This window comes from Chenopodium album, chromosome 20, assembly GCF_948465745.1.
Source record: "Chenopodium album chromosome 20, dcCheAlbu1.1, whole genome shotgun sequence".
NCBI classification, from domain to species: Eukaryota; Viridiplantae; Streptophyta; class Magnoliopsida; order Caryophyllales; family Amaranthaceae; genus Chenopodium; species Chenopodium album.
Genome location: NC_137853.1, coordinates 32,952,440 through 33,013,387, shown reverse-complemented (window position 1 = coordinate 33,013,387; position 60,948 = coordinate 32,952,440). Strand labels below are relative to the sequence as shown.

The following is a 60,948-nucleotide window of genomic DNA, read 5'->3' as shown; positions in this document are numbered from 1 at the left end:
TACCATATGTGTTTTAAGACTTGCTCTTGAATAAGAAGTTTTGAAAGCTAGTTGAAGTCTCCTTATTCTATTTCATGTGGTTGAATCTTGGCAAATGTTTAATTATGTGGACCACTATGATTGTTTGATTTGTTTATATTACGGAGTACTTTGAACTACTTTTTGAATTTGCGTTTCCATAGTGAATCAAGCCTTGTCTTAATACAGATTCACCCAGTCATATGAATTTCAGCATCTGTTATTATCAGTGTTATTACTAGATCAATTGAGAATTGAAAATAGGGGAGTAAGTCAATGGCATAAAATTGTTATATGTCGCTTTTCGAGTTGTGCAATCGTAGCTAACTGGAAAATCTATAAGATGATGAGAAGAGAGATGGTTGAACTTCAGATGCTGCAGCCAGCAGTCATATTGTGGTGTGTTTTCTTGTTCATGACTCTGTAGGATTGAATATTTTTCGTACTGCTCACATTCTTGAATTGATTTAGAATAAGAATTAGAATTAGAGTTAGTTGAGTTTGTGCAGTAATTGATTTAAGGCATTTGAGAAACAGAGAGCAAAGGGAGTACCAAGAACGGTGCTTCTGGTTTGACATGTGCGCAGGCACAGCATGCACATGTGGAGGGGCGTTCGTCATGCACTGGCGGCACTGCACACAAGACACACCCCCCCACACCTGAACGGAGTCACAATAATTGGTACACCCTTGTGCACAAAATAAATTGCGATAGCTTGTAGAACTTTACAAAAAGAAAATTCAACAAACTGTCATTTTCTGGGTTTCATACGTTGCACATTTGCATCTTTATGTCCTGCTCAGGTTGTTCGGGCGCTGAAATCAATCAGCTTCAAGAGGAAGTCTGAGAAGTTTGGGAACTTAGAGTATAGTGAAAACTACAGTTTGTCCTGAGAGAATCTTGTTGCTATCATATGTGTATACTTTTGCGGCATATTTATAACAAAACTAGTATCTATTAATGGCAATCTTATTATATGAGATTCTGTGATCTTTCCTGGCATAGTTTTTTCCCCTCATTGTAAGAATTGGGAAATTCTGATCCTTGGACCTTTTCGAAAGACACTGCTTGTTAAGTTATTTTTTTTTCTTCGTCGTTTTATTTGAGTATCGAATTGAAAAGTTTAACATTCCTAACCTCGTATAGGGGTTACTAGTAGGGGTGCTAATCATATCCGCCGTTATTAACCATGAGTGCATGACCCTTTTCTTTAAATCCTACTCTGTATTTGTATATGTTTAGTGAGTGTCCATGAGCACTTGTTAAGCTTCAATTGACTATCATTATCCATCTTGAGCCAGCTACGGTAAAAACTAAAAATAAAAAAAAAAAAATCTGAGAATGTGTCCAAAATCTACGAGTATTTAAGAATTGATATAGAAATGGGCTTAATAGAATTCCAAACAAAAACGGTGGTTGGAAAATCTGAGACCTCAATCTTTATACTACTTATCATGAATGCAAGTGCTAACCAAACATAAATAGCCTATTGTAATGAGTAGGGGTGGTTCTGATCATGTGCAGGGTGATCGATTGCACAGAGCCGTTAAGTAAAACTACTATAAAACAGCTTCAGTTTTTGAATTTAGCAAAATATTTTTTCTCAAAAAATGATTTTAGGCCCAATTTAACAAAATTACACCGGACCACTTTCAGTGTTAACATTTATAGTTCCGCCTCTGATAATGTGTATACCAAAAGGATGATTCACATTTTGAGAACAATCGTTTCTTAATTTAAGTTTTAAGAAGTTATTGTTTTCTTACATTTCTTGCTCATCATAAAGTCTCCCAGCGTTGTGCAAATCGCAAGATGGATCAATTTTGCCGTCCTCCATAGTAGTCGATCAAGCAAGCAGTGATAGAAAAAAAAATTTCAGAGTTTAGAAATTACAGATTAAAGTAGTGATCAGTAGAGATGAGTAGAGATTAGAGAAAAAAAAATTAGGGTTTAGGGTTTAGATTGATTTTAGCTCTGATACCATGTCAATTTAGAGAGAATAGAGAGTTGTATTTCGTATTAGCGTATACACACATATATACAACCTAAGTGATTAGGGCGGAACATAACACTGGCCCATTAGCTATACATAGTATATAGACAATATAGTCCAACATATCGCCTCAATTTCTTTGATTTCTCATGGGTTATGGCTTATATATATATTGATAAATATGATAATATTAACAAATTTCACTTTCACCATTATTTATAATTTGTATGTAAGGAATATATACTTATGTTAAGTTTTCATTTTAGTTTAAAATGCATTAGTTATACACTTATACGTGGTATATGTTTGTACATGCAGTAGCGTAGTTAATGTACGTACAATGATATAAAGAAAATCAATAACTTAACGTATCATCCATGATGTTCTAACAATTTATATATATGCCATGTCTTAAATTTACAATGATATAAAGAAAATGAATAACTTGAAAGGATTTCATCTGTATAGTAAAATCGTGATGGCTAAGTAAAGACAACAGGTGCCTGAGTTTCCCTTTACACGTCCAACAATATTTCTTTTGATTAGGAAAGTGCTTAATTGTTAATTGCTAATTGCTTAGCCACTAACATGAAACATGATAAAACTACATTCGCAAGAAGAAAGTTAAAAAGTAAAAAGGTTCACTTACATAAAGGACATAACTATATTTTTAATTTGAACTAAATAACCCCAATTATCTATGACATCTTCAATCAATTAGCTCGTCAAGAACTAGTTATCACATTGTTTAGATTCCCCCATAAAATTATACTTCAAAGTGCATGCATATAATTGTAATTTCACTAAAATATTCTTTGCAGCACTCGTAAACATAGTTTTATTTTCAAGTGCAAGTTACTTCGTGTATTGAGTATTGACATGTGTGCCGAATTCAATTATGCTAGCTAATTTGGAGGGAAAGAGTAATCAGGGAGCTGAGAGTTAATCACATGGGAGGATAGATTTCCACCTCACTCAATGAAACATGGAATATTCTCTTAATTTTTTTCTTGTCTTTTCAAGTTAGAAAAACAGCTGAAATTCATGAGACTTAGCTAGCAAAAGCAAAAAGAAAAGTGGATAATAAAGATAGTTTGATACTTACTTAGATATGTAACTCCATGCATGTGGTGTTCCATTCCCATCATAAAGATAAAGTTAACAAATATATATCACTACTAATATAAAGTCTGTTTTTGCCACTTTTTATTACAATAAAATAAAATTGACCTTTAAAATTTTATGATCTAAGTTTCATATAAATAGGCAATAAAATCTCATTGAAATAATCTTATTCTTACACAAAACAAAAAAAAAAATGGCAACAACAATATCAAATTTACCTAATCAAGAACAACCCCAAATGCAAGGGGATGTGCCATATACACAAGTTGTACCGAACAACAATGTGTGGCGTAACAATAATAATAATAATAACAACAAAGGATCGATAGGTCCATTTTTTGCTGTTATGTCTGTGTTGGCTGTTCTTGCAGTAATTTCATGTCTTGTTGGTAGGTTTTGGCTAGGGAAGGAAGAGACTCCCCTAGAGAGTATCAAGTACAGGGGATCCTGTTTTGGATGGCTTAAACGACGGTGTCGTTGGCCTTTTGCTAGGGGTGCTGATGTTGGAGGTGTTAGAGGTGGGAAGGTGGCTGCTGTTGCTCCTCCACTAGCTGATGAAAATGGCAATTAGAAATATGAAGAGTCTAAGGAATGTTTGTGTTATGTATATGGATGATTCAAGGTACGATTAATTTAGTAGTAAAATAAATAAACATAGTTTTTGTTACATGTTTTGTTTCAAAAATGTATCCAATATATGTAAAAGATGCAACATGAGAATTTTTCATTGTGAATTCATTTGGAGGTTATGATGAAGGATCACAATGCAATGAAACCTTCACATGTCAACTTAATCCAGGTTAGCAGGCTAGATCCTTAGGGTATGGGGAAGATCAAGGTTTCGAACTTGTGATTTCAAGGTCACGACTCACAAGTTAGGAATCCTACTAGACCAATGCAAGCTGCCTACTGTATTGCTTGAGATCTAGCATCGTTTTTTAGAAGTAGGGTTATTAATTGCAATGATTTGATGAACATTGTCCATGTAAATTAATATAATGCTTGAAGATTATAATGGATTTGAAGATAGATGTGCTTAATTTGATTATAGATGTGTGAGTAGGATACGTATTATGTATGGTGTTGAAATCATACTTAGGTTGAGTTTATACAGAACATATTATGTGTGAATTTTTTTTGGATTAATTATTGTGCAATGCTTTGTTATGCACCGGAGATACGGTGTTCATTATACACTTGTTTTAAAATGACAGTCCTTCAACATTAGACGTGCTTGCCTATTTGATTTTCATATGTTGAAACCAATACAATTCAAATTTCTCTCCTAATTTAATCCAAATGAATTTTGGATTTGATTCGAAAATTCGACTTAAAATAACTTGTAAAAATTTTGAAGGCCCAATGGCCCATAATTTATACAAATGGTCTAATATTGGCCCAATCTCAATGCATGCCTTGAAAACATAGTATTTTTTTTTTTTTTTTGAAACAATAAAAACATAGTATTTGATAATTAATAAAGTTAGTTTAACATGGTTTTACAAAATTAAAGATAGTTTAACATCAATTACAAATAACTAGCTTACAACACATGAAAATTAATTGAGCTTCATTTATATTTGGTACAACTACTAAAACAATCCAAGAATTAGAAATACTGTAAAATGTGGATGTCTAAACCAAAAAGAATTAGAAATTTTGAATTCATCAAAACCTGTTAGGCATGTGTTATTCCAACCATTTTTTTCCCTTACCTTTTAAAAAGTTTAAGATAACTCTTACAAATTGTGTTTGGATAAATATATTATACATAACTAGCCTTCTGGCCTGTGCAATACACGGGTTGTTCATAGAAAATTGTATTGTGTGATGAGTGAGGAAATACCAATAAAAAATTATCGGTGTAATGCGTAGCTGATAATATAATTAAAGAAATAATTTTTTTTGAGACTTTAATTCATAATGAGGCTTGATAGAAAGAAGGTGGAGGGACTAAAATTCAAGAGAAAAAATTAAAAGGTTGAATTGAAGACGCTAGGGAGATGAAGATGAAGTGTTTAATGTAAGACGACATGTGACACACTGTGTTGAAAAAGAAGATAGGTAAGTTTAATAGAATGATAACATATGTCTTTTTTGGTTTGAGTTTTTACATACTAAGTATAGATATAGATATAGATATAGATATAAATATAGATATAGATGTTTATTTATTTATTTGCCCTCATTATTATTAATTGTCTCCTTTTTTGAACTCTTAAGAATAATGTGAGGACATTTATACCTTACAAAATATTTGCTTTACCTAATTTCCCTCATTTATTATACTATTAGCAACTGAAATTGTGATATTAATCCAAATCGAAAGAGCTCTACGGAAATGAATAGCTACGGCACGCAACGTGCATGTTAGCCGTCCTAGTAATAATAAGTGTTCTAGTAGCACTTTTTGCACTACCTACTTGACCTACCTTTGACTAATATTTATGATTTATATGTTAGCCGCCCTAGTAATACATTTGTATCACTTGTATGTGTATGTCCTACAATGAATATTAATAATAAGAATGTCCTTATATAGTTAAATGTATCTTTCTTACTAGTACATAACATATCGAAAAAGAAAAAAAAAAAAAAAATCCACCAAAATTATCTTGATGAAGTGGAGGGAACTAAGCCACTAGGGAAGTATCATCCCTATTTCCTAGCATGAACATCCTTCCTTTCCTCTATTATCTTAGACAAAATAAACCCAAACAAAAATGATCACTATTAGTATTTACAAATACATTTTCAAGAATATGACTTCTTTCAAGGAACTTGCCAAGTTGCTCAACTAGTGCAAAAATGATCACTATTCAACCAACTCAATACCCAAAAGTAAAAACAAATAATTATATAAATAATAATTAAATTAAATAATAAAATAAAACAACCCATAAAAATCCACCGACGCGCTTTATGTTATACTTTATCCAAACAACTATTATTACATTATTTACACTTAGTCAAAAATACACCCTATATTTATCATAACAGAATTAACCACTTCTTCCCCTTTCAAAATTTCATCCTTTATATGCTCCTCCTCCTCCCTTCTTTGGGACAACCCTTTATCTCTTCTCCTCACCACCACTACCACCACGGCACCGCCCCCGTCATTCTCGATAAACGTACGTCAACGTACGTACGAGTCTCATACTGGATTGTTGTTTGAAATACACATACATACATACATACATAACAGCTTGATCACCCACAAAAATAGAAAAAACACATCATGGTTGATCAAATTAAGCAACTAAGAGACATATTTACACGATTCGACATGGACTCAGACGGCAGCATAACAGTGCTAGAGCTAGCTGCATTGCTAAGGTCCTTAGGACTTAAGCCATCAGGTGATCAGCTAGAGATCATGCTAGCCTCAATGGACTCAAATGGCAATGGAAGCATTGAATTTGATGAGCTAGTAAGCGCAATCATGCCTGATATGAAGGAAGAAATACTAGTGAATCAAGGGCAGTTGTTGGAAGTGTTCAGAATATTCGACCGTGATGGTAATGGTGTTATCACAGCTGCAGAGCTTGCAGGAGCCATGGCTAAGATGGGTCAGCCTTTGACATACAGAGAGTTAACAGAGATGATCAATGAAGCCGACGCGAATGGTGATGGAGTTATTAGTTTTCATGAGTTTGCTTCTATTATGGCTAAATCTGCTGCTAATTTTCTTGGTCTTCCTGTATCATAATTTCCAGAAATTTATGTGAAAATTAGTTGGTTTGTTTAATTTTCTTCATCCATTTTAATTTTGGGTGTGAACTAACAGGTACTTAACTTTTCTTTTTTTTTTTTTTTAATCCTTTGCATATTACACTGCTAAAATAATAATCAAAGTACTTTATAAGCTAAAGTTCAGAAATTTTTATCTTAACATTTTCATATGTTTATGTTCATAGATTTGGGAGATCTAAAAACTTAGCAAACAGGGGAATTTTGACATTTTCTAATGTTTTTTTCTTCAGTGAAATATTTGTTTTGACTTATTCTATGTACATTTGACATTTCTACTAGTTTGTCTAGTTCTTTTACAGATCTAGTTTTCAGAATTTTCTAAAATATTTTTAATAAAAAAAGACAGGTTCAATGCACGTAATATAATGTTCATGATTGTGATTTAACCACCTAATTAAAAAGAGGGCAAGACAAGTTCATTGCACATGGTATTCAATCATTTATGTCTTTATTAAGGTATTAAGTTTGAATAGCTTACTAAGTGCTTCAAGTACACTACATGCACATCTAACCATGATACAGATAATACTTTATACGGAGTATTATAAAAAATTAAAATTTTCCGTCAATATAACCATGATTTGGTGTCTATTGTATACTCGAATGTACCATGCACACGATTCATGCACACTCATTTTCTTTCTTAGTTGAAGTTTTCCCAACTCCTAATTGAGCAGATGAACAAAATTTTAGCAATAGGTTTATGACTTTACCGTACAATCAAGGTGTATAGTGGAAACTGCACGAGTCGTGGAGTCATAGACTCATAGTACAGTCTCCAACAGCCACTTGGTCACCATATTCAGCTTGTCTGTACAAGACATTGTTTCAGAGGACTGTTGCATTTCATAACTTATTTGGAGTTGATCAATTAGCAGAAAACAAATTTTCTGTCTCTATTCTATTTCATAACTTAGGTTAATAAGAGAGGGAGATTTATTAACACGCTGAGATGACAGACATACCTGTTTGGAAAAGATTTTTTTACGCTTAAGCTTACAGCTATTGCTGCTCGGCATGTACAAGACTTTCCATGATCCCACCCTCCGTTCATGCAGGGGTTGTAGGATTTCATTGACAGCTTGTTTTTGGATATAAGGAGATCTTTGTCCCCATTTTGAAGATTCTGACTCAATTTCTCTTGTTCCAGGTTCCATATGTACATGATCATAATTTAAGTTGTCATAAAATTTAGATAAATGAATAACAATGTATCACAAAGGATATAAAGAAAGATTATTCTGATATATCTCCTGAAAAAATAGATCTTGATAGTACAAAATCAGAAATCTTAAATGTTTTTGCAATAATTGGATACTGTCAGATCAATTATGAATGTTTTGACAGTTACAAGGATGAAGACCTGGAAAAGTTTGCAGTTGAAATATTCTGCAAAGCATTTCTGATCTGAAGGCTACTATTCTCATTCTAAACAAAGTAAGAGTCAAGAAGGCCATGAAAAAGTTATACATGAATATACATATGGTGATTAACAAAAAAATGTTTTAAGGATGCCTCCTCTTAAAGGCTCCGAAATAATAAAACAATTTATTGGAGCATTCCAATCGTAACATGATGAGTTTTTTCTTCTCCTTTCTCTCCCTTTCAAATTTTCAGGAAAGGATTATCTATATATCTGAATGTCCTGATATCCAAAGCCATATACTACAGTGAACATGAACTTTGAACTTTACTCTGACCTTCAGCTCTTGACTTTTCTGAGTTCTGAGACCTTTGATGTGTTGAAACTTGAACTTCAGCCCTTATGATAATTTAATGTAATGGAATCTTGATCATCAGAAAGTAATAACCAAAGCAGCTAATTCTTGCATTGTAAGACTGAAACCTATAATTTACCTCTGGAGCCGTCTTCTCAGGAATGCTACACTTCAAATAAAATGTACTGTACAGCCTACAGCCTATTATTCTAGTGTCAATGTCTTCTACTCTTCTGTCTTACAAAGTTTAGTTACTTTGGACTCTTAGTTTAGCCATTAGCATTTGATTATAATGCGGGAAAAACTCCATACTCAGAGCAGCATATATGAAGTAAGGAAGTGATGCAAACACGGAAACAAGAAGAGTAACAACCCAAAAAGACGGAGCAGGTGCACATGCTTCAGCAAAGACTTTATAGGCAGTAGTAGATATGTAAGGATCAATGGCTCCATATGCTAAGAGAAATATGTACCAAAATAGAATGCTTCCCCAGATGACCAAGTGTTGGATGAAAGTGAAATATTTTATGGAAAGAGCCATTTGAGCATTCACTACACATAACACACAAGTGTATAGTATGGCTCCAATAACTTCAAATCCAGCTACTTCACCATCTCTACGAAAGGCCTGACTTCCCAATGTAAAAATACAAAGATAGAAAATTGCCGTTGCACTAACTATCCCATTGAGTAACCAACCGAATATTCTTTTCCAGCTAAATAGGATATTTTGTACACCTTCTTGGTGCAATTCAGGGTGCTGAAAAGCAATCATATCAGTTATGAGAGCAGCAGGAGATCAATAGCACACTGGCTAGTTGCAAGTACATGAAGTTTAGACTGATTACCTTGAGACATGACTCAGCAGGAATATCCTGGTCAAGAACTCCAAGAGCAATCACAGGAAGAGATGTAAAGATGACATTGTACAAGGTCAAAAACCAGTCGTTGTATGCAGGTTCACCAGAGAATGATGAGTATGCATCGTAATAGAAGAGCGTGAAGCCAAACAATATGTTCTTGTAGAAGAAATAACATATCTAGAAAATAGCCAATAGGATAGACTGTCAATTGAAAACAATTTCAAACTTATAAAGCATTTCAAGTGCCCAACTTTGACTAGTCATTTACTTATTATGCTCAAAGGTACAATATGTACCAGTGACAAAAGGACTTAAACGAAAGAAGGAAACAGGTGGAAAAAATACCATTGATGAGATCCTTCTGTAAAACCAATGCCCATGAACAAGCACCAAACGCTCCAAAAAACGAAACTGAGCTATTGCGATATCACTTGCCATGACCGCCTATTCTTCAAACAATCCAAATCTCAGAGGTTACAGCAAGCAAAGGAGTTGAGTTTTTATATGTCTTTGATTTATAATTATAATGTGGCATGAATGAAGGAGCTACATGTACCTGCATTCCCTCAAAGCCACTAATACCGATCCCAATATCTGCTTCTTGGAGCATGCCTACATCATTTCCACCATCACCAATCGCCAATGTTGTTCCTCTTCTAGTTTTGACAAGTTTTGTGACCTGCAGGATATTAATAAGCCTATCACTGATTAAAAGGACCTCAATTTTTATTACACATACAGTGCCTTCTATTATGCTGTCATTCTTTTTTCTGGAAGAAAGTGTATCTTTGTAACTTAGTCTGTAACCAAGTGTTGCATTAAGATACATGTTACATGGTGATAAATTGATAGCAAAAAATGATGATTACTAATTTCCATAACTTACTTGTGCTTTCTGTTTAGGTGATGAACGACAGCAGATGACCGATGCACAACCCAGAGCAAGCTCTAGAAATATGTGTTGGACATCATCCTCCAATGCATAACTGAGAGACCTTCCATCAATAATAAGAGCTAGTGCCTCTGAGCTTCCATGCGATAAACAAAGCAGTTCCTTCCCCTCTCTTATGTCTTGGACAACCATTTCTTTTAAAACCTAGATAATCTGAATATTAGAAACAGGGTTGTACAAGAAGATAATCAACACTAAAAAAGGGATCACTGTAAGTGATATCACTTAGTACAGTATCCTCAAATAGAATAAGAAAAACAAACATTCGAAGTACACGGCACAACAAATCAACAATATGACACAATACCACTTGGAACACGCCTTAACTTACTTTGTTTATGGAAGTCTTATCTGACACCTTAACAGATGCTTTTGCCCTATGTGACTCAGAGTTGATTACTATCTTTCTCATTCCTTCTCTCAACAAACTGCAAGCATAACTGTAAGTTGAACGAAAATTAGAGGCAAAGATAGGGCACAATATTTTATAGAAAGCAATACTTTCTAACAGAAGACATACCCAACATTAACGGCTGTTTCAATTTTATCCCCAGTTAATACCCATAACTTAATTCCAGCTTGTGCTAGTTTTTCAATGCATTCAGGAACCTGATTAGTGAGAAAAAATAAGAGGATGAATTGGAAAATTGTGAACCAACATCTCTTGCAGATAAATACAATGACTATGCAAAATGTTAATGAGTAAGTCCAGATATATCATTCTCAGAATACCACATACCCCTTTTTGGAGCTTATCTTCTACGGCTGTAGCTCCAAGAAGAATCAAATTTTTCTCAAAGCCTTCGGCCACTTCTTCAACAAATTTGTCTCGTTCTGCACTAATAGAGCTTTTGGCCACTGTGTATGCCTCATTGAACGTTGCATATTCATCTTCGTTGACTTCTCTGTATCCAAGTATTAGAGTTCTCAAACCAGCTTCAGCATACCCCATAACATGTTCTCTTGTCTGCCTTTCAAACTCTCTCCCGTGATATGCTAGCCTTTCAAACATTACACTGATCCAGGACAGTTTAGGAAAAGTGTATCACTAATTGCGTAATATGCTAGCCTTTTAAACACAACACTGATCCAGGACAGTTAAGACTATTAAATTCAGCTGTCAGCTGATGAGCATGGACTCAAACAATCTCTTATATCAGCAAATTGATATAGGAGAAGAAGGTGGTAGAGATTCAGCTAGAGTAAGAAGATGAGTCATAGGAAATTAAAGAGCATGATATTATTTTTCTATCAGGAAAAATTGGATTAGAGAGGGGAGAGCAGGATTATATATTGTATAAACATTTGGTGCACTATATATGCATGGAAGATGTTAAACCTTCATCTCCTTTTATTTCCGATTTTAGTTCGCTCTACTCTCCTAATTCTACACAACCTCTAATCTTATACCCAACAGGAAGCTAAAGGATCGAACCATGTATGGCAAATAAACAAGGAAAAAGAGAAGTGAGCCATGAATTAACTGCTAAAAACTGATCAAACAACATATTATGCCATGATACTAGAGCTCCAACAGTTTATCCTTACGAACCTGTCAGCACCTTTGCAAAGAAGTAGAAGTTTTCCTTCCTCGTTTTTCACAATCACAGACATTCTCTTTCTTGTGCTACTGAACTCTATTATATTCAGAAGTTCAAGTGTCCTGTAAAAAAGGCCAAGGCTAAGAAATTTCCTCATAGCACAAACAAGGTAGATAATATCTTAAGTCAAGTACCTGGGCAGGTACATCAATTTAGCAAAAAAAGGCTAGTATAAGATTAAAAGCCTGATAAGTTTCATAGGCTAACTCTTTATTAGCAAACTAAGACTTCAAACTTAGGGCCTGTTCTCATTTACGGAACTGAGCTGAGCTGAACTGAGTTGTTTATGTGAGAAGGAAATTAGGAACTGAACTGAAATTAAGCTGAAGAGAACAGGCCCTTAGTTGGACAAGATTAGCTTTTTTTATTATTTATTTTGATACATCAGCCATGATTTCAAGTCTGTTTCCATTAATTTTATCCAGCACTATCCTCTTGAAAACCAACTAAGAACTAAATGAGGAACTAAAGGAAGGAAAATCTAATTTGACTGAGCAAGAAAGTTACCTTTCAACCTTTGCACCAGACAGAGGATCCAACTCTCTCAAGGAGATGGTTGCTTGAGTCCTCTCATAAAACTCAAAACCAAGTTCTCTGGCTGAAATAACAAGTGCTGCCTCATCTGGAGATTCTGCTTCATATGATAAACTTCCTGTTTCTTCATCCATTACAGGTATAACAGTATGGCAGATAGCCATAACTCGAAAGAACTTCTGTATAACATCAGACCTTTCTTCATTTACCCAATTCCCATTTGTGATTCTATCATCCACAAAATTGTAGCCTTTAACAGTTGACTGATCTACAACATCATCATCCTCAGTATCCTCATTGTCTTTCCCTCCTCCTATCACCTTGCCAGTGAAAGGTATTCTCTTTCTCTTAGCTATAACTCGTTCCACCGTTGTGATCACCTGACCATATGCAGTTCCAGCAATAGAACACTTAACAAACTCCATCAAATTGCATGTTAAAGTTCCTGTTTTATCAGACAATATCACATCAACTTGGCCAAGTTCCTCATTCAAATTTGAGGTACGGGCTTGCGCCGGCTTGTCACCTTCCTTATAATACATGTGTATATCCTTATTAATAAATTCAGTCTGCAGAACTTTAACCAGCTCTATTGATACATACAATGAGATGGGAATGAGGTAACCATACAGCATCACAGCTCTCAAAAAATGCAGTAAAGCAGCAAGTGAAGCATTTCTTGGATCATTGTATATTGTGGTATCATCAGGCCTTAAATACCATCTTGTCATTGTGGTACCATCTTCAAGGATATCTTCATTTGTGACAATCCCTAAAACAATAGATCCGAATGTAGCGAGCAAAAATAGCAAGAAAAACAAGAAGAAAACTATTACATCTGTTCTCCTCTCAATCTTGCTTCTCTTTGAAGGGGGGTCAACTGAATTTTGGATGACTTTAGTATCATGACCAGTAAAGATTGAAACACCATAAATGTACTCAGTATTCCTCAGTTGGGATTCCCTTAGAAGCAGTTGCGGAGATGAAAGGGGGTGCTGTTGCCCTCTAAAATCAAAATTCCCAATGAAAGAATATAAGTTAGCATTTGGGTCTTCACATCTAATAATAGCTCTGAAGTTCTGAAACATCGAGTCCTCATTTAGGCCTGCAGTTACTTCCAGTGCTTGCTTTAGTTTCAAATTAGTTTCCCCATCAAGGTTAGTAGTTTCCACATAGCATATAGCCTCGTCATAACTTGAGGAAAGTAGGATAAGATCAGAAGGGAAAAATTCATCCTTTTCCACCTTCACTACATCTCCAACTCTTAAGTTCATCCATTTTGAGTCCTCAAATTTGCCATTACCACGATGAACCTTAGTCTTTCTGTTATTCACCTCAATATCCTGACATTATCATCTTTCAATATTATTTTCCATACCAATACATCCACATATCATTAAGGAGAATTCAATGTAATACAGAGAAACACTAGTTTATCAGATGAAGTGCTGTTAGAGCTACAAGCCTACAAACCATCCAACATCAAATGCAGGAATTAATTTACTCTTGTAAGTAGTGAAATAAATCTTTCAAGGATATTGATCAACATTTAACTCTTCAACAAGAAATAACTTCAAATTCTTATTTTGATCATATAATTTCAGAAGAGCAGGATTAAGACTGCATACTTAGTACAATCCCGCCCCCAAAACATCACACACATCATAGCAAGATACACATGTGCCATTCTACACACAACAATTGCAGTCAGAATAAGCATATGAACTAGAACTCAGACAAACTAGGAAAAAAAGTAACACTGCAACATATGAAATTAGAGCCATTAAATCCCTATCATTACCCCCTCCCCCTTCTTCCCGGCCTAACTATAAAAATAAGGAAAACAATAAACTTGTTCAATTGCAAATTGTTCGGGGTCAATGCTAAACTTCCATTACCTGCTTCCTGCGCTTGAAATCTTCAATTAATTCCTTGACCATTGTTACAGTCACCACTACCACAAGAGGGAGAACACTACTGACTGGTGGATTAGGAGCAATCGGAGTGAACGACAAGAATGCACACATGAGGAAATACAGATTGGCAATCCGCCTAAACTGCTCAAACAATGACTTGGGGAGAAAAGAAGCAAGAGTATACTTTGTAGTTGTAACATAATTGTCACAATACTTAAGCTGTTCAGCTTCAGGACATTCAGGATCATTGCAATAAACTACCCTCGAAAATCCAGGCTTTCCAATCACAGACCGATCACTTGGACTCTTAGACAACAATTTCTCCAATGATAAGGGAGCAATTTTACCAAAATGCTGCTGTTTTTTCTTAATTCGACCCATTTCAAACCAGCAGTAATGCTAATCCTATTCCCTGCCTTAAAGATCCTACAATATTCGATTATTCGAGGAGCCTCGGCTAAAACAGGAAAAACTGACATCAGTAACTTCACCTTCTAACATCAGTTCTCCAAATATCCTAAAATTAAGTAAAAAGTAAACATTTGATCATATCAGATTAACAAAGGTAAACTGATTTTAATATCAGACAGTATATCCAATTTATTCAACAACAAAAGAGCGCCTTTCGAAAAGTTAGCTGCATATTAGAAGATTATGAAAAGATTACATGATTTGACTAATACAATCAATGAAAAATGAAAGAACACGTATAAAATATACATGAACAAAATCTAATATACAAAAGTAAAATACAGACAACACAAATTGAATAGTTGATTACCTCTTATTTTGACTTATGTAGTTGAGAAACTGAAAGATTTGCACGAGTTTCACATGTCAACTGAAGAACAGAAACACTGATTGTTTATTTATTTTTATTTTTTTTCTTTTTTAAGAAAATGAAGTCTTGATTTTATTTTATACACCGTAACTATAGAACTCTAGATAAGGTAACTCAAGGCAAATTGCCAATTATGGGTTGCTTTCTCTCATCTTCGAAGATAAAATGATTAAACGAATCAGAATGCTATCAGGACAAGAAATGTCCCAACTAATTGGGGAGAAAGCCTGACCAGTGATATTTGGATATTACTCTATCAGTTAAATTTCTTATATCGATAATCGAGATTAAATCCCATCTAAATTATTGTCTTTATAGCAAAAAAATAATTAATTAATTAATTAATTAATAGTCGAAAATATAATGATAAAATGTGATTGAAAGAGTAAATAAATGATGAGGAGAAACTTTCCTTGCTATTGTGTCGTTGTGTGGATGAAGGCCTGCCAGATGCAAGTGATGTGATATGTCTCCAATTTTCCATAGATACGCTAAGTAATGCCATTCAACTTTAATCACATGTGAAAAGGCTAGATTGCTAGGATGTACGAGTAACTCGAAAGTACTGACGTACTGTATATCAATAACAATGGGAGCCTGGGAGCTTATGATGGTCATATGGGGAAAATATTTTATCGAGCCCGAGTTGAGTTTAGCTAAATCAAGTAGTGCTTGATCAAGTCAAGCTCACTCGTTTTTAGTTTTGATCTAATTAGAGCTTACAAGCCATATTAACGTCAACAATTACTACAAAAAAAAAAAAAAAAAAAAAAAAAAAAAAAAAAAAAAAACGTCAACAATTACTAAGATATAGGAACCTAAAATTTACATACTGTGCATTTCTTTTTCTTATTAGAAAGGTTTATGTGTGCGTGTTTGGGGTAGGACCGTAGGAGTGAGCAAGGGCGATGGGAGAAACCCAAAATCTATCACTACGGTGTATCACATCCCAAAAATAGCCCCGGCCTGTATCAACACCCAAGCATCCCAAATACACCCTCTAAGGCCCCCAAAGCCTCAACTTTCAAAGTATGAGGTTGAGGCATTAGACAGGACATGATCAATATTAAAGTTACATAAGAATATACAAATTCTATTTCTGTCCCTAGGAATCACTGAATCTTGAAAGGTACATGAAATACATTCATTTCTTCATGCTACAATGTTAGCCATGAAAAACTAAGATCATCAGTCAAACTCTTGAACACTTTTCTTGCCTGAATAGCTGGCCTCAATAATCTATGGCATGGTTTTCAGATTTCTCCTGCTTTCACTATGTACCAAGTAACCTTCCCGGTTCCCACTGTCACCTATGCTTCGAATGCTTTCTCCTTCGATGCTTCTTCCGAGAAGACCGCCTTTTGTCATCTCTCGACCTAGAACTATGCCGACTTCTGGATTCATCAGAAGAATCATCATCTGAACTACTGTGTCTACGATGATGCTTCCTAGAGCGTTTTCTACTCCTTTCATCTTCTGAAGACGAACTACTGGACTCATATTTCTTTTTTCTGCTCCCTCGATCTGCCCTCTCCAGTTTTTTATTGCTGACACTATGCGAACTTGGAGTAATGACGTCTTTTCCCCTTATAGGTGATTCTTTTTGTGCTTTATCCTTGTCATCAACCACACGATTCAAGGTTTTGTTGTCCCGAGCTTCAGAGACTGTACCCAGAGCTGGAGGTGATGGCAAATCCTTTGTCTGGATATCAGTGACATCTTTATGAGGCAGGGAAATCCCAGCTTTAGAAGTCGCAGATGGTAGATCTGGCGGAACCTCTAGGCCAAGCTCTTTGCCCAAAGACTCCAAAAAGTCACCCGCTACTATGCGACTAAATGCAGCACTAGCAGCTTCTGTCTTCTTCTGTGGATCTTCCATTTCATTTAAAGCAGAAACGTCCTCTTCGTTGTCAGAGTCATCAGAGAATATAGCCTGTGCATAAAACAGCTTAAAAGGTGAAAAACTAAAGACTATGCACTAGAGATAGTAAGAAATCTAGATGTAAAAGGTCACAAAAAAGTTTCAGCTTTTCTGCCCATAAAAAAAAAAAAAAAGGAAAGGAAAAAATTTCCACTGCTCTGAAGCAGTTCAACGGCTTCAACCTTTGCTTGAGCTCCTCTGCATATGAAGGTTACAAAATAGAACCTCACATGGAAACCAGTGTTAGGTGCATCATAAGGGTGGACACCATATTCCCATGACCTAAAGTCCCTCCAGAATACAGTCTACTTGTCATATCCCAACTTACAAGATGACAACTCACTTACTCGGTCTCAACTTAGAAACTCTAAACAAACAAGGGAAATCTCTCATATTGCCAATTAGAGATGCCGGCATGATTCTTGGATAAGAGCAACAGACAGGTCACAGGTGATACCAGGAAATGAAGTACAATGTTCTGTAATAGACTAACCTAAGGAGGGGTAGTATAGGTTAGTAGTCCTTAGTATAAATAGAGGAGGGGAAAGAAATTGGTAGGCAGAAATTTATTAGGGAAACCTAGAGAGTTATGGACTCAAGCCATTGTTAGAGAGTGATAGCCTAAAGCTATTGACCTATCCTTTGTAAACCTTTTGCCATTTTCAATCAATAGTCAAGCTTCCATCTTTCTTATTTCTTCTTTATAAATCAATTATCCAAAAATCAGATAATTTAGCTAATCAAAGAGTCAATCTTTCTCTTTATTTTACTGTTATTAGCGTGAGAAATATCAGCCCTTTGCATGTTCTCACAAGAAAGAAAAAGATCTTGTTCCCTATAATGAAACACTATGATAAACTCTTCATTTCATCTCAAATACACATGTGAAATACTCAATAGTCTGATATGGATTTGGATACTTGACACTTCATTTGAACCAAAAACATGAAATTGTAACAACAAATAAATAATGTAGATAAGAGCAAAATTCAGAAATCTGTCTGGTTAAACAAACCTCAAAGAATGCGTTGGAAGTTATTATTTCACAGCAATAAGCAAACTAGTGGGAACTCCCTTTGGTAAGCCTCTGTAGGGTTAATCTCAGAGTCCAAAAATCAGGGCCAAAGACAGCTCAGAAATAAGAGAGGAAATAAAGAAAAAAGATACCCCCTAAAATTTCACTTGTGAGACTTGGACCCACACATTCATAAAGGCTGAGTTAACTACCAATTGAGCTCCTCCTATGTATGTGCAGACCCATTTCTAGGATTGTGAGTAGTAATGAAAAAAGGAATTTAATGTAATACTAGAACAGAAAAAATAGGACATTCCCAGGAGTAAGCATACTGATTTTTTGCAATCCTGACTCCATACGACCATATGTATGCCAATCATGTCAATACCATGCCTTATCATGCAAGCAAAAAAAAAAAAAAAAAAAAAAAAAAAAAAAAAAAAAAAATGGAATTACAGATGGTGGTACAACTCACTATGCCAAGTGCCAAGCATGATTGGGGAAAGATCAGCTAAATTAAAATTTATACATAATAATGAGTAAAGCAGCGAAAAAAATCAGCAACTCGGACAAATAAGCTTATCTACCAATTGAGCAACCAAAGAGAGAAAATGAGAAGCACAAAAACCTTGTATAGGTCAACTGGTCGCTCAATATTTTCAACTTCCACAGTAACTTCAGCTTCTTTGTTACTCATGTCCACGGATAGCTCATTAGAGATAACTACATCCTCTGTCTTCTTTATTTTAGCAGTATCTGGGGCAAAAATGAGAGAATCCACCTTGCCTCTCATCCTTGGAGCAGGAGGCGGCTGGCAAAGTACATAATAATAAAACAAATTAGAAAAGCTACTTGGATATATACAGGGAAATGAAATTACAATCATAGAATAAAAAGTATTAAACCGTTTTCCATTCGTAAATGTTTTAGATCATAAACATATATAGATGACAATAAAGACAAACTAGAGAGCAGCATAAAAGATATAGACACAAAAATAAATAAATTAATAAATAAATAAATAATAAATCTAGCTCTTAAACAGAATTTCATGGTATGTGGTGTATATTCTCTTGGTCTATGCTTTACCTAAGTCATGATATTTATCTTACAGTAGGAAACCTGAAGTGATTGTATATATATTCAGAAATAAAAAGACAAGGTTTACCAGGGAATAACTAGCTATTAAATATAACAAAAACGAATACATTGCATATGTAAATTGAAAGCAAAAAGAAAATGAACTCACTTTTCCCATAAAAGGATCAACAATGTCAAAACGCTTGCATAATAAAGGGGCAGGTCGCCATTGGAATTCCTCACGCTTCGGATATATCTTCTTTGACACCAATTCTTCAGTAGAGACTTCCTTCCCAAGCTGTGGAGAGAATACTTAGAAATTTTACGCCACTGTTTCTGGTACTATACTTCAAATGATCCTGAAACTAACCTGAATTCCACCAGAGGTAAACTGCATTCCAGTTGCCATAGTGAAGTCCATTGACTGCTGGCCAGAAAGCTTGCTTTGGTTGGCAGATCTGGATTTCTGTATTGCCTCGGCAGCCGCCTCAAAATCCAATCTCTCACGAGCTCTAGCATCTTCCGACATATAAGTTGATTTACCTGTATCTGTCACACGTAGTCCTCCCTGATATTTGTCCTTTAGAAATTGCTCAAATCTTTCTTGCTTTGCTGGATCATCTTTGTAAGGCTTTGCAGTTTCAAGGAGTTCCCTCTGATGGACATATAGAATAAGTAAATTTTTATAATAAATTCAAGATTTTATTAACCCTAGTCCCTTACATGCTATAAAAATCAAGCAAGCACATCCTGACAATGTCCACAATACCATAAGACACCTGCCTATGGAAGATATGAGTGATCAGGTATTCAGGTGTGTGCTGTGCATGACCAATCAACAAAATTTTTGCCAGCAACATCAACAAAAATTCCAACATACATATCCAATAAATTAGAGCTAATATCAGTATCAAGCCATTAACGATATTATCATGCACAATTAGAAAAACAAAATTATATAATACCACTTACAATCACTTCAGGCTTAATGAATGTATCTGACAGATTGGATTGATTATTATTGGTATCATCGTCAGCAGCAGCAACAGAGCTTGAATCACGTAATGTCCTTTCCAGTGGCCTTTCCCCTAGCATTTTCCCACGACTCTCAGCAGTCAATTTCTGAACAACGGAATGTAACTTTTCATCTGGCTGCATTCTAATTTGACCGTTACACTTCTGTTGTGCTTCCCATAACTTCCTTGCATAATAATCATGGCCACTTCCGCCATTAAGAAAACTAAACAGTGGGTTGGTCTGATTCTTTTCTCTAGAAATGTCCTCAAATAATTTACCACAGCGAGCCACCAGAGCTGCAACTCCCTCAATCATGACTTTAAGGTTATTGTCAGCAGGAGGTGTTACCTCTGGTGGAGGGGGGTCGCTCATCAGGTTGTTTGTTTCAAGAGGAGCAGGAAATTTGTGTTGTGGCACAAAATCTTTCGGAATAACTGGAGGATCAAATCTGGACACAGATTGATAGTAAATTGTTATAATTAGGTCAGAATAGTATTTCATGAATGAAAAGTGTGAATGTAATTTAATTGTCTTCATCACAAACAAAAAACAATTATGACTCTGCATTGGCAACACTGGCAAGGCCAGGAAATGAGCTTAACGAAAACAAATAAAGAAACTATAGCAAGGCGATATGTATATATGTAATAGATGTAATTGAAAAGGTCTTGCCAATCATGTTGTGGAACAAATCCTTCAGAACAAGTCGACTACAATAATCTTTTGCTAGTTAGTGTATATCTCCTACATTGCTGCTTTTTAAGCTTTCTTTTTGTAGGGTCAGTTTAACTAGGCTATTTATATTTGTGATTTTGTACTCTACCACCCAAGGAAAAAAGGGCACCCTTGTGGAATACAAAGTCCTTCCTAGTAAGTGCCATTCCATGCAAATCAAGTAGCTGATTATGGATGTGACAGACTAAGGAAATTCATTAAAATAAATATGCAAAAACTTTCAACCAAGCAAATAATTCGACAAATCCTTTAAAAAGCCTGCAAGCAAATAGCATGGTTGGAGGAGAACATTCCAATGTGGAAGCAAGCATTGATTTATAATAACAATAACAATAACAATAATAATCATTGAGAAGATGATACAAAAGAGCCATAGAGCACAGAAGAAAACAATGCATGAGATATGCATACACTGTTACGTATGAAAAGTACCTTTCCAGCTGATAATCAGAATTAGAAGCAACTCTGAATCTAAGACCAGAACCTTGGTTCACTTCAGCTGCTTTTTGACCATCATCTATTTCCAGTCTCAAGAGCTCATCATCATCATTTGGGAGATAAGTCTCAACGTTATCATGTCCTATACAGCAGAAATCAAGCATGGAGAACAATGTCAACAAGGAAACTATATGGTCCAGAAAATCTCAAGCAAAGATGAGACCAGTAATAGAAACACAACTACAAATGCTGAACAACCACTTCAATGAGGTAACGGCTGACAGGATCCCACAGTGTCTCAATTGGAACACCACCAAAATAAATAAATAAATAAAATAAAGTAAAGGAGAAAAAATCAATACAAGATCCCATTCAATAGCATCTACAAGCCTATAAGTAATAATAGTTCAATAAATCTACCAACAGACAATGAGTAAGGACACTAATGGAGTATATTTGACTTTTAAAGAGTGTTTAGAGCAAGAAAGGAGTATATAATAGCAATATGTGTATAGATAGAAAACATCACAAGTTAAGGAACCAAAGTAAATAAAGACAAATAATCGGGATACTTTTTACACAAAAAGAAAGTTAGAAAAGGAATTCCAAGTTTCAAGGAGGACCATATACCCCAGAAAGTCAAAGATATTAAACACTAGGAGCAAATGATCCAACCTTTAGATGATGGTTTCCACCACTCTAAACTATGTAAATTTACAATTTTCTATCACAGAAGTAATCTACAAAGTCAAAACTGTCCCACAAAACCAGATCTTTTAAAAGTTGGGAAAAACTCATAAATCTAAGCACCAATCCCATATAATGTCTATCTTTAACGTAAGACTAACCAGATGAGTAGATATCCTCATCCTCGACATCGTATTCCTCCAGGGCACCAATGCCAAAACCAGAAGCAAGCTTTCCTGCTGTAAGTAAGAAGTACCAGTTAGTAACTTCATTTTCTTAATGCCTAACAAAATTAAAGCATGGAAAGTAGACAAGTAGTCTATAGGCGAAGGGACATATTACATTTGGCAATAAGAGGTTCTTGTCTTGATGATGAAGTTTTTCTATATCCAATCTCATTATTCCCTGATAAGCGTGATCTTTTCATTTCTGAAAATATATCTTAACACTTCAGATTTCCCACATCAAGCATGACAGTAAATACCTTGACTAGGATAAGAACATAGACAAGAAATATCACATCACATACCTCGAAATTCTGGAGCATGCTTGTATGGATCATAACCTAGACCATACAAATCCTGCTTTGGCTGACGTACATATACCTAAAACAAGCAAAACATGTTAGATAGAGGCACATTTATCAAATCATGAAGCCAGTTAATAGTCAACTCCAACAAATATTGATACTCATCATTTTTTGCATTCACCCATAAATATGAAGCATCAATCATTACATTGCTACAAACAGTGAAGTTTCCACGATACAGTAAGCACAAAATTCAGATATAAAGATGCCTTGAAACATTAGCAGAAAGAACCTAGCTATAACCTTTTTTTAATGACAGTATACCTCTTGAAAGAAACAGTTGTATTCTGTTTTATTTTCCTTGAGTAAATCTTAACACCACCAGATTAGATAATACATTGTTTTAGGTGCAGGTATTCTTCAATTTGTGCAGAAATGAAACAGAAGACAAGTCAGCATCTTTGGTTCTTTTTTTAAAAGTCAAATATAGGCTAATGGCTTTCACCATTTAAGAAGCACAGAGTTTGTTTTAAGACTGTTAGCAGTTTATTTTCACTAGTTCAGATTAAATTGTTTTAAAAAGAACAATTATGATCAAGTTTGAATGTTGACATCTTATCTTTAAAACAGCAAGTCAGCAATAAATACATAGAAGTATTCTCTAATCACTATATATAATGGACATATATCTTACATTCTTATATACATGCTAAGAAAATTATTTCATTGATTCACAAAGAGAGAAATATAACAATAGGACTAAGTAACCTAACAGTGAATCACAAAATAGTGATAAAATTGCCCAATTCCTTTAAGGTGACAATTCAAATAGTACTGCAAATTATAAACTTACTGGTGTGCTCCGGGTGGACTGATCATCATCAGTAGCTAGCTCCTCCATAAGGTCATCAGAACCATTCTTATGGGGCTCAGAGCCAGCCATATCAGAAGATTTGCCGGCAGAAGAAAGGGCCATAAATGATTTTCTAGCTTCTCGGCGAGCCTCTTTCAACAAGACAATACATATAGATAAATATCAATATAAGAAAACAACCTCCTCCCTCCGCTCAGATAAAAATCAATTAAGAAAAAAAAGAAAATACCTAAAAGAGAATGACAAGCTTAACAACAAAACTACTTAATTATTTCAGTTACTGACACAAAAATAGCCCTTCACATAGCCACTCTTCAGTTGAGTCTTTATGATGTGGAAACATCCATGATGCCCATGATTCAAATATGGATGTTTGACTAAGTTTAGCAAGGGTGTATTTTATTCACCCAAAACGACTGTTTGAATGATTATCCAACTTTACGACATGGCTTAGGTAAAAGAGACTTTTTGTGTCATGGTCAGTCATTAAAAAATAGAAGCAAAGGTGAAATTATGTACAAAAGTATAATTCATTTTAGCAAAGTGCTCGGTTGTTATTCGTTATGGGTGTAATTCCACTTGAAGATATGAATTGAGTTCTAAGGCTTTCCATCAATAGGTTATAAACCAAACCTAATATGAGTGAGAAAAGAGTTTATAAGTGTTTCAAGTCAAGTAGTCTAGAGTTTCCTTTCTGGCCAATTCGGTTGCCACACCGAGGCAATCCTGCCCTGATTCTTCGGGGGACCTGCCCCATGCCCGAGCACTCTAGGGAACGACTTCTTTCAGCTTTCAATTTCCACAAACGCCTGCGGTGAGACTTCTATGAATATTTTACAACCTTATCTGTATTTAACCAGTTGATCTTGACCATTCAAATGTAAGCTTAGGGCTCTCATTAAAAGTTGGTAAGGGTATTGGTAGCCACCTACGAAGGAGGAGAGATGTTCTTCAAGAACAAGTTTTGCTTATTATTAATTAATAACATTTATCTTTGTGAGCATATTTTGTGATTACATTTAATATATCAAACTTCGCATGAAATTGAAGACTGGGAACCTTGATTTCATTAAACTTTTTAATAAGTGAATCACATATTTATCTTTGCTTGAAATTCATTTATTTCCCCCACATCAGTTTCCATTCTTAAAACACACTGTACAAACATAGGTCAAAGTTGGTTCCAAAAAAAAAAAAAAAAAAAAACAACATAGGTCAAAGCTCTTGTTGGCCACTGCTCTGCAAAATATCAAGACAGCTTATTCTTTCCAACTGGCTTCCGACAGCTCATGCATAAGGTATAAGTGTATAACCATTAATGAAACCCTCAAGGCCTCAACGTCAAAATGAAGTTGGAAAATGTTGCAGTTATTGTAAATAGATTTAGAAGAAAAGAAAAGATGATAAGCAGCAATATTAAAATATATCATTTAAAAAGCCATCCTATCCCATAGGAGTAAAAAGCCAGCTTCCATCAATCCTATTTTACTATCCCTAAGAGACATTCTCAATCACCAGATCCCAAAAAGGAGAACATTTTTAGGATAAATCCTTAATGTAATTTCGAGATTATAATAAGAAGACTCTAAATCACTCAACCAGCCAAGCAAGAAGGCCAAGGACATATGAACGGAAGTAACTAAGTTGTCAGCCATGCAAGGGTGACAACTCGCATTAGGGGCATGGTGGTGCAATCTAAGGTCAAGCCCACTTAACGAAATTCAACAGAGATTTGTCTAGTTGTTTATTCCCATAAATCAACACTAATACCTTTAAACATGCTCCTGAGTCCTTGATTGCGAAATTTTACAGCGATGGATCCATGAAAAGGTCCGAATCTAACATGCGTCCCGAAGGCCTTAATTTTTCCTTGTGACTCTAAGCAGCTTTTAAATCTAGATTATGGTCAAGGAAGTACCTATTTTCTGTATTTTGTCATACGTAGAATTAGAGGTCATACTCAGGTTCTACCCCAAAAACCCTAGGCGGGCCATAATTCATCTGCACTACTGGTCTTCCTGTAAAATCAAGCATTGAACCCTTGACTAACGCTACCGTATGTTTCCACAAAATCCAATTTTAAGAATATTACCTTTCTCGTCTCTAATACTAATATTTGTTATCAATTCAATAGCAACCTACAAAAACATTTAGCATCAAACAAAGTGCACTAGAAAGCACAATGAACTAGCTAGCCCTCAATTTTCTATTCAAAAAAAAAAAAAAAAAAGAAAGAAAAGAAAAGAAAAAAAAAAAAAGCTAGCCCTCAATTCAAATCTTATACAAACTATGTTTATCCTCTCACATTTTAAGATCAGTCTTTTTTAAGAAGTAAATAAAATTTGAAGCTCTCACTTGCCGATGCTTCCAACAGACTTATTGAAAATCCTTAGAGATCACTTCTTATTGTATCCTAACACGCCTTGTAGCGCACCAGTAAATTCTTCCAAACAAATATTTTCCACCCTAGTTTCATGGTTCTTCAACAGAGCATTGCAACAAATTATTGACCATATAATAAATAAAACTCCATTACAAAACATCATCATGAAATAATATTATCCTCGATAAGTCCCTATTGAAATTTTCATGAAGAGAAATAACCTTATTGTCTTTCAAGACCTAATTCTCCCTTAAAGCATTTTCTCATGGCTAAAACAAAGCCTACAAGCCACAACCTTAGAAAACACATTATGAATGATATCTCCTCCTTTAGGCAGTAAATTTTATTATTCTACTCTATAATATTAACTCCACCTCTGGGTTTTCCGCTGCCAGTCCCAAGCCTGGATAAAGGATGAGGGTCACGGTAGGCCAGTGACAGCCAGTGTAAAACTTTGTCACATCACTTGACATGAGCCACAAAGCCCACAATGATTGAGAGGAGTACTAGGTTGGGTGACCTCCTGGGAAGTCCTCATATTAGTTCATGTAGCCAACCCCACTAATGGGATTAAGGGGTTCAAGGCGAAGAAATATTTCTCCTCTCGTAGCTCAATCTTTAAAAAGTCTCTTCTTAATTTCTCTAACATCATCAATATTGAATGAACTCTCACCATCATTTTTTTTTTTTACATAATTTAAGTTAAGTTCTTAATGACTTTATTTTTATTTAATAAACTTCCAAAGATTTTTACCCAACCTAAGTCCCAAGTTCATATTTACCACTTATCCCCCCATTCTTTGACCCTTCTTCTAAGATCGTGTTGAGAAGCCCACATATTTGTCAAACCTAGATGAGGGAGGGCCCCAGAATACATGAATTCGTTTATAATGGGAAGATGAGTTGTGATAGATCTAAGGCTAATACTTTGAACCAAATCAATTCCCTATATATCTTCCTCAAACACAATCAGGGATACCGCTCCACATTTTTACCCTCATATGCCAACCTTTGATATATGATTTGCTAGACACCCCCATAATATTGATCAAGTATCTTTTTTAACGTACGCAATGAAAGCAAAGTTAAAACAAACTTTTATAATATGAGATATAGCAATTTTGTCTTTAATCTGATTTACCAAGATTGGCTCAAACTATGAACTAACCTGATGGGCCAATTTCTAATTTACAAGAGCCCTTACAACCTAAGTCACCTAGCTGTGCATGGGCCATGTAGAATACAGCTAATTTTCCATCACTTATAATGGTCCAAAGGATATAAGTGTCTTTTCCTGATGGAATATTTATTTTAGAAAAAGTAACACTTGGAAACTCAACTTTTTTACCAAATACAATAAAAAAAAATAACAATATAAGCTCTTAAACCCATTTAATTAACCCAAATCTGAAACTTAGGTTGATTATGACCAACCTCAAACTCGATTTAACAGACAAGTCATTTTTTTTTTTTTTTTTTTTTCCTTCGAGGAAACAAGCCTGTAAAATTTGTCTAGTTAAAATTGAACTTTTCATACAATCCTTCAAGCTCAGTGAGTCAGTGGTGAGCATGATTTAGGAAGAAAGACCAATGCTCATATACAATATCTAGTTCGCAATTTCCTAAATTTTTAGAATTGGTTTCTAATTTTCTATACAGTAACAAATGCAAGGTGAGATAAATTAATTCTTTTTCAATGGGGTCTACAACAACATAGACAAACTTGTAAACTAAAATGACAATGAAAGATACTTCAACAAGCTATCCAAACTTAAAAAACATACCATAGAGAGAATTAATGGAAGAATCCTTTATTGATCGACCATGGCGCCATCCCATCTTTAACAGCAACTTTACACCTAAGAAATGACACAGAAAAGCTTTAAGTGACTGTACAAGATTTTCTTTGAAACTAAATTACCAGCATCAGAAAACAAACCAATGGATTCTGTAGCAGGAATAACTAATTCATCAGGAACAGGACCCGGAATAATTGATGGCCTGCAACACAAAAACAATTTGTTACTAGTATTATTCATAGCCTTTCCAACAAATTATCTTTATACAAGATCATATTGCCCTTAAATTTACACCCCAAAAAAAAAAAAAAAAAAAAAAAAAAAAAAAAAGGATAAAAAAAGGAAAAAAAAAAATACCAGCTACCATTTCCCAATTAACTGAGGCATTAGAAAAAAGAAGAATCATCAACATTTCTCAATTAAATTAGCAATCAAATAAACTAAGCAAATAAGTTCCTAACTTTCACAACACCATAATTTGGATCTCAAACACTTGATTAAAAATAAAAAAAGGCAACTTCAAGAACACCCATAATTATGGAGCAATTAACAAGGGAACCAAGGAAAACTCACCTCTGCTTCTGCTCCTTCTCAGCTTGTTTGCGAGAAAGCTCTGCAGCAGTAAATCCAAATGTATCAAACTGTGATGATGTTCCCAAAACTTGGCCTCCCATTTCCTAGTAAGTTGAAAGACGTATATCACTCTAAAAGTCATAATTAGAGCTTTATTTGAAAATGTTCAAAGATTGCATGAATTGAACCCAGACAAATTGAAGAACATTGCATTCAAAGACACCTGAACCAAAATCTACAACTTAAAGAGTATTAAACCAAAGCAAGATATACTCCAGTTTCTTACCCACAGACCTTTTTCCAATCATTTATTCTTACATCCTCTTCTTACTTGCTTTCCTCTCAAAACCTCTCTAACAATACCCAACTTTCCCAGCAAAATTGTCTACCTATACTCCTGTAGTGTTCTGCCTTTCCTCTCTCTTTCTTCTATTCTACTTGCATCAATTTACCTCCTCAGTATCATTCTATGTTTTTCACCATATTGTTTAGGCCGCATGCATTTGCATACTTGTTACTACAAAGTTTTAACATGCTTTTAAGCAAGAGAATCAAACTCTGATTAAAACAGATCATGAATTAACAATAACAATGACATATAATAGCAATGATACTGCTGTAGTTTTGGATCAAAAGTGAAGCAAGGCAAAACAAAGAGTATCTATGTGAAATTGCATTGCCTGCTCAGCTAAAATTATCAAAGAAATTTAATAGGAACTAACATTATAAAGGGTATGTTATTATGAACATATCTGACTTTCAAGAGCATTGATCTGTGCAAAATGCATATCTTGAACAACTTATGCTATAGCATGATGTTTATTTTTCAGTATATATATACTTCATTGATAAGCTATGCATCTACTCCAACGCTAATGTATTTTGGTTCACATAATCCATTGCCCGTCCAGCATTTCTATGTTAATAACATCAATAAACAAATGCTACAATGCATGAAGTAGACATGCAATAGTAATCATTAGACACATACTCAACCACCGAACAAAGAAAAAGAATATCCAGCAAGTAACAGCTAATAAGTAGAAGAAACGTTCTAGATAAGGAATAATATAAGCATATCACATACATCTTTTTCATCATCATCCAGGAAGTCCAAAATACTCTGCTTTTTAGCTTCAGCTCTGTTCTTCCGGGAAGATGTGAATGACTGCGGAGCCCAACCTGCACAGCAACTCACACAAAAAAGATTAAATCAATCTACAAAAAAATAAAAAACAAAAATTGATTAAGGTCCTCAGCACATACCCTCTTTTGAACCCACTGTATTGTAAAATCCAGCAGAATACCCTCCAGTAAATGCTCCATGAAATCTTCTCCTCCCTTCTTCATCTCTGACCTAAGAGCAACATAATCACTTCTAAGCAACAAAGTAGAAAAAAGCACTAGCGGTTGTTGACTGCCCTTTCTAACCTTCACAATTTATACATGCCTATTCTATTTTATTCATATATCATTTACATGCCTATGCTATGTAATTTATACATACATGGAAAACTATGGACGAGAAAGAAAAAAGGTAAATGAAAAGCTCAAATAAGAAGGTTTTTATAGGTTCACTTTCAATAAAGGAAAAGGTAATGGATTAAGGCTATTTTCTATTGTTCTGTTAGTCTGATTACCTTGTTCAATACTCGTTAGTCGTTACTTAATTATATCTAAATCACATCACATCAAACGGAGCATACAGGACTAGTAAAGACCCATATCAGGCCAAACAACAATAACAAAATTAAAAATTCTACACACATATCAAATCTGATCAAGCTGAATTAGACCTAAACAGAACTCTTAAGCTCAGATAACTATCAATGTTGTTGATGATTGTAGAAAAGTTTACAACTTCACATCAGTTACAGACTATCAAACCCAACACACAACAAATCAAACACATAAGAAAGAAGCAATCATCGTTACGCAAACTGATTGTGTGCCTAAGAGCACAGCAATACGCTTACAATATGCTAATTTCATCCCTAAGCTGCGAGACACAAGTGATTCATCTATATAACATGGGAAATCCTAAAGAGAGTACTATCAACACACTAATGCTACTCCTAATCTCCATTAATCTGTGCAGGCCATTGTATTCTGACTAGTGAGATATCGAATGCTGTTTCATCTTTAGATTTTTAATACTTGAAACGTTAACAACTAATACTTCGTATGCAATTTGCTGTGGTAACGACTAAATAACTAGCAACCGGATACCTTATACCTCACTATCCGATTTTCACAAATCGCAGCGGATTTTGCAAATGTCGTAGACAACATCAAACTTTAGTGCATCAAATTACATTCCGCTTATATACTGAATTTCACAAAAGCTACCTTCGATGCAATGAACAATACTAAACCAATAACCAAAGAATTAAATGTTTATAGACTAATTTGCCACAATTTTAATAACAATAACTCTATAAACAATGCAATTTCAAATTGCAAAGGCAAGAAGAATTTTCCAGACTTTTCAATCAACCAAATTGATACAACATGAAATTGAAATTAAAAAATTAAAATTGAACAAAACAAATTAATTCGACGAATAATCAGATGATGAAATGCAAAAGAAGATAAAAATATCGAACAAAAATTGAAAAAAAAAAAAAGGAAAACCTCTTGTTTCCAAGAAGGAAGGGTGCGAAGTTGAGAAGAAGCTTCAGCAAGGGCCTTCTTCTTGCGAGTAGTGAGGTCTTCTTCTCTTTCAATGGGAGTTCCGAAGAACACGAAGTCTTCTTCGTCGGAATCCATGGCTGATTTTCTCTCTCTAACTTTTGCTCTTTTATTGGCTGAATTAGAAATTTAGAAGCGCAGACGCCGCAGAGTAGTGTAGTGCGGTGCAATGTGGTGCAGTGGGCGCGGAGCTAGACCCTTCCCTGTGTTTTCTAGTTTCTTCTTCTTACCACGTTAGAAATATGTACTACCTCCGATTCTTATTACTCGCAACAAAGGTTAGTCATATATGATTGAAATTATGTAATATTATACTATTATAGTATTAAAAAAAAAAAAAAGGTTGAAATTATTACAATTAGTAGTAGCAATACATACATGATTGGAAACCAAAAATACTCCATGTTGTCTCAACTATATTGAAAAAAAAAAAGGTTCGAACACTAGACCTCTTGGAGGAGAGATTATTATGTAACCATCTAGGCTAATAGCTAATTATGTTTTAATATTGCACACTAAATAATATAATACTATAAAAGTATTGAAACTGCACAACTATAAAAGTAGTATCCCGGAGCAACGTCCGGGCTACTCACTAGTTACTACATGAAACATTAGTCATTAGAAACATCGGGCGCAATAATTTTGTCCATACAATATGCTTGTCACAATTTGTCTTTCGTGCACCATGTTAAAAAAATATTAGAATCTAGTTATAAGATGTATATAACAATTGCAAAAGATAATACTTGGGCCCTGTTCTCTTACGTTGAAATTCAGTTCAGTTCAGTTCAATTCAGTTCAGTTCAACTCCTAACTTCCTTCTCTTATAAAATATTCATTTCAGTTCAATTCAGTTCAGTTCAGTTTAGTTAATGAGAACAGGCCCTTGGAATGAAAATAGTGTGAAGCATAATATTAATTACCGTGTTTCTAAAGTGCTAAGTAAAATGAGGTAGAAGAAGTTCTTTATAAACAATGTTTTTACTCCCTCCGTCCCCAAATTATAGTCCCTTATGACTTATTTTTAGTTCCAAAATGATAGTCCCATTTGCTTTTTTCAAGTACCATTAATATCAATTTTTTATCAAAATTCTCTCTAATTACAACAATATTTGTGCAAATTTATCTTTCCTATATAAATTTTGTTTTCCAATGTACTTTTATTACTTTCTCTCTCTACTATTTTACATATCCAATGTAAATTTATCTTTCCAATGTAATTTTACTACTTTTATTTAAGTTTCTTAATTCCCGTGATTTTTGCCCATAAGGGACTATCATTTGGGGACGGAGGGAGTAGTAAACACACTAGGCCATCTTTTCCTTGAATGCTGCCATTGGTAACCAAGGTCGTTTGTTGGGAAGTACCTCTTAATAGTGTAACATACAACTGGCCATGACTAAAAACATGTTTGGGAAGATAAATACCAACATGAGGGATAGTTTGACCTTGAGATTTGTTAATGGTCAAGGCAAAGCACAATTTCACTGGAAATTGTTTTCTAATCATTTCAAATGGTAACTTTGCATCTTCAGCTATTTTTAAAGGATTGCGTGGAATGAATACCCGTGTACCTTTGCAATGTCCAGTCATGATTTCAGCCTCTATAACATGATTCATTAATTGACAACATATTAACCTTGTCCCATTGCATAAGCCGCTACTTGTATCTGAATCTGAATCATCGTGGGCGTAGTGCAGTGCAGTGTGGTGCAATGGGCGCGGAGCTAGACCCTTCCCTATGTTTTCTAGCTTTTCTTCCTACCCCATTGTTTGTATTTTTTTTTTAAAATTATTTTTTTGCCTTACTTAACGACAATCCCAAATGGAACCCAAATAATATGAAACCGAGGTAGTAAAAACTTAACAAGAGTCTTCTCATTAAAATGTTAGGACATGTTCTCTTTCACTTATTTCAGATACTTATTATTTATTCCTTAATAAATTCAAGAAACATTCAGATTAAACTAGCATTATTATTATTATTATTATTAGCATTGTCATTGTTGTTGTAAAATATGTTAAAAAGCATAAAATTTAGTTTTAATTATCATTAGCAGTATCATTAGACATAAAGATGAACTTAAATAGATCGGCCCACCTAAACTAAATTGTCATTAACATTAGCTAAATCATATAAAACAAAAAAATTAAGAGCTGAACTGAACTAAACTGATTGGAGCTCAGCTGAACTGAATTGAACTAAACTAAACTGAAATTAAGCTGAAGTCAATAGGCCCTTATTATTTAAATGCGGTCAAAGTTTAGTCAAATTATTAAATCAGATCAGACTAGATTAGATAATAAAAAGTCAGATCAGACCTCATTCAAATCAGACCATATCTCCTTGTTTCAAATGAAGAGAACAAGTTGTAATACCCCGTATTTTCATACGTATTTTTCTAATTAATTAATTAAGGATTATTTTATAAAAAGGGTATTTTAGTAAATTTATTATTTGGAGCCAAAATAATATTTGAATTTTGGCGCCAAAAGCATTTTGAAAACTAATCATTATTTTGGATAAGATTTATTATCCATTTATCTTATTTTAAAAACCGGATTATTTACATATTTCGGATATTTTAATTTAAGAAAAATAATATTTTATAAATTAATTATTATGGCCGAAAATTCCCATTTATTTAGCTAGGAAATTTGGATATTCTATGTATAGAAAATATGATTTTCTTAGTTAATTATTGGTGAATAATTGGTATTTTAATTAATTATTTATATAATTATTCTATATTATTTACACAATTATTTTTATTCCATAAACCGAGCAAAATCTTCCTAAATACTAGTAAGGGAATCTCCTATTTTCCTTAATTCTAATTCTCCATCTTTTTAGTATCCAATCATCATATTCTCTTTCCTTTTGTTCCTCTTGATTATTCCCCAAGTAATTCTAATTTCCTAATTATTTTTCATGACATACATACCTTCCATATTCAAGTATACACAATCACCTTAATATCCAAACTTTCCTTAATTCTTTATTCACTTCTCCAAGTAATCTCTTAAACCCTAATTACCATAATTCTTCCTACATTTTCCTACCATAATTCATGTCATACTAGCCTATAAATACCCCTTCATACCTCTCACATTCTTCACACCAATTAATATGTACTGTTGTTAATAATTTGATGGAGGAATTCCACACACCACAACTTACTTACACGGAAGACCTTGGAAATTGTTAATATGCATGAATGCAACTGATGCAAGTATATGTAAACTTTCTCTTACAATCATCTCAAATTAATATTTTTGCGAGTAATCTGAAACGGAGTAAGTATAATAAATATGCATGGAAGTAGTATATGTAGGACATTCTTTTACAATCATCTTAATTTAATACCAAGTACAATATTTCCAATACATGACTGTACATTGAGAATGGAAGTGAAAAAACCAATTCAACTTGTTGACTTTATATGATATGTGATCTGCAGAAGGGGGAAAACCGTGTGGTTGATTATCAATTGACATTGAAAGACGACGATAAGTTGTCTAGAGTATCACTTTTTTGTGGCTCCTTTGATGATGAAGTGCTAGCCTACAAATGCAGCGAGAATAGCTACAAGGCATACAATGAATCAGCTACATTTCAAGCTCTAAATAACCGAGTATCAATGCTCGAGAAAGAGTTCAACTTGGTTAAATCCTTAACAGAGAATTCCATTCCCCAGTCTGATTTTAAGGGATCAACTAAAGCCCGGGCTTTGAATCACCGAGCAGCAATGCTTCAGGAGAGCTTGAACTTGGTCAAATCCGTAATGGACAGCAGAGGTTGTTACAACAACCATGATGAATCAGAATCACCATTTAGTATTCTGGCTCTAGCTCTGAGAAACCGAGTGTCAACCCTTGATAAGGAATTGAGCACTCTCAAAGCTCTACTGGAGGATGCTTGCATTAGTAGGACTCGGGCTCTTGAGATTCGAGTGGCAATGCTTGAAAAGGAATTGAATGCTGTGAAACGCAACGTGGTCATCAAGGAATCATCCCATGATGATCAGGCTCAGGCTCTGAAGCGTTGCAAACGCTTGAGAAGGGAATGATTGAACCACTCACTTTGTAACACAAGGGAGGAGGAGTCAATCTCTGGTGCTAGCTAGCTAGTTGTTGTGTTAGTTTAAGCTATCTATTTAGATATCCTTAAATTTAGTCGTGTTTAAGTTATTAAGGTGTCCTTTATTTAATGTGTTTTAAGTTATCATCTAGGTGTCCTTTGGTTGTTGTGTTTAAGTTATTTCAGTGTTATAACTTAATCATCTGTTTTTCTAAACAATAAGAAAAAAACTTAAATCATATGGTAATATTAATGGTTATTTGATGCAATGACTGATGTTATTTTAAGTAATGTATATTAACATTGGTGCCTATTGTACACTTGGTCAGTTGAGGTAGTGGTGGCCAAGGTTATCGTGTTTGGGCTACAGCAGGCTCTGCAGTGTTTATGCTCGTTGCGTGAAGTTGGAAAGTGACTGTCTCATGGTCATTAACAAGAGGCTAGCTAATGATGGGTCTTTGCTAGGAACGTTAATTCGTGAGATTTTGTTAGTTGTTTCTTCATTTGTTTTTGTTTCTTTTAATCATATATATACTTAGAGAAGCCAGTGAAGCGGCTCAAGTGATGGCTCATTTAACCTGGTTTGTTGAGGACGTTGTATCTTTAGACTTGTGTTTTGCTTTCGATAATAAGTGACTGCCTTTGGCTTTTCTCATAAAAAAATAAAGAAAAAAAAGAAGTAGTATTGTAGTTAATTTAAGCACTTCATCCTCAACCCTTAAAATGTTTCACTTGTTCCCCTTATGAACAGTGTCCACATGTGTGGGAGGCATGTGTGCAGCTATTGTGATGTGGCAAGAAAATAATTTCTTTCATCATTTTATGTCTCTGATGAGTTGCTAATACTGGTTACCCATATTTTTGTATCATTTAATGAATAAATACATGAAGGGTGGTGTTATTATGGAATAATCAAAAGGTGGTGTTATTCTTGATAGACCGCTCAGATGTGGTGTTTTTTTTGGCAAATTTTCCAAAATTTTTAAACATCTATTAATTGTATTGTGACACGTGTCACAATTAAGCTATTACATAGGTTGCTAACCAATTGCTGCTCTATAATGAACAGAAACCCATCAAATGTCATTTATATTTAGAAAACCACCCAAAGGTTGTTTTATTTTGACAATTCATTTATCTATACTAATACTATACTTCGTAGTAACTAGATAATTCCCGAGCCCTACTCGATTTTTTAAAAGTAATGGTAATTGAAATTGAAATATAGGAAAAATGTGCATTACAATAATAATTAAATAACAATGTTCCTTTTTTGAGACACAAAAAAAAAATCTATACAAAAATCTATAAATAACAATGTTCCTTGGCAAATAAGTAATTGTATAAAAATCTACAAAAAAAAAAAAAAAAAAAAAAGTATAGTTCACGAGAAAAAATCCTTAAAAAAATTGATGTAGGGGAGCAAAGGAAAAATTAGTCAAAATCACCAAAATATAGCAAATCTAGACAATTTTTTGCATCTAGCCCAAACTCATTTTATGATGATAGGAATCACATATTGTTAGGTGCACATTCATGCACCTAGACATAGGTTTAACAACAGAACAATATGAACATTAGCTTTTCAAAAAGGGAACATTAGCTTTTTTTTTTCTCCTCTATTTTCTCCTTCATTTTAAATTTTCTCTCCCCGCTGATTTTTTAATTTTCCCCCTGTTTTACACTTTATTTTATTGAATTTGTTTCTTACAACATGAAAGTAGTTATTAAGTATGAATTTTGGTGTGAATTTAGATTTTGTGCTAAATTTCGATTGATTAAGGTTTATATGAATCTTTGAATTCACAAATTTTGTTTATATGATTTTCTTAATTTCGATTGATTCAATCTTTGAATTCACAAATTTTTTTTATATGAATCTTTGAATTCACAAATTTTGTGCTTAATTTTTCCCTTTTTTTTTTTACACTTTTTTGATTGAATTTGCTTAATTTTGTTTATATGATTTTCTTAATTCTATATGAATTGAATTTTATCTCATTTGCTGCAATTTTTTTTAATCAATGAACATAATCATGCAAAATATGAACATATGCATAGGTTCCCTTAAATGTAAACATTAGCTTTTCAGAAAGTGAACATAGACATAAAAAATATGAACTTATGCATTTCAGAAAGTAAACATAACAATTCAAAATATGAACGTAAGCATTGGTTTCCTTAAAGTGAATATAAGCATTTAAAAGTGAACATATACGTAAAAAAAATATGAACATAAACATTTAAGAAAGACAACATATGCATAAACAGATTTAATTAATATTTCATGAACAACACATATTTACATTATGAATATTTGAAATTATATATGAACATATAAATATTATTATGAATATAATGCATTTAATTATGAACATAAAAATTTGAAGAAATAAAAAATAATATGACTATGAAACATATGCATTATAAGTATTAAATGTTCATTTTTTTTAACGTGTTCATTTTTTATTATTAAATGTTCATTTTTTTCATGTTCATATTTATTTAACTAAATGTTCATAGTACCAATAATATTAATCTAATACTACTTCCGTCCCATAATTTCGTACTTGAATTCTTTTTTGGTGTCCCAAATTGTTGTGCTTGTTTCTAAATATAACTCATAATCATTACTTACTTTTTATCTTTCCCATACAAAAAACACATATACCCAAAAAAATTATTACTTACTTTTTCTTTTTTTCATACAATATTCTCTGCTTACTTTTTATTATTCCTATACAATATTTTCAACTTTTTATATTTTCAATAGCATATTCCCCTACTTTTACCATCAATAACTATATGCTAAAAGATACACCAGCAATGACACGTGTCATTTTCTGGTGTGTCCTTTAGGTTTTTTTTTTTTAAAAAAAAAAATACTGGTAATCTTTAGTAAACAAATCTTATACATAAATAAAAAGATAGCAAATTAATACATAAATAAAAGATTTGATAAATCTTATACATAAATAAAAAGATAGCAAAATAATATATAAATAAGAGATTTGATATGTTTTTCAATAACATATACGGAGTACATTGGCAAATATATAAACTAAAATAAAAATAAAAATAAAAAAATCAGATTCTTAACATAATTGTGCCATAATGTTATATACAACTTATTACAACAATAATTTTATTTAGATTTATTTGATTATATGTTAAAAAGCTCCACAAAAGTAATTTGAATTTCAAATATTAAAAAATAGATAAAATAAAAGATTTGATGTATCCTTCTACAAATAAATATTAACAACTATAAATTTAAGAGAAAAAAAAATTCAGATTTTAACATAATTTTTGACATACATAGTGACTACCGAGTGTAATGTACAAAGTTTTAAGAAATCTATTTGGTTAACAACGAGAAAATTTTACCAATTTTTTATGAAATTAAATATATAATAATATACATATTGTCAAATACGTTTTAAAAATAACTATCTGGCTAATAGGCTCTTTTATAATTATTAATTATAGGGTCTTTTAAAATAAATTCATTACATCATATAATATTTTAGAAAAATTTATTGTTAATTTAATAATAGTTATCAAAAATTACCGGGCACGGGACCTAACCTAGTTCTCCTTAATTATCGTGTTTTTTGAGAAAGAGACACCAAATATGGGACTATGGGAGTACATTATTAGTGTTTTTTAAGGGTAAAATTTAGGTTAGAAAAATAGCAAATTTTGTACTCCCTCCGTCCCCAAAACTTTGACCCTTATGGCCTAATTTTAGTCCCAAAATGATCGACTCATTAGCATTAATACACCCACTAATTTGCAACAATATTTGTGCAAAATTAGATTCCCCATACAAAACTTTGTTTTTTCATATACTTTTATTACTCTCTCTCTCTCTCTACTTTTTTACAAACCCCATGTAAATTTATCTTTCCAATATACTTTTACTTTTTTTTATTTAACTTTCTTAATACCCGCAAAATCAACCCAAAAGGGTCGAAATTCCGGGGACGGAGGGAGTAGTCAATGAAAGTTGCCTTAATCAATTATTTATGTTTAAAATTTCCTAGAAAATCCAACATGGGAAATAATATTTCCAAAGAAGTTGCAATTCTTACATTCAACCAAACGGATTTTAGGAAAATTTTGGACGATTGAAGAATTGGTAAAAGGCATAATAGCTCTAGTAAATAGGCATAAAAGCTTGGGGAGATCTAAATAAAAAATCTCAATTTTGTAAACAGCTCCCTGTCATTATCTATTTTGTAAAATTCTCCCTGTCATTAATCATTATTTATTTGAGATTTGGCCTCCCTGTCACCTCTTAGCACAAAAAGGGCCATCACATTGAGGGAACACTACATTGCAGCATTAATTGCCTTCTTCTTTGGCTTCTGTTGAGGAGTGAATCCCTTGACTACTTCTGATCTTCATATTTGAGGCCATTTTGATTTTAGGACTAAGTATGAATCTGCAATAGCCAATAAAAATGTGCTGAATTTTCGATTTTTTATGGGACAATTCCAAGATTGCTAAACTGTCTTAAATAGACAAATTGAAATATTGCTTACCGAAGAAGGACCCTTCATTGACAGGAATGACTGAATTTAGAGATGGAGGACATGAAGTGCAGTTACAGGCAGAAGTCAAAATCAGCTCGCTTTAGAACATTAGACACACGTTCGAAAAACTCTGGTTCCTTCTCTTTAATGTCATCAAGTGTCATTGATTCATGTTCATCCACCTGTGGATTAGACAAATTAGAATAAGCTCGAAAATTAGAGAATTTGGAGGGGGGAAGATTGACATGGATGACCATAGGTAATCAGGTGGAGTGAGATTACAAGAGCCAGCTTCACCATGAATACTAAATTCTCATTTGTATCCATATTCATGGTAGTAATATAAAAATATACTCCTTGTATTTTGAACTACCTTCAACCATCTTACCCTCTTTACGCCACCATATTTATTCAACTTTTTCTTACACTCATCCATCTTTTTACCTTATCACTTATATTATAAACTATGTTCTTGCACTGACTCACATTTCCTAGAAACAATAGTTTGCAATAAATGACCAATACAGTTTATGCTTCAATTATACACATGGCTATTCAACTTTGGGTGTCCAATAAAGATTTTCCCTCAGATATTTTAGAGTTTCCAATGAGTTACAAAACTGGGAAGAATATTGCTAAAGGAGTAACAAGGAGATTGGGACAGAACAATAGTGCCTCTATCAATAGCAAAGAGAAAGGGCAATAAACAGAAAGTTGTGATATAATAAGCACAGCTGCTGCGCCAACATCACTTAAGTTTGCTGCACTTCATATAAATATATAATAGCACATGAAGATATACAGTAAGAAAAACATTTAAGGTGAAAAAATTGACATCCCTTGATTTCTGAAAGTAATTGTTTTTTGCATTCAGACATACTATTTGTTGATTCGCACTATAGAAGAACAAGAAAAATAGTGCTTATGTAATAAAAATACCTCATCGAACTTCAGAAGAATCAAGTTTGAAACAGATGCAGGCTTTGTGCTATCCCACCTGTAGACGATGACCAACGGTATGTCATGGAAAGCAGATAACAATTAGCTATATTAACAAGCAACTCACCAGTACACAACTCAAAAAAAAAAAAAAAAAAAAAAAAAAAAAAAAAAAAAACAGAACAGAAGATGTTTTGGCACATTCACTAAATCCATGTTACACCTTTTATTGTAGAGCTGAAGGGTTAAGATGGCAAATGCTGAGTAGAACATAAAAAAAAACAACGTAATATGGAATGTGTAAAACAAAAAAGAACGGAGGGAGTAATTTTTATCAAATATAGAGGCAGTTAAGCTTTAAATATGCAAATTCAACCCCAATAAGAAATCATATTTCCATACACTGAATATAATTCTTGAATAACACGATAATGAGGGAAGCATTGAATATTAAAAGAATAAAAACTATTTACATATTTCCATAATATTCAGTTTCCATCAACTGCTTTATTATCTAATGATCTCTTATACATTTCCAATTAAAAATTATCAAAGTTGATTTTTTTTTTTCCTCAATATCTATTACAACGACAAATCAATGTCCAAATCATGGACCACCATTCTAGTTTTACAAAATGTAGTCATTGCAACAACTAACTAATTTTACATTGCATGTTAGTGCCATTGGCCAAGTAAACTATATCAATAAAAACATTTTACCTACTCTCACTTGGCAAAATTACTAACCACAAGAGCACAGGCAAGTGCTTAGTTTTGATCAACAAAATCAATAATGTCAAAAGCTTACTCCAGTCTTTTCACCTTCTTGAAAAAAACTACTTGTACAAAATAAGGACTCTTGATTGCTTGAGCATTTATCCAATAACATAAGTAGAACATGTACCTTACAAGCATCAATTCGTTAACGGATCGCCACATTGCACGTCCCACACCATTAAAAGAGCCATCTTTAGCACTTCGTCCATGCCACAACTCCTTGACAACATACCTCACTTCTTCAACATCTACCTTAATAAAGGACAAAGAGTAATAGTCAATAATGTACGTGACAGAAACAGCAGTCAGTAAAAGCTGAGGTGAGCAACAGGCGAAAAGACACAAGTTTTCTCCGATCTTTACATTATTATAGGTTCAGGGAACAAAGCTCAATCCAATAATTGATGCCCCCCCTCCCCCCCCCCCCCTCCTCGTCCATTCCCCTTTGAGGAGTCCAAATTACTTTATTTAACCAAGAAATAATGGTTTTAGTGGCAAAACAATAAGAACAGCTTGGTTTTAATAAAAGTAAAGGCATAAAATCTCTAAAGGCACACATAACATTTCTAAAAATCTGAAAATTCCACTAGTATGTTACATGGAGAAAAATCATGCCAAAGTTCAAGCCTTTTCACCAAAATTCAAATTCTAGTATTTTCCCTACTGATTTTATGGAAATTTCCTATTTTTTTGTCACAGCCAACTGTAAACAAGTCTTGTGAGTGTTCTGCTTCAGAGCTATGAACCTTTTTTACTGTCTCAAGTAAAAGCTTTTAACTAAAAAATAATCCTCTTTCCATTTTTGTTATCTGGATTGGAACAAGAGGGCAAGAGGGGGGGGAGGGGGGGGGGGGGGGTGCAATAAGAGTTTCTTAAGGAAATCATCATACCTGTACTTCGCTAGCAGTACCATAAACTAGTTCTTCATGCTCAATCAACCGTTGATGGAGAGCTTGATAATGCTCCACATCAAAATTAACTATTGGCTCATTTTCAATTTGCAGCCCTGCTAGCTTTGTGACAACATACGAGGCCATAATTTGCCCAAAAATTGCAGGCACGGATCCAAGAACAGGTATAATCCGGACCCTAAACCCTGGTACAACCTGGATGAAAGAGTTAAAGGTCAGAACATAAGCAACATTGAAAAAAGCATATACATAATATGTATTTAAAACTGATGATAACTAGTCACTCAAGGTGAAAGTCGTAAAACACTTAATATTGGAGCTTTTGTGAATTGGACACTTGATATTGGATATTTTGTGAATCAGACACTTGATAAGCTTTTCACTAAGATATACTTCATAGAGCATTCCTATTGTTAAATCGAGTAAATCACTTGAATCTTACTTTATTACTGAAGTGTGGAACAATCGTTAATAAACAAGCTCAACTAAAACCTTGTTCTATAATCAGGATGCTTTCATGAGAAATGAGATAGAAATCCTGCTAGCTCTATATGCCTTATAAATCCAAAAGGCATTGTTTTAAACAAGAGGGGGGGGGGGGATTTGGTTTTATCTCTAAGAGAGTAATCCATCAACCTCACCATCAGTAGTGAGTATCGCATATAAATATCAGCTTGACTCGGTCAAAGTTCGGTCAAATATCAGCTTGTCAGGGCTCAGTTCAGATTCGGCTCGAGACTAAACGAGATGATACAAGAGCTATGCTAAGCTCGGCACGAAAACCTCGCGAAAGACGCAAACTATTTTTTTTTTATAAAATAAATATTACATATTTTTTTACATTTAAATAATGTTAATAAGTTAATAAGCACAATAACAACTGGCCACTATTATACTTGGGTAAGTTATGTGACATAGATTATGTATTTATGGGCCTAAATGAGCCTAATTTCAAAATCGAGCTTATAACTAGCCTACTTTCAAACTCAAGCCAATAACAAGCTTGAGCTGAGCTTCACTTTTGAGCACTCGAGCTTGAGCCGAGCTAAATTTTCAAGGCTTGACGAGCCATGAGCTCGAGCCGAGCCTCGAACCCGAACTCACGAGCTCGAGTCGAGCCTACCAGTATTCGGGCTCGGCTCATTAACAACCCTAGCGTGCACAAAAACGGCTATTATTCACACACTTTGTTGACTGTTATTTTAACTTTTTCCACTTTATCCTCTAATGTATACTCTCCATATTTTTTGCTCGTGCATTAGGCCTCTTTAAAGAATCTCTACTCCAACTTATGTTTCTTCATACTTCCTATCTGATCCTTGTCCTGATGCCAAACAAACAGGTGCTTAAATTACTTTTCCCATCTCTCTCTATGGTCTATACCTCAGGTGTTCAAGAGAAGGATCAATAGGAAGTCAACAATGAGGGAAAACCATAATCAGTGTTCTCTAAATACAAGGTAGTTAATTCATAAAATGCAGGTCAATATTCACAAGATAAGGTAAATTGGAGCTTAGGATTCTCACTTGGTAATCAGAAGGATTTTCCTCTTCTCCATTAAGACCCTTGAATGGAAGCAGTTTAACTTTCGGTTTTTCCAGGGAGAACACCACAGGGATGCCACCTTCAATTCCATGGTCTCTCTTCAACCGTTGCCGAACCTGGTGAATAGAACAGATTGCTTATTGGACACAGAATTTTAGAGAGAATTTCAAATCATGAAGACAACTATAATGCAGTATTTGCCCAAGAACTGACCAACCATCAAGAAATATTTTACAGCTAAGCAAGTAAAAAACACACAGTAATGCAATGCAAAACTCTTGGTATCGTTTATTTAGCATAAGATTCTTGGCATCGTAAGTACTCCCTCCGTTCTTTTATGTTGTACTCACTTTCTATTTTAGGCCGTTATTTTTAAGTTCTACTCACTTTGCTTAATTCTATATATCGCATACCTTTTTTACCATCTTACCCATCTAACCCCACAATAATTACATCTTTCCATACTATCTCTCCTACTTTATTCACCTTTTTCTTACACAAACCTACCTTTTTACATTCTCTCTCTTACTTTATCTTACATCCACTCACATTCTTCAACATTTTCTTAAATTCCGTATTCATAGTGAGTAAAACATAAAAGAACGGAGGTAGTAGTATAATATGCTTCAATTTATTTTACATTTTACCAATATTGCTAGAATGCTAGAACAGAACTAGGGAAGTTATGTAATTTTCTCTAGTTCACTCTGGTAATTAACTTTTCTCTAGTTCACTCTGGTAATTAACTTTTCTCTAGTTCACTCTGGTAATTAATTGTAAAATGTATATAGGCAAGTGATTTCATTGACAACAAAATTTAGGATACAAAGATAAGGATAGAGAAATACAGTTCGGGAAAGGGGGTCATTTGTTGATTCTCTCAAATCAGCCACGCGAATTCGAGTTGGGTCAGCTCTAGCGCCAGCTCCTGTTGCGGATAGAACTTTCAATCCCCTACGCACGCATGCAGCGAGCAATGCTACCTACAACAGATATCAAATTAGAGAAAAATGCAACTTATACAACATGAATTCTTGATCTCTAATATTGGAGGCTGTAAAACAACTTTGTTGGATAACTACGCATGCAAAAGTTATCAGTACCAACTTGCTAAAAAATTAGCAATAGTGGCATGGAAATTTACTTTTGTATCTATGTTGTCAATGCAATCCAAAACAAAATCAGGGTTGCCTGACAAAATCTTTTCTTCAGAGGATGCGTCATACAAAATCACTTGAGCATCAACTTGACACTCCGGAAAAATGCTTGAGAAGTGCTTCTTGAGGCATAGTGCTTTTGGCATACCAACATCCTCTCGTGTTGCAACAGCATGTCTATTGAGTGAAGAAAGTGAAACCTAGCCAAATCATGCAAGCGACATTAGTTGGAATAGCATTGATTACCAAAGCAAAATAATTCACTCTGTCTATTCTAGGCTTCGAATTTAGAAACATCACATTCCCAAATCAGCTCCTTCTTGGACGTATGGGATATGTAAAAAAGAAACACATTAATGAAGACAAGAGAGTGGCCTTACCATTGACAAAAGAATAGCAAGAAAAAAAAAATCCTACCATCATTTGGTCATGAACAATTTATGCATAAAATATGCAGCAACAAATGCGACAGCAAGTTCAACAACACACCTCAAGTCTTCAACTATAACTTAAATTTTGCCTTTAGGGTGCCTTTCACCTGAATTTTGCATGTTTCAATGTTTTGTTTGAAAAGCAATCATCCTTAAAAACACGGTAAATAGTAATTTTTTCCTTTTTCATCTCGCTTGGACAAATAAAACAATTAACTAATTGTAGCCACTACAATTTTATTGAGTGTCACACTTCATATTGTCCTGGTCAAAGTATAACTGTTGACAACTATATATGATAAATAATTCATCTGGTTAATTAATTATTTTGGCCTATTTTATTTATTTTAGATGAACTCGTTCAATTACAATGTACAATGTAAAACACAACGAAGTGGTCAGGCAGTTTCACAGGTCATGGTTATTATTGTCCATGATAAAGGACTCAAAAGGAGTTTTTAGGCTTATTAAAAAGTAAGTTGTCATGTAGCCCAATTGTGTGGCCACTTAACAAAACCTAATTGTGTGGCCACTTAACAAAACCTTTAACTTGCTCGAACTTAGCATCCTATAAGAAGAACAAGCACCAAACCAAACGTGTCATTCTAGTCAAGAATACAGATCTTGATCAAGATCAAGCCTCTTTCAGCCATCATTAGAGAAGATAAAAAAAAGTCAGCTTACAATTCTAAGCACATGGAAAGCGAATCAGTAGAGATATTAGAGATTGTAACCCAATATTTATACTAATAACATTAAACATTTGTTTCAATGATTTTGATTTTGATTTTTCGCATATTTAAAATTTGTGTTTACAAATTTTCAACACCCTTTTCATCTTCGCTATTCAAGTTTCAAAATCTGTGGAACTAATGGGAGCATGTCAATTTTACTTTCAAAATTTAACAAAATTTCAAGACGACGTTGCATATGGTGTCAAATCTCCACATCGAGTCTTGTGGGGGAATTTGTAGACACCAATTTTTTGTCAATTTTAGGAGTCAAATTTCTCTTTAAAGATTATATCTTAAAAATCGCAATATAGTTTGGAATAAGCTGACAAGACCCCCATAGCCCTTTAGAGAGAGGAATCAAGAGGTTACGAGAAGGGATGGCAGTGGGTCCATGACCCTACCCTAAAATACGGGTATGGATCTTAATTTTCTAGACCCTATGGGTTCGGGTAGGGTATGGGTCTAGGTGGCATCGGGTAGTGCACGGGTCAAGTATAATGTTTTCAGACCCAAATCCTACCCACAAAACCTTCAGACCCTTACCTGATATGCAATGCAAAATTATGACCTACAGCTATATTAAGCAAACTTTTTAAAAACAAATTGATGGATAAATCGATCTTAAAATGGAGCTTCCATTCTTTAATGGACACAGAGAAGGAGAAATAGAAGTAGATGAAACTGGAAATAGTGTAAACCTGGTCAAAATCTACAAGAAGTAACCTCCCAACTCCAGATCTCAAAAGCATAGATGCAGCATGACTCCCAACGCCTCCAAGACCAATCACCACTACGAATGATTCTGTTACTTTCCGTTGGCAATCTAGACCAAAGAACTGAATGTTCCTGAATGACGTGGAAAGAAGAATCAAAAGAGAGCAGATGAATTGATGTGAAGGCAAACCAAAGGATCCTATAGTCCTATTGCATAAATATCAAACAGATTAGCTAATAGGGTTATTAGCTAAAGATAGCTAAAAGTTTATATCGATCTGGAATAAGTACATATGCAGATAATAAGTAAAGATCAAGATCATTACCATCATAATCATCATGATAATATAATCAAGACGAACATGACCATTATCATAAATTGTATCATTGTTTCTACAACATTAGTTAACCATATCTAATTCCTCCTCTAAAACCATAGAGCCAAAAATCAGAACAGATTGCCAAAGAACATTACAGTCTACACTAAGCCTCTAACAAGTAAACAACCTGTATAAGCCCTGGCTAAATAGTATAGGACAATTCTATACTTACCCACACCTTAAAATGTCACATTACATAATACTATCAACCAGGCAATGTCGAGCCTTATGTATACTCGTCTTCCTACTCTCACAATGCAAAAATGCACAAATGAAGTGATAATGCTGTATTTGATTTGTACAAGTTATTAAGTGTATTGATGATTTATGCATTTATCTTTAAAACAACTCGTTTCAAATTAGATAAGGAAATACATAACAGCATTCCACATTATAGATCACAGAAGATCACTATTCACCAAATCACTAATAAGGAAAAGTAATTTTTTTTATAATTTGGAATAAGAAAGAAAAGCAAAAGCAGTTCCATTCTATAAAGGCAAGAACTATTTCTAGCAACCACTCTTTAAGAGAAGTCAAAGTACCTGGTCAGTTGCTCAGAGACTATCTCATCTTGTAAAATATCTGGAGCTCCTTTACTTTCCATCCTATGCGTAACGCAACCATTTTGGTCTACCTCAAGGACTGATTGTTTGTCTGTATTGGACACAAAAGCTTCAGTAGTGTATAACAAAGCAACTTTGCACCGGTAAATTTATACTTTTACTCTCGTCTAACTTTTTTTTTCATTCTTAAGCTAATGAGATTATAATTAGTTCTAGTTTTTCATTTTAAAGCTAATAAGATCATAATAAATTCTTAGTACTCTAAACATGTCCAGATCTCTGATGGGGCTATGACAAACGCTCTTTTTATCAATCAATCAATCAAAGTCTTAATCCCATAAGTGGGGTCGGCTAACATGAACCAAATTTGATTATTCCGTGTAGTCATCGACATAAATCTTCTTCCTCCATCTCTTACGGTCCAATGCTTCATCCTCATGCAAATCCATAAACCTCATATCCTTCCTAACTCCTTCCAACCAAGACATTTTCGGTCTCCCTCGTTAAGCCCGCCATGGTCCCACTCTTCCACCCTTCTGACCGGTGCACCCTCGGGTCTCTGTCTTACATGCCCAAACCAACGCAGACGGTTTTCTCTTAGTTTATAAAGCAATAAAAAAAATTAACATCAGCCTAAAAACAGGACCATAGTTGCTAACTATCATCATCCGTCTTATGCCATTTATCATCTACTTCATATTATTGTGAAGCCATTAACAGAACGTCTAGTAGTGTAAAGGAGTTAAGGAGGCAAGGGAAAGATGGTGAAGGTCAGGTGCATATGTGTTGCATGTGAGGTAAATGATGCTAAAATTTGAGCTAGCAAGGGAAAAATTACAATTCTCTACCATCAAATCTTGCTGTCTGTGGACTGCTGCCTTTTTCTTCAACCCTTCTGCAAAAACAAGTAAGTTACTTATTCACAATTCAATAACCTAAAATCCAAACATACTTTTTCAGAAAATTACCAAACGCAGAAGAAAAGGGTACAGTGGGAAAAAAGAAAGTTAAGCATATTTGATTCAAATATGAAGTTTAACACCAAAATGCTAGATACCAATGGTGTAATGTGTACACAGATAAAAATATCTTAGCTTCTTCTTATGGTGTAATGTTTACACAGATTAAAATATACCCCGTTAAACATTGCATTGATATAAGAAGTAATAGATAATAAATAAATTGGTTAGGTACATGGATAATGTAGAACAGATGATCAGACTTGTATTTAGGCCTTAATACATGTTGAATTAATCTCTGTATCTAGCATTTCAGTGTAATTGTGGGATTGAAGCAGGATATTAAAGAGGCAGTTGTCTAAAGCAGTAAAGCTCATTTGTGTAATAATGCAAGGGAGCTCAAATCTATCTTCAATAACATTTTGGTAAATATAGATAAGTTGATTGCTAGTAGATTATTTACATATGTTTATAAGCATGTTTGGCGAGAGAGGAATAAAATGGCTCAAAGTCTCAAAACTATGTCTGAAATATCTTATTCTTTTGGCAAAGAAACTATTCGACTAGGAGAGAACCCTTCAAAATTACCTTGTGATTGGTCTTGTATTGTTGGACAAGTTCAATTCTAATGCAAAAATCTTCCTCTCAAGAAATAACAACATACATCAATAGATACACATACCAATAAGTTCACCATAATTTGTCATTCAAACAATTTCTTTCTTTACTTGCCACAAATGCAAATGAAGATATGCAAAAATGTCTAATAGAGCTCAAACTTAGCAACCCACTTCAATCCATGACCAAAAACTCGACCGCCATTCACTCCCATTTCATAATTTGTCATTCAAACAATTTCTTTACTGCTTTGCCACATATGCACATGAAGATATGCAAAATGTCTAAAAAAAAAGCTCAAACTTAGCAGCCTACTTCACTCCATGACCGAAAACTCGACCGCCATTAACTCCCATGTCATAAATTCAACTTGTACACATTCCTTCAAATAAGTCAAATCATAACCTAATTGAAATACAAACAATATACTCTGTAATTCATCCCCCATAAACCCCAACAAGACCCCCATCAAAACCAATAACAAACACTAACAACTGGGTTATTTGACTTATTTCCAATTCAAAACATCAGTAACAAAAAAATCAAATAATTGATACATAATATTAATTTCAGCAAAAATTAAATACTGTAATACCAATAATTTAAAATTTAATAAAAAGTTGGGAAGTGAAGTAAGACCTGCTGAGAAGCTTGAGAAGAGTGTAAGTAGAAAGAGAGCCTATCAATGCACTTGCGCCAATTACCGCCACCATCTTCATCCGCTCCTCCATTTTTATTTTATTTTATTTTTTATTTGAATTTCTCTTCGAATTTGGAAGACAGAAATTAAGAGCAGTTCTGTCTTCTGTGACCGACCCCAAAACCCCCAGAAGGCAAACTATCTGTCTTCTAAGTTGCAACTTGGATGTTGCAGTTCGAATCCTACGACAATCACAGTTATGGTTTTTTTTTTTTTTTTTTTTTTTCCTATTTGTTTTTTCTAAGTTATGTCCTTTGGTTGTTGAGTTTTTTTTTTTTAAGTGTATCTACGCTTTTTTAAAAGGAAAAATTGCGGAATATATTACCTTTGACCGGTTTTTTTTTTATAATAATACAACTTTTGGATTAATTTTTAATTATATAATATTTGAGGGGTGTCAATTTTAAACAAGACAAAAAACTTGTAACCTTTAAAACCAGTTACTCACGACACGTGTCATAATGTAATTGGTCTAAATAAGTATTTCTTAAAAAAAAAATTTAATATGTAATTAATTTCAGAATTTTAATTTGTGATAAAAATTGTTTTTTTTTTATGTCATTAGATTAAAATTCTTTAACAAATAAAAAAGGGGAGTACTAAATGCAGGACAATTTTACCTAAATGCAGAATAAGTTATTTTTTAAAAAAAAAATTGTATTCCAATTTTGTCCTTGTTTTAACTTAATCCTTTACACTTTTTTAAATGATTAAAATTAGATCAATTGTTCCAACTGTTTAATTTACAACCATATTCTAACGTATTCAATCTTGTATCCTATTTAATACGGAGTATTCAATACTAAACAAATTCCTAGACAATAATGAAATGCACTACGACATTTTTTTGAGGTATGAAAATTATGTGCTGTAATATATGAACAATCAAACAACTTTTCATCTTATACGGCTAAGATTTTTGAAGGTCTCTAGCATCCCCTTATACAATTTCCGGGGGTCTCAAGTACTCCCCGGCTAGGATTTCCGGGGGTCTCCAATACCCCCCGGCTAGGATTTCCGGGGGTCTCCAATACCCCTCGGCTAAGATTTCCGGGGGTCTTTAGTAACCCCCGGCTAAGATTTCCGGGGGTCTCTAGTACCCCCGAAAAACAAAGTCGGGGTACTTATAATGAAAAATTATAACAATTCAACAAAAAAATAAAATGAAAAAAAAAACCTAAGGGCTTGTTTGGCATTGTTTTTTGTTTTCAGTTTTCTGTTTTTTTTTTAAAACCAAAAACCAAAAACAGGAAACAAGGAAAAGGTGTTTCCACTTTTCTGTTGTCAGTTTTCAAAATTATCATGATTTTGATAAGTTTGACTAATTTTTGAATCATTATATGACATATATTATATGATTTTGAAAAACAAAAAACCAAAAAACAGGAAACCACATCGATGCCAAACGAACCCTAAGACTATGGTTTATGAGCGGTGAACGACTTTTTCGTCTCTAGGGCTTATTAGATTGAAGAATTATAAGGGAAATGGTGAAATGAAATTAATTGCAAAAAAAAAATAATAAAATAAAATAAAATTTGGTGGCTGAAATTGTGAATGAAATGAAAAAAAAAATTGGCGATTATAATGAATTGCAAAATAAAAAATGTAAAAACAAAAAGCCTGGTGAAATGGCAAATCAGTTTTTTATTTTGGAAAAGGGTATTTCAGTCATTTTATTATTTTCATATTATTAATTAATTTCTGCATTTAGGTTATTTTGTACTCCATTTAGTACTTGCGGTAAAAAAAAAACACCCAGCCACCATTTCCCTACCACGCAGCCACCACTTCCCTCACCACGTAGCCACCTCTTCTCCCCCTTCCCCACACGCTACCCTCCCCGGCGACAGTACGGACGGCGCCCAACTCACCCCCCACCGCATCATCGTTGTTCATCGCCATCAATCAACACCAGCATCAAGAAATCACGGCCCTTGGAATAATTGAATCAATCGAATTGGAGCGTCTCGCAGCCGCTGCTGTTCGATTTGGAGCGTTTGATTTTTTTGTTGTTCGAATTCAAGTTGTGTTTGAAGAGCAGGGGAGTTGGTTGGCGAATTGGCGGTAATTGGTGGTAATAGGTGGCGTTGGTGCGTAATTGGGGACTTGGGATGCGGGTGCGAGGAGAGGGACGGAGTAGCAGTGGCTAGGTTTGTGGGGTCGGTGTGCTGTGTGGGAGTTTTTGGTGATCATGGTTGGTTGCGGTGGTCAGGAAAGGTGGAATGGCTTGCTGTGGTGGTTGGGAAAGGAGGAATGGTGGCTGCGGTTGTTTCGGGGATTTTTGTGATAACCCGAAAAGGGGGTACGGATTCCCGCGGGAGACAGATCCGGGATGCAACACTCGTACGGCCAAACACCTGCAAAACAACGAAACTCCGGTTTACCAGAGTTCCTCCGACGACGATCAAGTTAGTGACCGGAAAACGGAATTTTAGAGAGAGAAAGTAGAGAGAAGTGAGAGCATATTTTGGGCATTGTGCCTTTTGGAATTGTGAGTTCCCCTTTCCATCATGAAATGATGGGGTATTTATAGGGAAGTGGGAGATCATGCTCCTAGGGTTTCATAACCTAGGAAAATTGGCTGCCCTATACGTGGTTGACACGTGTATTAGGGTTTCTTTCATGCTAGGCATGTTTCCTTAATGGGCTTTGAGCCCCTCTTTTTTTGATATCTCTCTTAACGCCGCGTGTCATGCTCTTATTGGCTCTTATTTAGCTGAGCAGGATGCCACGTGTCGGCTTACTATTGGGCCATTTGTTAGCCTCTCATTTGTCTATAAAAGGGGGTAAAAATACCCCGAAACAACATGTATATTAATGATTTCTAATATCTTTCAAGTATATTTGCATATTTGTCATAAATTTCACGTATAATTTTTTTTTTCTAAGGAATATTGCATGTATAATTTAAGATTAAAAAAAAAAATTGTGCAATTATTTCACATAAGATCTAAATTATTTAAGATATTTTAAAATCTTTTAATAATTGATTTTATTAGTACTAGGGTATCCTACGCGCGCGATGCGCGCGAAAAAGTTAGCTCTTGCATAGAAGTTGTATTAGCGAGTAGTTACACCTTTGGTTTGGGTGGTAGATCTGGTAGTTTTAATACGTACTATTTGGTTTGTGCCTATATAGTGGTTTTGTAGAAATATAAAAAGCCACCAAAATCTTAAATGATAATTAATTTTTAAAACCCTCAAAAAGTTTGACAGTGTTATTTCAAAATTAATATTAAATAATATTTATTTGATTTGCATCCCTTCATATCTTAATCTAGTTTAGAACTCTTAATTGATTTGCATGATTCAATAATACTTAATGTATTTTTCTTCAACGAATTTTTGGAGAGCTTGGTCATACCTAATAATATGTGAAATGTTCGTTGTAGCTAAAAACTTAATAATGTAAGTTCAATGTTCTACGACCATCTAATATCTATATCTATATCTAATAATAAAGCAATAACCACTTAGTTATATCTTTCCTCTTAAATTCTCTCCATATTTAATACATTTTTTTTTTCTATCATCGATTTCCTTCAATTTTAGGATTTTAAAGTTATTTTATACCTCTTGATAACATCTGCTCAAATATCATTATTTAATATGAATGTCATTTAAATTCCACGTTGTTTATGTGCGTACCATCAAATAATGTACAATTAAAAAGCTAATAAACAATAACAATATTTGTAATAATTAAAGGACATACAATAAAATTGTAAATAAGAAGAGCAACCACGAAGGAGTAAAAATAAATCATCTTGTGGTAATAAACAAAGTCTTCGTACATACATTTTTTTTCCTTTTTAAATAACAATAATAATATATGAAGTACAAAACATTATAATTTTTTTATTTTAAAAACGGCATTACAAGTTTTTGTTTACAAAAAACTTTGTATTAATTGATGGTATGTTTAATGAAAAAAAAACCTAATTAAATATATAAATGAGAGTAAACATATTAATGAGGGTAAAAAAGTAAATACACATTTTTGTACGCAATTTTGTACATATTTTTGAGGGTATATTTGGTAGCACACTATTCCTAAGAGTTATTTTCTACTTTTTATAAGGTAGGGATAGGCTAGTTGATCTTTTAAAAAGTGAGTTAATCTTTTAATAACTAAGTTAATTAAAATCTTTTAATAATTACTCTAATCAGTTATAATAGGAGGAATTGATTTTGTAAGTATATACTTTATAAAATCATCTAATAACGTTATTTTTACATATTTTTTATATGAATAATTTATTTTGCCTTGCAGGAATATATTTTTTTAGTAATTTGAATATATCATAGTAGATTATTTTGTAAAGTTATTTTGTAAATATAATGAATACAATACTATATTTTGCATTGCAAGAATAGATAGTATTTTTTTAATTATATGAATACACATAAGTATATTGCGATATCACAATTTTAGTTGATATATCTATATCTATACTTATATATTAAAAAACGTTCCTAAAACGGAGTATGTGCCACGTGGCACCTTTCACATGTATTAGATATATACTACATCACCTTTCACATGTATTATAGCCACATCAATAAAAATGCTTATTACAAGGTTTGAACACAAGACCAATAAGAATTAAACTAATGTTCTAACCATCTTTGCTATTGTTTAATCATGTTTCATATTCAATTAAAATATACTAAATACTTTGTATCAAACATCAATTTGAGAGCACTTATTTAGATTCATAGTTATTATTGTTCACTCTTATTTTAATTATATACTTTATATTTTATAGGTTAAATAATATTTGTTAATATTTAAAGTAAAACTCGGGGCATCGCCCGGGGTACACACTAGTTTATAGGTGAAAAATGAGCGGGAAAGTTTTTAAGCATAGAGTGACATGTGTCAAGGTGTAGCTTGAGTGCCCTCTGTTTTAGTATAATTATTATAGATTATTATTGATTGATTGAAGATTTATATGCAAATCTTTCTTCAACTTGAATTGTTTGTTCTAAAACATATATTTACTAGTTTTGTGCCCCATGCGATGCCCGTGTTGTTTATCAAATTGTAAAATAAAATATTTTATCAAAAATATTTATGTTATATGAATTTTTTACTCATAGATTAATAATCACTTGACACTCATACTTGTCCGTTTATGGGTACTAACAAATGTACAACCAAAAAGAACGGACGACTAAAACCGTATTCTCTTTTAATTTTATTTGAATATCTAATGAAAGGTTGGTTGCATGTTAAGACTTAAGAGAACGGTTATATATAATTACATGTATCTTTGATATTTTATTTTCTCCTTATGTATGATTATGGATCCTTCATTTGTATACAGTTATTGGTATTTTATTGAAAATAAAATTTTAAACCAAAAATTTTATTGAAAACAAAACTCTAAAATAAGTTTTTATCCTACTAAATCTATCTACATTGAAAATAAAACTCTAAATAACTTAAATTTTTTATCCTATTTTTTTATCATAATTTTACAAAAAAAAATTTATTCAAGTAAATCTTACGTGTCATAATTATAATTAATAGTCGTCTACATGGCACGACACTTGGCGAAACGTTGGAATGCAAAGTGTCGCTGTCTTGTCACCTGGCTAAAAGTTTAGTTTTATATATTAGTTACATATTAGTTACATCTGTCTCGTATATAATAAAATGAACATTTTGGGAAAGACATAAATTTATAGAAGTACAATCAAAATGGTTCATATAGAAAACTTTGTAAATTCACACTATCAATTTCTTAAAATGCTTAAATCCATTAATTTTTTTTTTTCACCATTATAGTTAAACATAATGAAAATTTTGAGAAAGACATAAATTTATAGAAGTACAATCAAAATGATTAATAAAAAAAACTTTTTTAACTCCACACTATCAATCTCTTATAATGCTTAAATCCATTAATCTTTTTTTTTTTTTTATTTTTTTTTACCATTAAAAGTATACATAAAAGACTTGTAAGTTGGAAACATTAAAACCACACTAATACAATATCAAAAAAAAAAAAAAAAAAAAAAAACTAATACTTCATAATCACACTTATTATTACTTAACATGTCATTAACCCACCTAAACACCAATTTTAAAATAAAACAAAAACTCAAATATCTTGCAAACATAGCTAGTAGTGACATATATTGGGACGTTTGCCTTTGTCTTTCTCGGATCCATGCGTGAAATCCAAATACCGAGTAAATTCGGATTGAGTGACATATTTTTTCCACAATAGAAACATTGCCAAGTACTGCTAGACTCTTTCTTTGATAAGCTTCGGTTGCTTGACGATGTTCTTAGTTTTGACATGATTAAATTATCAACTTATTCGTTTATTGTTGTAGATAATTTTTTATATGTTTGATTACAAACATTGAGACACATTTAGTCAAATTCAGGTAGAGTTTTAATTACTTTCCCTTTTTAGTGTTTAAGCTTTTCATTTCTGCATAAAACACATGATAAAACCATCTACAACTAAATAAAAACGTAAACTTGTTATGTTATCAATTTATAATTGCGTTTTATTATTTAGATTTAACATGGAATATAATTGGATATCTAGATAAAAAGCTCCTTATTAGAAGTTTTTAAATGAGTCCATTTATCCACTAATTTTTTTAATAAATTTGTTATAAATTTTTTAAATTTAAAATTGAATGATATGTAAATAAATCTATCAATATACATAATGTTAACGGTTGTAATATGGTAAATATGTAGTTTCATGTAATTTGTTAATGAATAAATAATTTCAGTATAACTTATTTTATGTAGTTTTATATTTTACGAACTGATTTATTTTTTAAAAAAACATATACATTTTCATAATAACATATATATAACGAGTTAAGGTAATAATTAGGGACTAAAGTTTTATACTTTTCACCTTTTGGGACCTAGACTTTTTTTTTCATCGTTTGGGACCTGTGGTTATATTTCAAGCCATTTAACCCATTTGAAAAATTTACTAACCAACTTGAGCATTAATTGGAGTTATAAAAAAATACATCGTGAACATCAGCTACATAATTTTTTAGCAACAAAAAAAAAAACTACTTTAAAAATTAGACTTCTATGTTCCAGTTTTTTACGTAAACTAAAATAGCAAACCACAATCCAAAATTTCAAAACAAAAACAACAGTGGTGTTAAATGATTTGTGTTATACAATCTTGTTGATGAAATTAGAACCTCGCATTTTAATGAAATTAGAACAATCTTATTGGTCCATTATGCAATGAACTTTGTTGTGTTAAATGATTTGTGTTTGATCATTACACAATCATTAGTTAGTATGGTTATTGGTTCGGTAACTAAAACCGTGCATCGATATACGATCATTTGATTTAGTATTTAGTTTGGAACGGTTAAGTACTTCTTTAATTGATCCATGAATTATATAATTGGAATTATTAAATATGAGAATGTAGTAAACTAGCTGCCTAACTTTCAACCTTTCGTAGCAAAACTATATACTTGGTAATTCCACTAGTGGTGTGGATGTTATCTTGCCAAACTATATAATTGGTAATTGGAATACCATGTTCGAGAATTGCAGAGCATAAATTTGATTGGGGATAAATTGACCAAAACTGAAATTATACATTCTCAAATACAAGAACACAAACAAATAAATTCAACACTATAGCAACACTAATCGTCAATTTTAGCATCAAAATTCATCAATACCCATAATTTTATTTTTTTACAAAAAAATCCCTAAATCCAGCAATAACTTATGAGGAAAAAAAAATGAATTAAAAATTTGTACAAGATTAGACAGCTTACTTGTGTTAAGATGCTTAATATACCGCTAATTATCTGCACTAAAATCAGGTTCAAAGGGAGGTTGATGATGAAGGAGTACTCTGATGGGGATTCAGCCAATTGTTTTAACACAAATTTTTAAAAAAAGCCGGTGTTCAGTAAATTAGTGAATGGCGGAAGTTGGGACAACCAACAACTGCCAAACCACCACTCCTGTCGCCACTCCCTTAGCTTCTCCTAAGAATCCGGCGTCCCCCTCCGATTTCGACCTTGCTAACCATCCCAATCCCCTGATTCCTGCGCTTCTGACCTCCCCCCATCCCCCGATTTGTCGAGTTTGAAGTCCGGAATTACAACAACTCCGAATACCTCGACCCCAATTGCATATATACCTTATTGTGGGTTTTTATCATTTCGCCTCATCTACTTTGATGGTGGCAAACATGGCAGCGGCGGAGGTGGTGATGACTATGGCGGCAGAGGTGACGATGACGACAACTATGAAGGGAAAAATATGAGGGCTTGCAGTTGGTAACGGAGAGGGAGAAGGGGGTTGAGGTTTTGATGGAGGAGAGAGAATTTGAAGGTTTGTTAATGGTGGAAATGTTTAGTTTTGAGGAGAGATAAAGATACGGGATGAAAGTAGAGCCATTGGGGTAACCTTTGTATTTTGTGTTTATTTTTTTTATTTTAATACTCTGTTTTTGTGAAAAAAAGGGTCACTTTTGTGAAGAAAAAGGGTCACTTTTGTGGAAAAAAAGGGTCATTTTTGTAAAAAAGGGGTAACTTTTGTGAAAATATGAATCACTTTTATAATAAAAAGGGTCACTTTTGTAAAGAAAAAGGGTCACTTTTATAAAGAAAAAGGGTCACTTTTTCGTAAAAATGTTCGATGTACAATAAAATTACTGTAAACCGGGGGCATGCAAAAGGAGTTGTTGTTTTAATCGTGGGATATCAGGCACCTTTTTTTATTGGGTAAAAACGGTTACTCTATTTTTTTTTTTTTTTTTTTTTTGGAGAAACCAATAAAAATTCTATTTGCAAATAAATTAAACCTAAAATAATTAGTGGGTCCCAATGCTTAACCATAGTTGATTTATTTGTTTAAAATTCTTTCTCAGGTGCCAAACGGTGAAAGAAAAAAGTTTAGATCCCAAATGGTGAAAAGTATAAAATTTTAGTCCCCAATTATGACCTTTAACTCATATATAACCGTGAACGCCTGATGTATAATGATGTATGACACTCTTCGGATAAATATGTGTAGTCCACTATTGCTATTTTCACTCTAATTCACCACTTAAATAATACTTAAGGTATACCTAAAAAACTTTTCAAAAATTCTAGTTAACATAAATCAGAGTTCATCGACGAAAAAAGGGGCAGCCAAAACGTGACAGTGCTCCCGATGTGGCTAATTATTTGCCCACTCAAGCAGAGAATTATTGCAACAAAGATTTCACCATCGGCTTAGAGGAGGGCAAACATCCTGAGAATCGTCACTAGTAGTCTACTATGTTCGAATGATGTTTCAATTTCTGTTTTCTTTTGGTAAAAGATGTTGAAGAGTAAACTTAATTAAATTGACTTGATGAGTAAACTAAAATGCTTATGTTATTTTACTTATAAATATGTCATGTTTAATTATGTTTATTCCTATTTTATCTTTCAAAGATTGTTCAAAGAGGAGCAATTTAACATTAACTTTACCTGCATAAAAGAATTGAGGACATGAAAGAATTGAAAAAAGATAGGAAATTTTGATGATTGTTAAAAATATATAGTTTAAATTGCGTTTAAAATTATATAGGAATGCAGTATAATGCCCACTTGTTAATTTGATCCAGTAATTATCTATGCACACTTGTTAATTTGATCCAGTAATTTTTTCTCTACTACTACTAATCATTAATTTTTAATAATATTATTATTACTAAATATTATTATTATTAAATATTAATTTTTAATAATATTATTATTACTAAATATTATTATTATTAAATATTAATTTTTAATAATATTATTATTACTAATAATATTAATATTATTTAGTATTTATTATTATTATTATTATTAATAATTAGTTATATACTATTATTATTAAATATTAATTATATATTATTATTATTAAATATTATTTATTTATTATTATTATTAAATATTATTTATTTATTATTATTATTAAATATTAATTATTATTATCATTAAGTATTAATTATTTATTATTATTAAATATACATTATTATTATAATAATTCAAATTAAGTATTAATTTTAAGCAGAGCAGAGCAGATTTCAGCAGAGCAGAGCAAAGCAGAGCAGATTTCAGCAGAGCAAAGCAGCTCTAAAGAACGGGGCCTGAGTGTGTTGTAATACAATATGATCTAGTATATATTCAATTAATTACAATTGTTGTGTTTATATATATGATTTATGTGTAACCAGAAATAAGAAAATTAAATGAGACATACAATTCAAAAAGCAAATGATGACATATAAATTGGTGAAAAATAATTAAACATACCATTTCAGAAGTAAACTAGATAAGGTCTCGTGCCATGCATGGTTATTTCACTAAATTTAATCAATAAAAGGGAAAAAAAAACTTTATTAAAAAATAGCTAAGATAAATACATCTATAACATATTTATTCTTTTTTTTTAACGTGTATAACATATTTATTCTTATTTTGCCTAAAATGAAATGAAACATGAAATATAACAAAAGAGTCAATTAGACAAATTAGTATATTAAAATCATATTAGACCATATGAGTGTTTTTAAAATTCAATGATAAATAAAATTTTCTTTTTTTAATCAAATAAGTATTTAAAATTGTGTACTACACTTAATGGGCAGGAATGATAACCCCGTTTTGATATTCAGTCAATTTTTTCCCTAAATTATGATACTTTATGAAAGTATTGGAGATACAAATACAAGAATTTAAAGAAATTATCTTACATGATTACATGTATAGATAAAGTGTTTATAATGTTATGCTTTGTTGCTAAAATCCCTTCATATTTTTATTAGGCTATTCGTATAAGAATTAG

At 33.2% G+C, this 60,948-nt stretch overlaps 5 protein-coding genes across 5 annotated transcripts; 2 read left to right on the top strand and 3 right to left on the bottom strand.

Moving 5' to 3' along the window:
* The first annotated feature begins 3,330 nt into the window (after positions 1 to 3,330).
* LOC145597053 (uncharacterized) lies at positions 3,331 to 3,708 on the top strand. Its single transcript, XM_081653231.1, has one exon. It carries the CDS (start codon positions 3,331 to 3,333, stop codon positions 3,706 to 3,708), a length of 378 nt encoding a protein of 125 aa, XP_081509357.1.
* Positions 3,709 to 6,167: 2,459 nt separating this feature from the next.
* On the top strand, positions 6,168 to 6,888 carry LOC145598611 (putative calcium-binding protein CML16). Its single transcript, XM_081654987.1, has one exon. It carries the CDS (start codon positions 6,379 to 6,381, stop codon positions 6,847 to 6,849), a length of 471 nt encoding a protein of 156 aa, XP_081511113.1. The 5' UTR covers positions 6,168 to 6,378; the 3' UTR covers positions 6,850 to 6,888.
* A 1,294-nt stretch (positions 6,889 to 8,182) lies between these two features.
* LOC145597697 (putative phospholipid-transporting ATPase 9) lies at positions 8,183 to 15,646 on the bottom strand. Its single transcript, XM_081653929.1, has 12 exons — positions 15,259 to 15,646; positions 14,460 to 14,934; positions 12,535 to 13,904; positions 11,979 to 12,089; positions 11,166 to 11,442; positions 10,947 to 11,035; positions 10,758 to 10,866; positions 10,361 to 10,570; positions 10,031 to 10,153; positions 9,820 to 9,918; positions 9,460 to 9,651; positions 8,183 to 9,371 (listed from the first exon to the last, which is right to left on the bottom strand). Exons 2-12 carry the CDS (start codon positions 14,856 to 14,858, stop codon positions 8,859 to 8,861), a joined length of 3,492 nt encoding a protein of 1,163 aa, XP_081510055.1. The 5' UTR covers positions 14,859 to 14,934; positions 15,259 to 15,646; the 3' UTR covers positions 8,183 to 8,858.
* A 510-nt stretch (positions 15,647 to 16,156) lies between these two features.
* Positions 16,157 to 31,531, bottom strand: LOC145597621 (G patch domain-containing protein TGH-like). Its single transcript, XM_081653831.1, has 16 exons — positions 31,004 to 31,531; positions 29,636 to 29,726; positions 29,457 to 29,551; positions 28,370 to 28,473; positions 27,937 to 27,998; positions 27,782 to 27,856; positions 23,594 to 23,745; positions 22,741 to 22,816; positions 22,554 to 22,640; positions 22,373 to 22,450; positions 21,519 to 21,666; positions 20,307 to 20,799; positions 19,705 to 19,989; positions 19,504 to 19,632; positions 18,883 to 19,065; positions 16,157 to 17,251 (listed from the first exon to the last, which is right to left on the bottom strand). Exons 1-16 carry the CDS (start codon positions 31,136 to 31,138, stop codon positions 16,625 to 16,627), a joined length of 2,820 nt encoding a protein of 939 aa, XP_081509957.1. The 5' UTR covers positions 31,139 to 31,531; the 3' UTR covers positions 16,157 to 16,624.
* Positions 31,532 to 39,164: 7,633 nt separating this feature from the next.
* Positions 39,165 to 50,335, bottom strand: LOC145598753 (tRNA threonylcarbamoyladenosine dehydratase-like). Its single transcript, XM_081655144.1, has 12 exons — positions 50,054 to 50,335; positions 48,686 to 48,732; positions 47,817 to 47,928; positions 46,876 to 47,023; positions 45,000 to 45,212; positions 44,704 to 44,838; positions 43,837 to 43,971; positions 42,290 to 42,505; positions 41,527 to 41,651; positions 40,623 to 40,680; positions 39,693 to 39,865; positions 39,165 to 39,592 (listed from the first exon to the last, which is right to left on the bottom strand). Exons 1-11 carry the CDS (start codon positions 50,143 to 50,145, stop codon positions 39,755 to 39,757), a joined length of 1,392 nt encoding a protein of 463 aa, XP_081511270.1. The 5' UTR covers positions 50,146 to 50,335; the 3' UTR covers positions 39,165 to 39,592; positions 39,693 to 39,754.
* Between the last annotated feature and the right edge of the window lie 10,613 nt (positions 50,336 to 60,948).

Bases quoted from the DNA above. Each gene is read 5' to 3' on its own strand.
- LOC145597621 (XM_081653831.1), bottom strand. From the start codon at position 31,138: ATGGATTCCGACGAAGAAGACTTCGTGTTCTTCGGAACTCCCATTGAA. The intron at 29,552-29,635 runs GTATGTGCTGAG...GTTGCTGTGCAG, and splicing joins TACAGTGGGTTCAAAAGAGG to GTTGGGCTCCGCAGTCATTC. The intron at 23,746-27,781 runs GTATGTTTTTTA...TCTTGTTGAAAG, and splicing joins TTCCATTAATTCTCTCTATG to AGGCTCGCCGAGAAGCTAGA.
- LOC145597053 (XM_081653231.1), top strand. From the start codon at position 3,331: ATGGCAACAACAATATCAAATTTACCTAATCAAGAACAACCCCAAATG.
- LOC145598611 (XM_081654987.1), top strand. From the start codon at position 6,379: ATGGTTGATCAAATTAAGCAACTAAGAGACATATTTACACGATTCGAC.
- LOC145598753 (XM_081655144.1), bottom strand. From the start codon at position 50,145: ATGGAGGAGCGGATGAAGATGGTGGCGGTAATTGGCGCAAGTGCATTG. The intron at 47,929-48,685 runs GTAGAGAATTGT...TGTCCAATACAG, and splicing joins ACAGACAGCAAGATTTGATG to ACAAACAATCAGTCCTTGAG. The intron at 44,839-44,999 runs GTAAATTTCCAT...TATCTGTTGTAG, and splicing joins TTGACAACATAGATACAAAA to GTAGCATTGCTCGCTGCATG.
- LOC145597697 (XM_081653929.1), bottom strand. From the start codon at position 14,858: ATGGGTCGAATTAAGAAAAAACAGCAGCATTTTGGTAAAATTGCTCCC. The intron at 9,919-10,030 runs GTACATGTAGCT...TTTGAAGAATAG, and splicing joins GTGGCTTTGAGGGAATGCAG to GCGGTCATGGCAAGTGATAT. The intron at 9,372-9,459 runs GTAATCAGTCTA...ATTGCTTTTCAG, and splicing joins CTGCTGAGTCATGTCTCAAG to CACCCTGAATTGCACCAAGA.